At 28.7% G+C, this 72,089-nt stretch overlaps 3 protein-coding genes and 1 pseudogene across 6 annotated transcripts in view; 1 reads left to right on the forward strand and 3 right to left on the reverse strand.

Moving 5' to 3' along the window:
- The window catches only part of LOC113557293, an 11,466-nt gene extending 6,299 nt beyond the window's left edge, over nt 1–5,167 (forward strand). Inside the window, exons 2-4 of the mRNA XM_026962740.1 lie at nt 300–476; nt 1,765–1,879; nt 4,517–5,167. Of these exons, the coding sequence (XP_026818541.1) occupies nt 300–476; nt 1,765–1,879; nt 4,517–4,670 (446 nt within the window). The 3' untranslated portion in view covers nt 4,671–5,167. The remainder of the gene's footprint in view (nt 1–299; nt 477–1,764; nt 1,880–4,516) is intronic.
- Nucleotides 5,168–14,669: 9,502 nt separating this feature from the next.
- LOC113557729 lies at nt 14,670–24,991 on the reverse strand. The gene is made up of 8 exons (XM_028188695.1): nt 24,076–24,991; nt 21,659–21,878; nt 21,361–21,580; nt 20,984–21,249; nt 17,088–17,950; nt 15,439–15,658; nt 15,141–15,360; nt 14,670–15,029 (listed from the first exon to the last, which is right to left on the reverse strand). Exons 1-8 carry the CDS (start codon nt 24,910–24,912, stop codon nt 14,753–14,755), a joined length of 3,123 nt encoding a protein of 1,040 aa, XP_028044496.1. The 5' UTR covers nt 24,913–24,991; the 3' UTR covers nt 14,670–14,752.
- Nucleotides 24,992–29,415: 4,424 nt separating this feature from the next.
- On the reverse strand, nt 29,416–32,564 carry LOC113556483 (annotated as a pseudogene).
- Nucleotides 32,565–37,587: 5,023 nt separating this feature from the next.
- LOC113557193 (UDP-glucuronosyltransferase 2C1-like) lies at nt 37,588–45,006 on the reverse strand. 4 transcript variants are annotated; one of them, XM_026962562.2, is made up of 6 exons: nt 44,623–45,006; nt 44,506–44,556; nt 39,816–40,709; nt 39,529–39,748; nt 39,228–39,447; nt 37,588–37,989 (listed from the first exon to the last, which is right to left on the reverse strand). In XM_026962562.2, the coding sequence occupies exons 3-6, from the start codon at nt 40,656–40,658 to the stop codon at nt 37,704–37,706; spliced, it is 1,569 nt and encodes a 522-aa protein (XP_026818363.1). In that variant the 5' UTR covers nt 40,659–40,709; nt 44,506–44,556; nt 44,623–45,006; the 3' UTR covers nt 37,588–37,703. The 4 variants fall into 4 exon arrangements, with proteins under 4 accessions (XP_026818363.1, XP_026818364.1, XP_026818365.1 ...); XM_026962563.2 differs by having other exon boundaries at nt 44,480–44,556; XM_026962564.2 differs by lacking the exons at nt 44,506–44,556; nt 44,623–45,006 and adding exons at nt 40,829–41,065; nt 43,939–44,024.
- Nucleotides 45,007–72,089: the final 27,083 nt, after the last annotated feature.

A 72,089-nucleotide genomic window follows, 5' to 3' on the forward strand; every position in this document is an offset into this window, starting at 1 on the left:
TTCTCTTTTACTCGGTAATAGACGTTGTTTGTGCGTCGTTATTAATCGACAAAAGTCACGGTTGTGTAAGCACTACGTTACACGTATAATAATTCATAAGCAAAATCTGCTGTATCTCATAACGTCGTCGTTGTATCTTTTTCAAATACCTACCAATAGCGAACGACGAGACAACACGATGACACACACGCGTATCATATACGGGCGCAGCAACCATAACCGAAATTCTATTCTTGTCATTATTATTATTATTATTATTATTATTATGTATAATTGGCACGCGATTCTATCGTTTTCAGACGCCGGTATCGATTGTTTCAAGTGCGTTTCACTGGAATGGCAGAACCGTGCGTGCGACGATCCGTTCCACAACAATTTCAGCTCGGGGCTTTTAGAGTCACCGTGCATGGGTGGGCGGAAAGGCCGCAACGGTTTGTTTCCGGCTACCGCGTGCATCAAGCTCACCGGTTACTACAGTGAGTATTTTATACGCACACGGCATAGCGACACACCTGCCCGTACGCTCTATTTTTTCGTCCGCATAGTGTCGAGATAAGATATGGTATTGCGTGTATATTTATTATTTATGTACAGCTATGCACAATCGTATCTCTTCTCAAAAACAAAAATCACAAAATCGTGTTTCAACGTTTTGTCGTACGACAATACGCATACATTAAGATGATAAAGTTATTATGTAAGGAAATTACTCATCAAGGGTAGTTTTATCTTGCGATATCTATCACGTGGAGCTGACAGGGAGTTGTCTGATTTCGTGTAGTTTCGTCTGCCTTAATGTTCAGATATATACGAGTCGAACATTGACAGATGATCTCGACCGAGCGACTTTCATCTCTCGTTTTCACCGATTTCCGCGATTACTCGATGGCCTGCGCATGTTCTGACCATGTTGTAGCTGATACTGATACACTTTTGAGACCTAAATTTATTTTAAGTGCTAACGATGTTTATAAATTATGAAACATAGTATTTAGTATTTACGATGGTATTTTTTTTTTTTTTTCAGAAGGGGATACGTTCACATATACATTATATAATTATTTATTTACTACGGTTTTTAACTCGCCATTTTTGAGCTACGTATATACTATTTCGATAGTTCTAAACGGGCCGACTATAGAATATAAGAGCGTCATAAATTATTGTACTATGTTTTTCTTGTATTTTACAATTTTTCTGTATTTGCTAATTTCTAGAGAGATATATTTTTATTCGTAATACTGTTATATTATAATTTAATTTATCTAATGAAAGATGCTTCGATTCAAGACCACCATATTTATATTATTGGTGTTTCTATATTTTAAAAAATATTTGAACACAAAACGATCACATTAGGATTTGTGACAGTCTGGCATTTAAAAGAAATTGTGTTTGAGTTAAATTAACTCACTAACTATTTTGATGTCTTTTTCTAATCGTTTTCTACCGCAATTTTCACTCACGTCTTTTCATTCAATTAAACTTTGCATCGGTCTTCCTCGAAATCGTATATAGTCGAATCGCGATAACTCGAACCTAAATAACACAAAAAAACTTGACAATTATTCGAATTTTTTTTTATTTCTTGAGAAATATAAATTCAAGTTAAATATCACGAATAATACATATCTCGAAGCGAATTTTTATCTCCATTCAATTTCGAGTTATCGTGGCTCGACTATATTTTGAATTTTAATGGTGTTCTTGTTCTAGATATTTGCTATATTAAAGTAAAATTGTTATGTATACTTTTTTTTTTAGAAAGTACCGGACAGCACGTTACGGTTAGAGGATGTGCATTGGACAGCGGAACCTTGACCACCGACACAGAAATTATTCGGATGTCACATTGCGGAGGATTCTATTTCGATGACAAGTAAGGTTATCTAATACACAGGGCGATATAAAAATGAATAATTAATTAACCTTATCAAATTCTGATTAAAAAAAAAATGAGGTTGATTAAGTTAGGCGAATCGCCTTATAAATACAATATACCAATATAATATAGATGACTACACAAACCGATTTATATAAGAACCCTAAATTGAAATATTGTGCAGGCGTTGCTTGTTCTTTTCAAATTTGAGTAAAATATGTTTAAAATGTATTATAACGTGCATTATACATTTATTTGGCAATAACTATAAAATATATAACAAAATAATTTTACTAAAGAAATATAAAATTAAATCAACCTGATAGACATCGAAAATTAAATTTATTTTAAAATGGTTTTTTTTATGGTCTTAACAGAATAAATAAGGCAAGAAAATGTTATTCATCGATTAAAATTATAGTTATTATAACAAAATAATACATAAAGTCAAAAATATGAATAATTATTTGAAATTGTTTTCATATTTTTTTTTCTAATAATAATTAGATACAACCAATTTACACAGAGTTAATTTATGTAAATATTTATAAAAGTTTGATAACTAACTTTAATTAAATATTCAATCATTCGTCATGATTATGTTTATTCGGCATATTCCTTTCCAACTGATTTTGTATCTTCTTTACATCGTTCAAATTTATAAAATTATTTATATTTCATTTTTCATTTTCCTGCAGTCCCACTCTGGCCAAATGAAGACATAAGTTTTCAATCGATTTTCCTCCACTCTCAAGCCAGTGCTATTTAATACATTTTTTTTTCTTACACGGAGTGCGCATTTTCCCCGGTTTATTATACTTATTTTTTCTTTTGTGCGTCACCAGCCATCGTGATATTCGTTAGACGATTCGATTTCCTGCTTTCTTACAATATAGGTAGTCGAATTCGTTTGCTCGCTTTATAGTACCATAGGCGGTGTTTTGTTGTCGCATATTATATTATCGTATTGCGATCAAAGACGAAACATTTTTTTTCGCGACAGCCGTATTGTACGGTAATATTTTTGTATTTCGTTCACATTTTGATGTTATTGTTATTTGTTACGTCACCCGCAAATCAAAATTTGTTGTACTATATTATGACGACGTCAAATCAGTCTATCAGTAATCGGATGTCGGCTGTAGATATGATATAAATAAAAATAAAAACTCGCACCTATTGTTTTGCTTAAAATTAATAAACTCAAAGAATATCTTTTTGCATATAATTTCAAATAAAATGACGAAGAGATGTGAGATTAGATATATATGTGTATATTTGATTTTTTTTACACCTTTCGGACTACTTCGTGAATCTCCGTTTTTTACCTCTGTTCTTGGTAGTAGACTATAATAATATAATAAGTTATTCCACCTGCGTATACGTTTTTAACAGTCTGGATTAATTAGGATTAACCTGAAAATACGCACATTTTCATTTTACACAATACATTTCACATAAAAACAACGAATTCGTGTAATCGACAGGGTTCAATAAAGTGTACCACGGATATCCATTGTTCGTATGAATAGACCAAGGAATATAATAAAATATTTTATAACTAATCAATCAATGTGATTAGTATGGATAATATATACCATATAATCTGGATGTCCAGTCGTTTTAATAAAAATATCATATTGAAACTCACTATGGATGATTGCTGAGCGTTTCGAAACGTTCTGCGAGTAATATATATTTACTGTAGTACTCAAGTTAGCAATATTAATCGTCCACAGATCGCAAATTCATGTGTACCTATTATAATAATATTGTTCAGCGACTTTCTATGTATTTAATATGTTAAGTAGATATATACTACATTGTATATTTGTATATTAACCACGTTGGCTGATTTAATTGCTAAGTACTGAGTAGAAACTAGTTGAAAATTTAAGTTAATTTCAAATTTTTGCATTTAACCTGTATTTTACCTGTTACTTAATTTCATCGATATAAGTTTTATAAATGAAAATTATTTAAATCAAATCCATGTTACGTTTATTAAATATAAATAATAACTATAGATATAATAAAATGATCATTGGTAATGTATTTTTATAGGATATTTTTGCCATTAGTAAGGGTCGCTCAATAAAAATAACTTACTACCATACGGGCATTTATTTTAAATTATCTATTAGCCATTTATTGAATCTATATATAAAAAAAAAATACTTTACCTCAGTTGGTACATTTTATTGATTTCTATACAACTATTAACTTAACTGAGTAAAAAAAAAGTTAACAATTCACTTAACATTATTTCGATTTTTTTTTTTTTTATTAACTTAACTCGGTTAAAAAAAAACTTGCCAGCCCTTGAAATGATGGTCGAGCAAAATCACAGTGAGACGTGACACATCGGCTACCTTTTACAAAATCTTTTCACTGTAATAGGAGCGAACTCTAGAATAAGATACAGGCGGGACCGTCGGTATTTGCCAACAAAACGACTGTTAAATCCGCCATTGCTATGTTTACGGATTGCAATCGGTATATATACATATAGGTTTTAATTGTACAACAATCGATAGCCGTGTTTTATTATTCAATTTAATTGTATATATGTACTTAGGATTTTTAGCAAGCTCATAGAAATGTTATAATTTATGTACTTTTTTTTTTTTTTAGGTATGTCGACGGTTGTTTGCAGAGTTGCGACGACGCGGACGGTTGCAACCCGGCATCGCCAGCCAAGTCTCTGGACATGACACTACTGATGATGTTGGTGGTGATGCCACTCGTCGCCCGTTTTATACCGCACGAATGGGCACCGGACGCGTGACGACTGCTCGTGCGCGAATTTAATACCACGTCCATAGGTGTATATTTTTTTGGAAAAAAAAATACTAGCTCGAGGTCATTCGGGCGCGTTTTCTAACGACGATGCCGTGAACAGACACGTGATGATCAATTATTAAACGGGGTGCCTTGTACATACGTATACGATGTAATAATATAACGTCACTGTGAACATCGAATTTTCACCCCACTCCTTCCCACTATCCAAACAACCCCGTACGATACAATATCCCGACATTATACTGCCTTCCTCCACTGACCAAAATACAAGTAAACGGTTGTCGAGTGTTTGTATTCAACTTGTAACGTGCTTTTCGCGTGAATTGTTAATTATTATTATTATCATTATTATTCATTAACTATTATTATAGATTATTAATATTATATTGTAACATTTTAAGTAACATTACATATCCCAGTTGAGCATATCTTACTGATGAAACTATTTCCATTTAAAAACACTTATTATTATGTAGATGATATTATATTACGATAAAAAAATCATATATATTATATTATACTATTTTAAACTTTCTATAAAAATATATATGACATACATGTATATTATATATAGATGGTAAATTAAATGTTGGACTTATTAAAACATTTGAATGTATTGTTGTTTTGTAATTCGATATCACTTTTTGCCTTTTCCTCAATTTTCTAATAACAGCGTTTGTTTATTTTAATTTTGTTTTACTGGTAATAGGTATTACAGTACCAATAAAGAGTATAGATATTTTTAAATATTTTATACTAACTTCTACACAAAATGATCCTCTTAAAAGTAAACACTCATTTTATTGAAAAAGTATTAAACGTTTCTGGGAATACCTTTTTTTTTAAAAACATAATTTAAAGTCAATATAAAACAACATTTTTTTAAAATAAATTTCGAAGACAGTATGCGTATTTAATTTTACATTCATAAGCAGAATATATTTTTTTAGGAATTTCAGTATACAAAAATCGATTTTCTAACGAGTACCTACTTAGTCATAAGTTCTAATAACTAATGAACGGTATACATTTAATAATATACTATCCACTCATCCAACTTTTAAAATATTTATAACTTAATGGCTATATTCGTACTCGAAATTTAATATTTATACATTGATATTCTAAAATAACATTTTTTTTTTTTTAGAATATATAAAATATTGTTTTTTAATGATTTTAGATTATGTAATATATATATATATATTTAAAAACCGGCAATATTTTTTGAAATAACATCTGTGCGTAACGCCAAGTCACAAGTCACATATTTAACTATTTTTTTTTTCAGAAAATTAACTGCCAAACGAATAATGTTAACCACGAATCGAACGTATCCCACAAAGTTTATACCATAAATATTTATTGTAGTTTACGGTGAAACGACTGTGTGCATACCTCTCTCTCTCTTTCTCTCTCTCTCTCTCCGTGTAATATAATATATAATGTAGCTCGTTTCGTGTGTCGGCATTGCGTGCGTCGAAGACGAGGCGGAGCCGAATTTCTGAATGGATTTTTTTTCGACATTACGGCCAAAGGTAGAACACCTAGGGTTGAACAATTTAGGTCAAAACCATGTTTAAAGTTTTGATGGTGTATGTGAATAACAGTTTTATAAGCACCGAGTTTTGTAAAAAAAAAAAATTATATATAACATGTATAATTATTGATTGAAATTAATAATCATGAGAGGTTAAAACGCGTAACGCGTATACCATCAAAAAATAACTGCGTTTTATTTCCGTCATATTGATTTATTATTATTATTATTCATATTAATAAATTTTTAACGGACGTCAACGTCGTTTCATATACATTTTAATCATAGTTATTTACATCGTAATCATGGCCAATAGCATTGAATCTAAGAACAAAATACTATATTATGGCAAATAATAGGTACGTGGAGAGCCATTTAACATCTCACTACAAATGCAACAGGTAAGTTACGATATAACCATTTTTCTTATACATTATTACGTACGTTTAGCGTCGAAGTCACTGGTGTACAGTTTTTATTGTATATATAATATAATAAACGCACATATATAATATAATAAGGGAGGTCTATATTAAGAATAATAGCCGACTGCCAACATGAAAACGAAACGCCATTTCGGAAAACAATATTATACTTTTATAATAGTTATTTATCGACCATCGAAAATTGTTGTCATATTGGCCATAATTTTTGAAATATGTGCTCACGCAGTGATTCCGAGAACTAATACAGTTTCCGGATCATTATATACCTACCTACTGCTTTGTACGGAAAAATCAGAACACCGCACCGTGAGACACGCCAATTATTAATATGTTATAGGTGGACTCTGGGTAACTCGAACCTTAATGAATCGAAATTCTCGATAATAACTCAAATACAAAAATTCTCCTTCAAACGCCGTAATACACAATTACATGAATGGTTTTTGATGTATCGAAATTTTTAATAACTTGATTTTTTTTCCTCGAACTCAGAGTTACACAGGGTTGACTGTATAGAAATAATGTAATATTGATTTAAAATATTGTGATACGTACAAAAGTATCGTGTAAAAAGTGATTTGTTTTTTAATTAAACCGCCGTCAACAATAATAATAATATTCGTGATTCACGTTCGTTAGGTCGTTGGACGCTTTCAATGTAGGTGTCCGTTAATCTACCTACTGCTTTATTGTTTTTAATAACAATTATTTTATTCTTTATTTTGTTTCCAATTTATACAAATATTCAATTTGAAAATATCTGCAATCTAATACAGTTTAAATTCATGAATAGTAATTTATTTTAAAATGTTTATGTGTACCAATAGTTAATATAACATACCTAGTTTAAAGGTTGAAAACATAGAAACATTTTTAATTGTATGCAAATTGTAAAAACATATTACACAAAAAGTTGGTGACTAGTTGTGTACGTAAAAAAAAATATGGATTATTATAATTCTCTGTTGCAATGTGCATAACGAGGTATAGATACATATGCAAAACTCGAATAACTAAAATATTTTCAACAAATTATGCTAGTAAATAAACGTTAATTAAATTTTAGAACCTTAAAAATATTTAATTTTTAAGTAGATTTGTTAACCATATAGAAATTAAATAACGTCTTGAGGCATAATATTATTTAATATTATATTTAAGTACGAAAAATTCTTGATAAAAAATTCATAATCTAACTGAATATAACGTTGAAATTTAAACAATACTTGTATAGCACAATTTACACATAAAATTATTCTCGTTCAACTATGTATGTATAAAGATGATAATCTCGCATCTAAATTGAACTTTAAATAATTAAATTAATGGTTTTCAAACGATAGAGTTTATAAATTTTATGATTATCAAGTTTTAATTGTTAAAATAATCAATAACGTCCGTCTTATTAAATTATGAATGTCCGCAAATATTATATTATTGATAAATCGATTATGAATTAATTTTGTTATCGCTAAAACACTTGACAGTTTCACGTTCAATAGGATTATATTAATGAAGTGCATCATTAAAAATATTTCTTGACGCGTGTACACAACGGTTATTTCAGTGTTCAACAAATGGCAAGCGTTCAAAATAACTCAATCCATCATGGCGCGAAATAAATATAAATGAGAAAAGACTCCGGAGACAAGCTAAAAGGTGCGAACACCATACTTAGGCCAACGCGGTACAAACAACAGATTTTTTTTCGTTGCACGTATTTTTGTTCAATTTGTTATTTTCTCGATTTTATGAAAAAAAAAAAAATAATAATAATAATAAATAAAGTTTAGTCCGTTTTTAAACATACATTTCTTTTGCAATAGATTAAATATAATACACTGAACGACGAAACATATACTGTGTGGCCGTAGTTTTACTACTAATCGTGCCAGATTTATATTTCTATCGAGCGAACGAACAAACATAAAAAAAACAGCATTGATTATAAAATAATAGAAATCATATACACACACTCGCGGACGCGCGCGCGCGCGCGTGCTTACAGACAAAACTAACAAAACACAGAGGTCGATCGATGATTCCATACCGATGTAGCTGCGAAAATTTACTCCAATTATATTTTAACCCCCTTCCATACATGTTAAATTATTCCTAATGAATATTATTATTCACTCCGCATCAAAACTCCGTCACTATATATGATATATTTACTATATCTATATTCTATATACACGTCGAGAGAATAATACCATATTGAATTTTCACTTGAAATGTTATGCGATGAAATATTATGTATTCTCTAGGGAAATTTGAGCCTTGAAATTTTTTTTCGTGGTTGAAAGTTCATAAGAAATATTTTACGGTAAATAAAAATTCCCCAGTAAAAGGGCGGACGCAAAATAACTACGGAGACCACGTTTTAACGTGATTATTATAATATTATATTGGTGTGTAGGTCGCCGTTGTTATTACTCCGACGTCGTATCGTAAGACAATGGTAACTTCGTGGCAGTGTACACGATGTATATTGATTCCTCGGCCGAATACAATCAATCCGATTTCCGATCTATTGAGCCGCATTTGTGTAATTGCCCATAAAATCATTTACTTGACAAAAAATACATTGTTTTTATATAAATATATATAGGTAAGAGGTAACCAATATAAAATAGACCTTCGAGACTGCGGTCAGACGTCAAGTCTACAGCAAATTAAGTTTCTTTTTTTATATTAAAAGTCTGTGTTCTCAAATGTAGTCCGTTCAATCGAATAAACGAAATTGAAAAAATCCTTTTTGTGTTAAAATTGTTTTAGACTTTAAATCGTGATTAATACGTATTATTAAGACGGTCGCAGAAATAAATTCAACGAGTGCGATCGTTATTCAACAACGTTACATTATATTACTTTATCGACCAATCTAACGAAACATAACTTTTGATATATCATAAATTACACGTAATATCGTGATATCTACTATATACCGTACAAAATATGTGGCATGTCATAATGCTATAACGATACACATTATATATATATTACATAAAAAGCATCGCCAAACATAATTTTTGTTTTGTTTTTTTCATTGCATTAAAACTTTTTTTGTTTATTTTAAACTAATTATAGTTTATGATTTATTGATATAACAGTCGTTTTAGTGCTGTTATCGATTTTATTTTTAAAGCATAAATACGCCCGCGTTGTATAATTAAATTACGCGCACCTGCTAGTGGTCTAAGCGATCTACCCAGCTTTTCTTTTCATAATCTATAACTTATTTTTAGCGATCTACTACGGGCTCCAACAACCACGTGATTAGGTATAATTAGTAAACCATTTCGCTAATAGCTATGTGAGTACAAGTAGCAAAATAATTGTGGACCACTATACTCAGACCCTTAGTGATATTTGGATTTATCCATAAAAAAGCGTACATTTTATAGACCCATAAACTGGGGTCAAGGGACCATATATCCAGCACATTGGATGTATAAAGGGTATTACAAACCAAAAATGTAATATATATTATGTATATATATATATATGAATCAATACCACTTCCTATTTGATTGAAAAGCTGTTGCAAAATAATAATGGTGAAATCTATAAGCATTCATCAAATGATTCAATATTCAAAGATGTTCTGAATGACGTGAAAGCAACCTTTTGTGAGTAATTTATAAGTATTATTTTTAATGTAGGTTACAACATTTTATGACTTAAAAATATTTTTTAATGTAACAAGCTATTATTTTGATAAACTAATATTTAATAAGGATAATAACTCAACATCAATATGTATATAAATGTAAAAATGTACACCCTTTAAATTACATTTTTTACACAATGTAGCATGTACACAAGACTAATAACCTTAGATGTTGAAGCCTTTCTTTCTTTTCAATAAGAAAAAATAATAGGGACAATATAATTTAATACATTTTTTTTAATTATATGTATCTATGTATTTTTTCGTTAGGTTTTTTTTTTTTTTTAATTACAATTCTACAAATATTTGGGTATTTGATCTGATCGAGTATAGTCAAACACACAGAAAATGAAAACATTAATACCGTACAACGTTGTGAATGAATTAATCTCATGTGACATTATATGTATCATATATAATTAAATTAATTATTGTGTTTGACGATTATTATATCAATTAATAATTTATGTTATGTCATATATCACACGCTAACGAGCTTTTAAGTATATGTTGGTACAAACCTATACACACGACCTTAGATGTTTATTAGTCGCAATTCTATAATGATAATCATATATTATTCTACAAAGATATCATGATGGAATAATGCAATATTATTATGTAAATGTTATAATAATATGATAGTCAAATTTTACAAAGTCATATAATAATATTATTGTAATTACGTAGTACGCTATGAATAGCTCACGGCCGTCAACAGAGTTTCGTGTTATTTTACTTTTTTTATAATAAATACTATAGTATTTCAATGATTAGGTATTTCGGCCAAGAGAGAACACGAAAGAAACATAGCATGCGACCGAAAGTTACGAACGATCGGAGCTTAATGCCACATGCAATATGATAACAAAAACACCAATCAAATCAATTGATATAATATCTAACTATCACATTACATTTTTCTTACGACCGAGTGCATAAAATGGTTTATGTTTTCGATGTTTAGCGATGTCATATAAAATATATATAATACCTACACATACCACAATATACGCTGATCAGTTATAAATATGATTTGTGTAACTTTTCAAAAAGAATTATTACGATAAAAAATTTTAAAAAAAATACATGTAATAATACATGATAATAATTACACGTCAAATAAAACTAGAAAGTCATCTTGTTTGTGTATGCCATTGTATATACATTGTATTTTGGTATCTATCGACTAGACAATAATTTATAATGATAATATGTTGAATAAAATGTAAAATGCATCTATAATTTCTAATATTATATTGATACGTTACACATTATACATAGACAATTTAACACAGGCATTTGATCTTAGAGGTCAACTGTTGCGGTATGATATTTTATAATAACCTGTAAAAAATGTACAGTTAAGTGAATTAACCACAATAATATTGTATAAACTATACATAATAATTTTTATAGTTTATTAAATTAATTTAATCTATCTTATGCATGTGCAGTATACATATTATATATCTTACACAGGTATGACATTTGCAAACTTTTTCATCATGAATCGTTATCTAATTATCTTAATTATCTCTACTATCTCTATACTCGTATATTGTAGCGTTGTTCCGGTATAACGTACGTGCAGTACTTTATCGTATTATGCATTTTTTTTTTTTTTCAAATGAATATTTCAATGCATTCTAATAGATGGGTTACTTAAAACCACTAACTTTGATTCGTCGTAGGTAGTTACGTAGTTTGATACACGCAATACTATTCAGTTACCACCGCCTGTACATATTATATTAATCGAGCACTTTTTTTTCTTTTTTAAACAAATGGTATTGATAATTTTATAGATTTATTTACATTTGGGGCCCATTTTATTGGAAAATATTTGACATGTCCAATCCAACTCTTTCACAAAAAAGTCATGTGAATTTTCAAATTTTACTTCTTTCAAAGAAACTCATTTATTTTAAGTTAACATAGTATAATAATAGTATTATAGTTACATCTTCTAATATAATATTATTATAAAAACGACAAATTAAAAGTATTTTGAAAAATAAGCCCATACACATAGGTAGGTTATAGATATTAATCTACTATACAATGAATGCTGACTAAACTTAGGAAATGGGTAGTAACTCATTTTATAATAATTTAAGAAAAGAGATAAGTTATTGAAGCACCTCTAATTCACTTTATTTGTTGCATACATTTTGGCAAATTATGTGGGCAGATTTCATTGTCCATATGAGAAGAAAGACCTAACAAATTAAATATTTAAACATAATTTTATTTAGGCATAACATATTAGGATAGGTATGCTTTATTAAATTTATAAAATAAATTTAAAGTGTTTAAAAAACAAACAAATAATATTATAATAAATATAAATATTATGTGTTTACTATTTAGAATTAAAATACACGTTAAATTGACTTAAAAGCAATTAGCAAACACTTTATGTCTTTTTACTTAAAATATTTAAATACACTCAGTTCATATTGCTAGTTACATAATTTACACTCAACTTACATAATATGTGTATATTTACATTACTATACAGTAACCAGTGGCGTATTCACGAGGTGGGCGGATTCTTTTTTGGTTTTTTTTTGGCATAAAATTATATAAAAAATAATTAAAAATTGAAGTTGTTGGTTGCTGAGCTTTGTATCAAGAGTTTAGAATAGTATTCATTCGTAACCCCTTCCCCCATCTAGAGTAATTGTATAGGTACTTACTAAGTAAACATTGTGTAGAATTTTTAATCGCCGTAATAACTTTTTAAAAACGTATTTGAATTTAAATACCAGTCAGATGAAATGTTTTATGGCTATTATAAACAGTAAGTCATTATTAAAAACTAACAAATGCAATATAAAATGTACTTAATAACTCAAACTGACATGAAGTCTGAACTTAGCTATTAAATAATATAAATTTTATCGTTTCCGCCATATCACCGTTGTAACCGGAGAGCGTTTATTCTGTAAATTGAAATTTATTGACAGAACATACCTATTCACTAACCCGCAAGCATCGCCCCCAGGACGATTAACGAATACAGCAATATTATACCATCAATGAGAATGAAATAACCATAAACGTAGACATTGAAAAATGTTTTGTAGTTTTTTTCAATAAGATCATTTGTGTCCACGAATTTAAATTGTAACCTTGAGTAAAAAGATTTGGCTTACCTGTAGAGCTATCGTCTAGTTCCGGAGACTGTTTCGATGACAGCGGCGGTAGTTTGATACATAGCGATTTCGATGATATACATTGCGTATTATTATTATGGCATACTTACGCATTATTAAATCCGCTGACAAGTCAGAAAAGCCGTGTCATGACTGTACAATATTTTATAAGTGCCTACCTACATGTATCTATTGTGTATACGGATGCAGCACAAAGAATTCCTAATCGAGTTCCGCTGATGTCGACAAACGCCTTTAATATATTATTTTATACATTATGCAAGTATAAACAGAATGTATTATTTACAATTTACAACCTATAACTATAATATGAATTGGTAAACACGACATACGACACGCTATGAATAATTATTGAACGTCGCGGTATGGTTCGAAGATTAGAAATATCGTTACTATATACAGCCGCGTACACATAATATATTAACGCAGTACCATTATTTCACATTATATACATATACATAAATTATCAACTCGGAAGTAATTTGTTGAGATTGTTATGGTTGATGGGCATTAAGAAGTCACGTACTCAATTTAATAAAAAAAAATGTTTAGAAGATTTTTGGTCCATTTTAGGTTATACTATTAAAGTTAAAACCTTTTATAATGACACGGGTTGTAATGATGTACCGGATTTAATGATCTAAAATTTAAGGTCTTACCCCAAGGACCTGTATTTTATAATATTATAATCTTTATTTCTATGTTTAACAATATAATATACCATGTACACAATAATTAAAGTTATTTTATGACTTAAATATAATATGTATAAACATATAAATAATAATCTAAAAAAATGTTCCAATAAAACCAAATTTATTTACAAAGTTGGATGATATAATGAAATAAATACCGTTTTTTAAAAATTTGATACTTAAATTTGCGTTGCTAAATAACTTGGTTATAACAGTCTATTTGTTGTGGTCCATCAAACATCATTATGAACGAATTCTACTGTACCATTTTAATGATAAAAAAATATTTTATATTCAAATGCACAATTATTCATTTTAGAGATAACTCTGTTATCGAATACACAAAAACCATAACTCTTACATAAAAATAGTAATTATAGTAATAACAATTTCTATAATATTAATGGTAAAAATAGTAATAGTGATAATAATTATAAAACGTTTACATCACTGTGTAGTTCTTATAAGCACAACGATTTTTATTAGAGTACGCACAGAGTTCAGCTATTATAAAATACGTTGAGTGTTATCAATTAGTTTTGACTTTGTCGTTTTTAAAAGTGTAATAACGAATACATTTTAAAACCTTACAGACTAAATATATGACTAGGAAAACAAAAGTGAACACTACACCAATCACGTCCAACAGTAGGTATTGATACCACGTCAAGTTCAAGGCGTGAGATTTCAAGTGCGGTGCACCTTTGTGACGGATCACATACTCCGTCCAATATACGACCGACTGTTGAGGCGTCATCGGTCGGTCTTTGAATCGGATGGAAGCAATTTTAGCATTTTTTGCGTATCTGTAAACAATGTACACATTTATTATAAATATATAACAAAAACTACTGAAAACTTATGTTGGAAATCATATTATGTATTATTCGTAATAAATAATATCATCTAAGACTAACACTTCGTCGTTGATGAGTTTCGAAATGGTATTAGACAATTTTTCTTTTGATATCGACAACAGGTCCATAGATATCGCCATTCCAGCGAGGACCAAATGTTCAATATTTCTAGGTTGATCATAAAACAATGGAAATCCTAGTACAGGAACACCGCCGTCAACTGCTTCGTACACTCCGGACATACCTCCATGACTAATAAACAATTTTACTTTGGGATGCACTGTAAAAAATATAATTGTTTCTATTTTGTACTTCTACTTGAACAAACATTAGCTTATCTATCATAAATCGTGCTTACACAGTATTTCCCTTTGAGGAAACCATTTTTTTGTCATCACGTTTTTTGGTTTGTCCTTCATTTCGCCTTCGTATTTCCACAATACTCTCTGAGGAACGTCGGCCAACGCATCTTTAAATGCCTTTTCAATATGTTCCGGTAACGATGAGACTTTAATCGTGGAACCGAATGTGAAGAAAATCACTCCGTGAGGTGAGTTTTCGATGAAATCTAATATGTCCTTGAACAAAAATATTAATGATTTTTTAAAAATTAACATATTGTATATAGCTAACATCATAATTTCAGATTCTAAACGGAGCAATAAATGTATTGATTCTGTGATGAAATGTGTTTTATTTTGTGTGTGTAGACATACAAGTACTCAAATAAATGATTGTATACTCAACTTTGAGGGTGGTTTTGGATATTAAATTTTGGATCTAGTTTACACTTTATACATAAAATCAAAACTTTCCAGAGTTTTTCAGAACAATGGTGGAAAAATTATATCTAAAAAGTATTTGAGATTATAAAATTAAAAAATTGTTTATAATATTTACAATTCATCATTAGAATTTAACAATAAATCGGATTGACATGACTGTGTCGAAACTCCTAAATTTAATTTCACGCACAATTTAAAATCATAAAATCGTCAATAGTAACCGACTGCTAATTTAAATACTACATAATGTTTTATAAATATTCTTACTTTCTGATTCTTTCTGATTGAGTAAAAATTATTTTTACTATTCCTCAATACATAAATTTAATCAATCACTATTTAGGTTAGTTATTTTTAATCAAACCATCATGGAATTGACATTTTAAATTTCTACAAATAATTATTAAAAATTTTAAATGTTGACGCCATGATTGTTTGATTAAAATAACTAACCTAAATAGTGATTGATTAAATTTATATAATGAGGAATAATAAAAATAATTTTTACTAATCAGATAGAATAAAAAATAGATAAGTGGTATAATCTATGGTATTTAACTAATAACTTTAACAACTAATAAGTGATAGTAAATGTTTATTATGAATTATGGTATTATAATGTATAATTTGTTTTTTGATTGTGTACAAATAATACAGATCCAAAAATATTATATAAATATTATCAGGGCAATTAGATTCTAATTCTAAATATTATTGTGAATTAATGTCGTATTTTTAATTCGAAATTGTACAACATAACTCATTCACACCATTATTAACGTGGTTAATATTTTGACCTAAACACGATCATCGACAGTAAGATGATGTATACTTATCGCACAAAATTCTTTAAAATTTTATCACAAGAATAACCGGTATATAATAGTAATATAAGTAGTATTAAGCTATTTCTGATTTTTTGAAAAAACCAATCAAAAATTATTATAAACTAATCAAATTAAGTTAATAGAAAACAATACAGTGAAGTATGCTTTTGTAATAGTTAACATAAATTTGTACAAGTTCTATTTTTAAAATATATTCAATCGATTGATTGAATAGATTTTTTTTAAACAATTGTGGTTCCTGAAATCATTGATAATAATTTCACCATGGAAATATTTCAAGAATTTAATTTCCAAATCTAACATACTTAAACACGATCATGTGATAAGTATATCAGGTAAATCAGATATAATACGATGATTTAATAATCGCTTACTTCCGGTATTGTTTTGGCGGGTTTCAGGTGTATACCACCTACGTAGACGACGTTTGGTGCGATCGGTCTCGGGGACTCGGTGACATAATGACTGTTTTGGAAGATGATGGACGGATTGATGGTCGGAGCCAGATCATATGACCTCCTATCCGTAATCAGAGTAACTAACTCATCGTACCTGGTCCTGACCATGCTGTACGTCAGCAAGGCCGTGTTGGTGAACCTCTGGGCAAATGTTCCGGGCACAGCGTGGTTGGCAAACAAGTTGGACACGTAAGAAGGGTTGGACAAATGACCTGTGAACATCCGTTCGGTGATAGTAATCATCGGTGACGGAATCAAGTAAATCACGGGCAAACCAAGCGTGTCGGCTATATATGAAATGCAATCGAAGGTTAAGGGTTCGACTAAGAGCAAATCGTAGCGGTCACGTGTTCCGGAAGTTAACAAGTCGACTAGTTTCCGGTTTCCGTGTATCACGTCACAGTAGAATCGGGAAAGGCCAGATAAAGTCTTAACCAACGCAAACGGCTCGCCAAAGTCCCGAATTGTCTGCATCGCGTCCAGGTCGAGCTTCATCGGAAAGTCGTCGGATGTATCCACCTCTGTGTAGTTTGTCCGGTCGCCGTCCAGAAAAGGCGTAAAAACGGTCACGGTGTGTCCGGCTTCCACTAGTGATCTAAGCACCGAGCTCATGAAGTTCCAATGGCTCTTTCCCGCTACCATTTCGATTGCCAGTATTCGAGAAGCCTCCGTGACTGGAATCGTTTGCAGGTTAACCGATAACCAAAACAGCAATGTTAGGGAGATCGTGTTGGAGATTTGCTTCGCCGCCATCAGAAGTTTTATTTGTTTGTGCGGTTATTACCGAAAGCGTGTTTGATGTTTCTTTGTAAGGATAAGCTACAATATTCAATGTATCGGCACTATAGGTTACTACCGCGTGTATATTATACAAGTGTGTACGCTTTGGAACAGCTACGTACACGAGTTACGGCTGTGCGTGGCCGAATTTCGTCAGTCATTATACATTTGACGGAAATCGGTACACAATATAAAGTAATTACCTATATATTTTTAACCTTAATTATCCTTCATAATGACCACGTTATTATAATATTACGGAAAAATTTCACATTATTACATTGTACATCATAATATTATAGATACGATTCGTTTTCCTATATTTTTTAAAACTTAATTACTATATTATATGCACGTATACGTTTTTAAATCAAATTACATAGTATATGCCTGTTATTTAGTTCCTCTTGCTTGTTTGTTTGTTTACCTATAACTGGTTTTCAATGCCGTATCGAATTATTGAGTTCTTTTGAGCGATTACATTAGAATACTGCCGATCAACCCGTGGGCGTAATACGGTCGAGCGACGGGAATAAATCTCCCACGAGTCTTATTTTTCTAAAATTTTTAAATATTTACAATTTAATTGTACTCCAATTATAACATTATAAATAATTGCGCTTTTAATAAAGTTTAGGAATTTATTTATTTATTTATTTTTTTGAATGTGATATCAAGTTTTTTAGTTTTCTTCTAATACAAATTTAATCCTCCCTCCCCAAGGCAAATTTCTATGAAGGATATACTAGGTCAACCGTTTATGCAGTTTTTATATTAAAATAATATGTTTTAATAATATACGAATTTACAACCTACGAGTAGGAAGTTTATGGTTATGTATGTTACTTTAAAGATAGAAAAAGTTTGTTGAATAATTTTACAAACGATGAGACATTATTAATATTTATGTAGCATAGAGAGGGACATGATATTATTTATAAATATACACTATACACAAATATATATTTATGTATATATATAATGCACATTCTAGTTTATAATTTAATAACATAAGTAAGACCCGAAAAGCGAAATTATAGGTAAGTGACATAATGTTTTGTTACTTAAAGCCACTACAGTAGGAAAAGAGTCCCGCCGCTTTCGTAAATTCATCAGGTGTGTGCGTGTGTCTGTGACTGTTGAACGCGGAGAGACGAATGACTATTATACTGACCTCAGTGGAATAATTTAATATTATGTTTGTTTAAATGTAATAAAAATGTTTTGGATCATAAAAAATGTGTTATACTTTTTTTGCAATAGTTTAACGATCGACCTTTAAAGACTGAACTGTGCTAAGGTATAAAACGAACATAAATACTATACGATGAAGTCTTAAAAGGAATTGGTGTAAAACGATAGACGTATGTTATCGTACGTCAGGTTAATTTATTTATTTCAACAAAATTAAATTATTTATAGTTATTAACTTAGAGTATACGATGACAAGGAGTTTTAGGTTTTGCGTGTTTCAATTAATACGAGTGGTAAACAACGATATTTACGGAATAGGGAAATTTTATTACGTGTGCTTTGACATTTTTTTTTATTTTTTATTTTTTTTTTTTTGAGGATAGTATGAACATAACTATGATGTATATCGGGTAAAGAAGTGAGGTACCAGAAGCACTTTACTTTTGTCATTCGTTTTAGTTGGTTTGTCATTGAATACATTATTTTTGTGCTTAGGCTTGTACTATACACTATACTAAACATATTATCCTAGTTCAAAGTTTTGATAAACAACTTACACTTGTACTTTTATTTCTGTCTTACGGCAAAGACATTTGGATGTATGTAGGTTAACGGCAACCTGGACCGGGAGCCTAATTGTAAAATTCCCATCGGGTCGCTTTCTATGATGATACCATTGGACGGTGATGATACGAAATGAATTATGTAAACAAAATATAATTTAATTATCATAATAATATTGTAATTTCTATTCAATATTTTTCTTAATTATTATTTTGATGCAATAAAATCAAATGTATGCCTAATGTTTACATATTATCGCAATTCGGATATGAAATAATTAATATTACTGTATTAATAGTATAAAATATGTAAGCCACAGAGTAGTTTTTAATTTTTTTTTACGAGTGCAACATTTTTAATTCATTACATGGTAAATTGGTAAACAATGTAATATGCAACTTATTAAGAAACACACCATTTGAAACAAAAAGAGATAAATATGATTATGATACTAACAGAAATGATAATAGTGATACAGACTTTGAAGAATGTAATTACAATCACACAAAAACAAGAACAATAAATACAAAATATAAGGGAACTAAGGAATATATGTATCGCTTAATACGTTCATATAAAATCTTGTATAGGAACAATAAACATTCTATTGTATACAAAAATATATTTTTGGTATTATGGAATATGAATATGGCAAATGGTACTTGAACTATCTTTCACGCAAATATACTGTGAAAGGTCATTTAGTAAGTTGAAGTTAATAAAAACAATATTGAAAACTACATTGGGTCAAGATAAATATAAAGCTTTTATGATAATGAGTGTAGAAAAATGTCTTTTAAAAGATGTAAAATTCAAAGAAGTAATTGAGTGCATTAAGAACAGTTCATTATTGATAAAAATAAAATACTAACGTAAGTATAATATACAAACACGTAACTGATTAATTTATAAAATAATTAATAAATACTTAAGCTTAATTAAATTACAATAGAACAATATTTTTTTTTGTCACTATTATAAAAACTCCAAACGATAAAAGTACTAGTTTATTATTTTTTGAAAACACATTAAATCACGTATAAAAGCGAGACGAATTGCAGGAAGAACGTAAATATACAAGTATAATATATAATTAGGCTTTTTTTCTTTGTTTTGGTAAACGAAGTGCTATCGAATAGATAACAATGTCAACAAATAAAAGACTTACATTCAATTAATAATAATAATAATAACAACAATAGTAAAAGTAACTGTGAAAATAAGTATAAAATTTTTGTTTGATAAGGTAGTACCTGTGTATTATCAATGAGTTTTGACTTTGTCGTTTTTAAAAGTGTAATAACGAATACATTTTGAAACCTTACAGACTAAATATGTGACTAGGAAAACAAAAGTAAACACTACACCAATCACGTCCAACAGTAGGTATTGATACCACGTCAAGTTCAAGGCGTGAGATTTCAAGTGCGGTGCACCTTTGTGACGGATCACATACTCCGTCCAATATACGACCGACTGTTGAGGCGTCATCGGTCGGTCTTTGAATCGGATGGAAGCAATTTTAGCATTTTTTGCGTATCTGTAAACAATGTACACATTTATTATAGATATATAACAAAAACTACTGAAAACTTGTGTTGGAAATCATATTATGTATTATTCGTAATAAATAATATCATCTAAGACTAACACTTCGTCGTTGATGAGTTTCGAAATGGTATTAGACAATTTTTCTTTTGATATCGACAACAGGTCTACGGATATCGCCATTCCAGCGAGGACCAAATGTTCAATATTTCTAGGTTGATCATAAAACAATGGAAATCCTAGTACGGGAACACCGCCGTCAACTGCTTCGTACACTCCGGACATACCTCCATGACTAATAAACAATTTTACTTTGGGATGCACTGTAAAAAATATAATTGTTTCTATTTTTTACTTCTACTTGAACAAACATTAGCTTATCTATCATAAATCGTGCTTACACAGTATTTCCCTTTGAGGAAACCATTTTTTTGTCATCACGTTTTTTGGTTTGTCCTTCATTTCGCCTTCGTATTTCCACAATACTCTCTGAGGAACGTCGGCCAACGCATCTTTAAATGCCTTTTCAATATGTTCCGGTAACGATGAGACTTTAATCGTGGAACCGAATGTGAAGAAAATCACTCCGTGAGGAGAGTCTTCGATGAAATCTAATATGTCCTTGAACAAAAATATTAATCTAACTTAATTAAAACTTATTTATACATTATTTTTTATCCCAGTAAATCCACATATTTTCAAATAACAAATAAAAGAATAGCAAAATTACGTTTAAAATCGTTTTTATTCTTTCAAATACTCATAAATTTGAAAATTAATACATTTTCCTTTTTTCTGTCTGTTTTTAAATTACGTATAAATGAAATGTTTCTTATAACTTAGGTAAACACGATTGTCAATTAAGTGAAAGATATAACAAAAATAGTAGTTTGCTTTTTACATACAGGTACATGTATGTAATTTAATATTAAATTTAATATTATGTATACTTTAATAGCATAATAAGTCAGAGAAGCTAATAATTGAATATTTCAAAAATATAAATAAATAGGATATGGATTTTCTAAACACAATCCTTTGACGATTCAACTATTCGACAATCATAACTCATAAAGTCAATTAACACTTAATCTATTATTATAGTTTTAAAATGTTTATAAGTTAGTTTTATAATAAAATTATAATTTAATAAATAATAATAGTAGGTAAGTAAAAATAGTAAATATTTAATAATTTAATAATATTAAGCTATTTTTATATAAGTTTTTGGCATATTATCGTTTGCTTTTTTATGTTTATTTTTATGCGTGTTTTGCCAATTTAACATACCTACTTTATAATTGTCATTCTTATTTACAAAATATAGTTGTATATTTTATCATTTAGTCGGGTCATTGCAGACCAAATAATAAATATGTTTAATTTAATTTTGATTTTTATATTTTAGTATAATTTGAAACTTTTAGGAAGTTTTTGCTAAAACCTATTTTTTTTTTGTTTATTTTATATTAATGGGCGTCTTTTGTAAATATTATATATAGGTTTATTGTACATAATTATTTTTTTATAGATACTAGATTTCAAAGAAGATTTTTAAAAACCCTTTGAATACCTAGCATAGCTATGTAAATTTATAAGTTATAACTTAAAACTTATATCTAACCATCATGTTTAAACTATAATTTTTTACAATATCCATAGATGGATATAGATAAGCCTATGGCAAGGAATAAATATTATCTTATTTTTGTTCAATAAAAAGAACCACATGTAGATATTAAAAATGAATACTTGAATATAAATCTAACCTAATTTAAGTAGCTAAGATTTTTAAAAAATAAAAATATTTAAACTTTAGGATAAGATTAATTGTTTTTAATTGTTTAAATTTAACAAGGATAAACATTTTATCGTATCCTATAATTATGTTAAATTTAATATTTCATTGTTCTAAGGACTAAGAAGTTCATATTTTTTTATCAAATTCGCACATTGGTATTTTTTTAGATTTTTGAAATGTTAAACAAACTAACTAATATCATAATTTCAAATTCTATGCAGAGCAATAAGTTTATTAATTTTATTTTGTGAATATGTATACAAGATACAAGTCCTCAAAAAATTGCTTCGATACGCAAATTTAAGGGTAGTTTTGGATATTAAATTAGATTTAGTTTACACATTTGAGAAAAAATTTAAATTTCCTAAAAATGTAAAACAATTTAGAAAAAATTTGTACTTGCATAGAACTTTTAATTATAAAATTAACAACATTTTTATAATATTTATAATTCATAATAATTTTAAATAATATAATCGTGTAAAATTGACCAAATTTAATTTCTCGCACAATAACTTCTTACAATTTAAATTTAAACGGTCAACATCTTGTTTTAATAATTAAACAATTACTACCCAATGTTTTATAAATATTCCTACATTTTTACTATTCTTGATTCAGTTATTATTATTATTTTTATTTTACGAACTAATTGTAACTAATCATAACTTAATCAAATTAAGTTAACTATTTTTTAACCATGTCATGACTTTTGACGTCGACAATTCAGATTTTCAATATATATTTTTTTTTTCATTAATATCATGCTGTCTATAATGAGTAATGACTCATTTGTATAATAGGAAAATTTGAATAAGTTCTATTTTGAAAATATAAACAATCGATTCATTGAATAGATTTTTTTTAAACAATTTTGGTTCCTAAAATCATTGATAATAATTTCACCATGGATATATTTCAAGAATTTAATTTCCAAATCTAACATACTTAAACACGATCATGTGATAAGTATACAACGTAAATCAGATATAATACGATAATTTAATAATCGCTTACTTCCGGTATAGTTTTGGCGGGTTTCAGGTGTATACCACCTACGTAGACGACGTTTGGTGTGATCGGTCTCGGGGACTCGGTGACATAATGACTGTTTTGGAAGATGATGGACGGATTGACGGTCGGAGCCAGATCATATGATCTCGTATCCGTAATCAAAGTGACTAGCTTATCGTACCTGGTCCTGAGCATGCTGTACGTCAGCAAGGCCGTGTTGGTGAACCTCTGGGCAAATGTTACGGGCACAGCGTGGCTGGCCAACAGGTTGGACACGTAAGAGGGGTTGGACAAATGACCTGTGAATATCCGTTCGGTGAAAGTGATCATCGGTGACGGGATCGAGTAGATTACGGGCAGACCAAGCGTGTCGGCTATGTACGAAACGCAATCGAAGGTTAACGGTTCGACTAAGAGCAAATCATAGTGGTCACGAGTTTCGGAAGCTAACAAGTCGACCAACTTCTGGCTACCGTGTAACATGTCACAATAGTACCGGGGCATGCTGGATATAGCCTTAACGATTGTGAAAGGTTCACTAAAATCCCGAATCATCTGTATCGCGTCTAAGTCGAGCTTCATCGGAAAGTCGTTGGACGTATCCACCTCTGTGTAGTTTGTCCGGTCGCCGTCCGGAAAAGGCGTGAAAACGGTCACGTTGTGTCCGACTTCCACTAGAGAATTGAGCATCGAGCTCATGAAATTCCAATGGCTCTTTGCCGCTACCGTTTCGATTGCCAGTATTCGGGAAGCCTCCGAGAATGGAATCGTCTGAAAGTCAACGGACAACCAAGACAGCAACGTCAATGAGACCGCAGTGGAAATTTTCATCGCCGCCATCGAAATTTTTATTTTTAGTTATTACCGAAAGCAGTACACGATCCGTTTTAGTTACAGACGTGATTATATTATTTTTTTTAAGGTTAAGCTACAAATTGTACGTATCACCAATATATAGATTATTACCGCGTGTATATTATACAAGTGTGCGTGTGTCTGAACAGCTCTGGACGCAAATTTCGACTGTCTGTGGTCAAATTTCGTCGGTCATTACTCATTAAACATTTAACGGGAACCGGTACACAATATTACTTATCTATTTTTTCTTAATTATCGCCCATAATGACCACGTTATTATAAAAATGCGGAAGTTTCACACCATAATATTGTACATCATAATAGTATAGATACGATTCGTTTTCCTATTATTTTAAATTGTAATTATATTATACATGCGTATGAGTTTTTAAATCAAATTACATGTATATTTTTGTTGCTTGGTGCCCCTGTTCATTTTATGTTTAGCTAAAACTAGTTTTCAATGCCATTCGGTTCCTTTGTGCGATATTATACTGAAATACTACTAGTCAACTATTTGTGCAGTTTCTATTCTAAAATAATATGTTATAATACGACTATATTAGTTTACTATTTACGACTGAGAAGTTATTCATTTTTACTTTAAAGATGCAAAAAGTAAGGCGAATACAGACAACGAGATATTATCAGCGTATATTACGCTCACTTGTGTTGAATAATTACAAAATAAAAACATTTGTGCTATATTTATTTTAATAAGAATCAACAACTATGGGTACCAAATTCAATGTCAAAACCAGAACTATATTTGTTCGCGATAGTGACACTATTATTATATACAAGAACACTCCTGTAAGTCTAATATTTACTCACATATATAATGGTTTATATCTGTTTTTAAGATTGCAGGTATCTATTCTCGAATCCCCGAATTTATCTCCTTTTTTAACACACAATTTGTTATAATATTACAAGTATATTGTATAATATAACATTGTATTTATTAAATTACTATAGAAACAGCGTTTTAGTGTCTTAAAATTATATTATTGAATAAAATGAAAAATAATTATTAATAACTATGTAATCAACAGCATTCATTGTTAGTACTCAGTAAACATATTCAAAAGTAATAGCATTGTATTTTGATAACTCTTTTTTTTAAGACTAAAACATAGTAAAAAAGATTAGCAAATAGCAATTTATTATAGGTATCTGTCTAGTTATGGTAACACATATTACCTATAAGGACAAATACATTAAAACGTTTAAAATAAAAAGGGAAAGTAGGTGACCGCTATTCAGTACAGTATGTTTAGATTGTACCTTGTCATTGAGGAATAATTCGCTATATTTGTATGAAAATTGAATTGAATAATAAAATGCAGTCAATAGTAATATATTAATAGTCAATACTGTAAATATATAAATATTTTTATATATTACGATAATATTATTATAACTAACTTGAATGTCAGGAAATTTCTTACTGTGTTTTATTTTTTTTTTTTATTTGACCTACTGTCATAATTCTTAATTTAATATTTTATTATCATCCTTCCTTTTGTTTAACTTTAATCATTAATGTATGTTTACTCGATCAAGTAATAATGGTAATAGTAACTGCAGTGATACTAATGATAATAATCAAATTAGTTGAAAGTACATCTATAAGTAGGTGAAAATTGTAAAATTTCTGTATAAAATAATTTTCACAATTAGGTAATTAAAAGATTTTGTTCCTAATACAAGGTCATAATGAACACACGAAAAAAAAATATCATAAGAAATTTATAAGTTAAAATTCGTTATCTTCTAATATAGAGAAATACAGGTATAACAATTTGAGTAACTTTGGGTCATGAAGCTGAAAGTAGGTTTCGTGTACCAAAAATAAAATAAAAACTTCTCATTATAAACAGTCATTATTAATTGGTTCCTTTATTTCAAGGTCAAAATTAATTTGATATCTGTGGTCCTTAACTTAGTGCGTGTGATTTTATAATGTCTAACTAATGTTTATACAATGTTAACTTTATTACAAATTAATTGTACAAACTACAAGACTAAGTATAAAAGCGTTTACGATAACTCAACATTGCGAAATAAATAATAATATATTGGGTAAGATTTAAGCTTTTACTCGAATATGAACTTTGCGTTAAACGTATATCGGAGAATCTACAGCTCGAACTTACATCAACCACACATTCTCTAGAAGAATCATTTCATGACTATTAACTTTGCAAGAGTTAAGAAACTACTTCATGAACTATGTAATATGAGTACCGACAAATACATTAGATGGTCATTGACATTAGAATATAATATTTATGCAGCATAGAGACACAATATTATTATAATATATGTATAATACACATTTTAGCATATAATTCACTTACATAAGTACATGGGTGGATAGGGCAGTTTTATATTACTGGGAATTGAATTCAAGGGCCCAAAACTAAAGAGCGCAAACAGTTTATGATCGTTTCGCTCGCAATACATAATACATTTACAAAACAAGTCTGTATAATTCTTACTCTAATATTATTTTAATTTAATATAAAACTATTCAATCATAATTATTAATACATTAATTTATTTTCAATACATCACTTTATGCAGCCACCTTATCAATAATATCAATAGGGTTAATTTTAGTTAACATTTCTTTTTTAATACTCATTAACATTAAACTTTCTAAATGCTCTTGTGACATTGAATGTCTTAAATATTTGTTTACATACTTGAGCGAAAAATAATCCCGTTATTTTATTGCACATATAAGCGCTTGTCATTAAAAAATCATTCTTGTTATTTTTCTTTTCTGAGCACCACTCATACATACGATACATTATAATTAATGGATAATAGTAATATAGGTATTCATTATCCATAATATACATAGAAAACGGGCAAATTGCGACTAAACAAAATTTTCGTTTAGGGTCAGTATACCAATTGCACTTGTATAATATATACTAAAATGCTTGCAAATTAAAACTTATTTATTGATCGATTGATTACTGATTTAAGTGACTGGGTATTTTATAACAATATGGGAAATTTTATGAAACGAATTCTAATGTAATATAACTGGTATTTAATTTTAATAATTAACGATCAAAAAAAACTTGTATAATGCGAAAAATAATTATTTATTTTACTTATTATTATATAAAGGGCACAAGGCCCAAGGTGCAATTATGTATTAATACTCTTAAAAAAATCGGTTAGTGTTTTCATTTATTGTATGATAATTTTAATTTATAATTTATAATTACCGAATACGTTTTCCTTAGGTATAGTAAAATATTTTGAGCGCAATTAGTAAACTGCCTAGACAACGTACTATAATATATCTATAAACAATGTCATGTATTATATTAACGTAATCGCAAAAGTATTTATTTCATTTTTAATTATAAACCAAATGGCAAATACCTACCAATAAAATAAACTTAATAAACTGTTTCCAAATTGTATATAGTTCGATAGTTTGATATATTATTATAATATTATTAATAAAATTTAAAACATAAAATACCGTGTTGAGACAAGGGGCCCAAAATTTGGTACGGACAGGGGCCCACCCGGAAAATCTCGATTTTTCGATAGGCTTATCCACTCCTGCATAAGTAGAACCCGAGAAGCAACATAATGTTTTGTTATTAAATGCCACTACCATGAGAGAGGAGAGTCCTATAGCTGTTGTGGAGTTCAGCAGGTATGTGCGTGTGTCTGTAACTACTGAACGCGGAGAGGCAAATGGCAATTATACTGATCTCAGTAGAATAATATATTATATTTGTTTAGATTTAATATAAACATTTTGGGTCATAAAAATTGTGTTACGCTTTTCTTGCAATAATTTAACGTTTGACCTATAAAAATTAAACTGTGCAAGGTATAAAATGTAATTATATAAATAAATACCATATGATTCGATGAGGTCTTAAAAGGAATTGATGTAAAACGATAGACGTGTGGTATCGTACATCAGCTTACTTTATTTATATTGATCAGATTAAATTTTTTATAAAGTCATTAACTTGAGTGTACTATGACAAGGAGTTGTAGGTTTTAGCGAGTGTCAATTAATACAAGTAGTAGTAAAGTATAAACAAATGTATAGGTACTAGGTGAGGTCGTGAATATTTTTGTGAGTATGTGTGTGTATTGTAAATAATAAGTCAAAATTGTTGATAAACAACTTACATTTGTACCTTTATTTCTGACTTACGGCCAAAAAGCAGTTTTCTTATGTATGAATGTATGTATATGTGACGTATGTATATGTTTGCGTACGTAAGATTTAACATATTGTGATTTAAAAGTAAAATAAATAAAGTTTGAATAAACTATTTTGTGTGATAATTATTAAATTTCAGTTGGTTAAAATTATCGGTAATTATGATCTATTTTCTGTTCAATATTTTTCATAAATAGTTTCTTTATATACATAAAATAAATAATAAAAACTTATTTTATTTCGATTACTTTTTTATTATTTCAGTGACCTGCAATAACCATTGATTAAAAACAATATCAATAAATATAACTCTTACATCAAATGAATAATAATAGTAATAGGAATAACAATAATAAAAGTAATTGTGATGGTAATAAATATCAAATGTTTGTATGATAAGGTAGTACCTGTGTATTATCAATGAGTTTTGACTTTGTCGTTTTTAAAAGTGTAATAACGAATACATTTTGAAACCTTACAGACTAAATATATGACTAGGAAAACAAAAGTAAACACTACACCAATCACATCCAACAGTAGGTATTGATACCACGTCAAGTTCAAGGCGTGAGATTTCAAGTGCGGTGCACCTTTGTGACGGATCACATACTCCGTCCAATATACGACCGACTGTTGAGGCGTCATCGGTCGGTCTTTGAATCGGATGGAAGCAATTTTAGCATTTTTTGCGTATCTGTAAACAATGTACACATTTATTATAGATATATAACAAAAACTACTGAAAACTTGTGTTGGAAATCATATTATGTGTTATTCGTAATAAATAATATCATCTAAGACTAACACTTCGTCGTTGATGAGTTTCGAAATGGTATTAGACAATTTTTCTTTTGATATCGACAACAGGTCTACGGATATCGCCATTCCAGCGAGGACCAAATGTTCAATATTTCTAGGTTGATCGTAAAACAATGGAATACCAAGTACGGGAACACCGCCGTCCACTGCTTCGTACACTCCGGACATACCTCCATGACTAATAAACAATTTTACTTTGGGATGCACTGTAAAAAATATAATTGTTTCTATTTTGTACTTCTACTTGAACAAACATTAGCTTATCTATCATAAATCGTGCTTACACAGTATTTCCCTTTGAGGAAACCATTTTTTTGTCATCACGTTTTTTGGTTTGTCCTTCATTTCGCCTTCGTATTTCCACAATACTCTCTGAGGAACGTCGGCCAACGCATCTTTAAATGCCTTTTCAATATGTTCCGGTAACGATGAGACTTTAATCGTGGAACCGAATGTGAAGAAAATCACTCCGTGAGGAGAGTCTTCGATGAAATCTAATATGTCCTTGAACAAAAATATTAATCTAACTTAATTAAAACTTATTTATACATTATTTTTTATCCCAGTAAATCCACATACTTTCAAATAACAAATAAAAGAATAGCAAAATTACGTTAATTAATTGTATGCTTAATATGCACCATTATATTTCTATAATTTCTGATTAAGTAATTATTTCTCGCTTTATTAAGTAATATAAGTAATATTTATTTATCTAAAAATTATATTATCTTAATTTTAATCATGTTTTCAATCCTTGACATTTTAACCTGTTAATATTACGACTGTCGGTGCCATGTCTTTTATCATTTAATAATTAATTGTTCGACAGCAACTTATTGTATTAAAGATAATATATTGAAGGAGTATTATATTTATAATCAGAATCAATTTTTGAGTCAACGAGGTTATAATCTAAATCTTAATTGTAAACATTTAAAGTGTTTTGTGTACTTATAACATACTTCAACAATATTTTAATATTTTATTATCATAATTACATGTACCTTAAAAGACAATATATGGTTTTTCGAAATATAAATCAAAAATTGTTCTAAAATATTGTAATAAATGTTAATTTACCTTAGTAAACTAGTTATGTGTCCATTTTATTTCTTTCTAATAAAAAACGTTCTGGAAATTGTTTTAAGTTTTATCTTGAAAATATTATATATAATATTATATGTTAATTGAATAAATATATTTTTTTTTAATATTAGGTTTTGGTCATTTCTTGAAATAATTGCATCATTGAAGTTTCTCATGAATTAAATTCCCGAAATTTAAAATTACTTTATACACACACACACACACACACACATATTATAATAATATTTTAATTATGTAAAAATGTTTTAATAATCGCTTACTTTCGGTATGGTTTTGGCGGGTTTCAGATGTATGCCGCCTACGTAAACAACGTTGGGCGTGAGCGGTCTCGGAGACTCAGTGACGTAATGACTATTCTGGAAGATGATGGACGGGTTGACAGTCGGAGCCAAATCATACGGCCTCGTGTCGGTTGACCTAGTGACTAGCTGGTCGTACTTGGTTCTGACCAAACTGTATGTAAGCAAGGCTGTGTTAGTAAACCTTTGGACAAATGTGCTGGGCACGGCGTGGCTGCCCAACATGTTGGACACGCAAGACGGGTTTGACAAATGACCCGTGAACAGCCGTTCGGTGAATGTGATCATCGGTGACGGGATCGAGTAAATCACGGGCAGACCAAGCGCGTCGGTTATGTACGAAATCGTACCGGTCGCGCGCCCCGGAAGCTAAGATTTCGGTCAGCTTCTGGTTACCGTGAATCACGTCGCAATAGTATTTGGCAATACTGTATATGGTCTTAATCAACGCGAGCGGCTCTCCAAAGTCTTTAATCGTCTGCAATACATCTAATTCGAGCTTCAACGGAAAGTCGTGGGACGTATCCACCTCCGTGTAATTTTCCCGGTCGCCGTCCGGAAATGGCGTAAAAACGGTTACCGAGTGTCCGGCGTCCACCAGAGACCCGAGCACCGAGCGCATGAAGTACCAGTGGCTCTTACCAGCTATCGTTTCGATGGCCAATATCCGGGCAGCCTCCGAGACCGGTATCGTCCGCAAGTCAAACGACAACCACAACAACAACGACACAGAGACCGTGGTCGACATTTTTATCGCTGCCATCGGATTTTTTCTCATATATATATATACACACAGGTAATACAGTGAGCTATGTGCTGTCCGGTTTGGTCACTCGTGGTTATGATTTGAGTGTAAAGAGATACCTATGTGATAATACGGACATGTATCTGCGGCTATATCACTGCGCGTACATCATAGCAGCCTGTGCGCGTACGAAGAGCTCCGGACGCGAACTGCGGCTATTGGCGCACGAGGTTTTTGCTATTACCCAGTTATTACGCTTTAGACGGAAACCGGTTATTGATATTAAGAGTATATTTGTAGACATATACATATATAAACATTTATCTTTTTTGTTATCGCATATCAATGCGTTTAAATGCACGTTCCGATATTATATGCCATATTACATTTCCATACCATTTTAACATATTATTATAATCCGTATTATATTATGCGTGTACTATGGTTTTACAATTAATATACATACAATTTCTACCGATCGCTTGTATACTTAATATTATAAAATAGGTTTTCATTGACATTTCGATTTTTTTCAATTCTTCGCCGTTTGTATTCTATTCTAAAATAATTTTTATGTTTACTTTTTTGACTTTATTACGACTTGGAAACTCTTTGCAATATGTTTTTACTTAGAAAGACGTGAAAAGTTCAGTGAATGATTGTCAAGACATCAATTACGTGCTCAGTGCTCACACGTTCCGATGGCATGCGTTTTGAATAACGTATTTATACTACGTTTATTTTTATAACACTGATTACACGTACCGAGTGCATTGTCAAGACGGAACAGTTTTTTTTTCGCGCGCTGGGACTCCGTTATGATGTGCGCACTACTTTAGTGCCTATTTAAGTACTCATGGTGCACATCTATAATTTGAATGGCGGAAGTTCATACAAGATACACAAGTCCTTGAATTTATCTTCTTCTTCAATTTTTTAATTGTTACTAAATGTCGTACAGTATATTGTAATATACACTTATTTTATTATTATTATAATATAGTAAGATAAGAATATTAGATTTTAGTATCATAATAAAAACTTTTTAAAAAAGAAAATCTATAGATAAAAATGTATTATTTCTAATAAATCGCTTTAGTAATGACTCGTTCATTCTTTTTTCTGTTCATAATAATTTAATGAAATTTATTACAAAGTATTGGACACGTGTTCTCTACTTGATAATGGTTAATTGATTTATTATATCGATTTTATTACACAATAATATGCTCTATAAATTTCATTATTATATTATTGTACATATTCAAGATTAATAACATTATTATTATTTACTTTTCTTTTTAATACTAAAACATAGTAAACTAGCTTTGCAATGAACAGCGATTTATTATCGGTACCTCTATTTATTATAATACATATATACGGATAATTGCATTTGATAAAAACATCAATAATTTAGCTGAAAATACTTTGTTAATGTATTATTTATTTCACATAGCATTTCTTATTTACGTTTTGATGGTACAACTTGATTGATAAAAACCAAAATAGAAAATATATAATTAATTTTTCACTAACACTAAGTTAGGTATCTGATTTAATAATATTTGCAATAGGAAATTTAAATAATACATCTAAATACGTCTAACACATGCTATAATTTTCCGAAATATAAATAATAACCAATTTCCAATTTGCATTGTGTTATTATGAATCGCGGACGAAAAGTCCGTTTTAAAAAATTTGGACAAAAAGTCCGGATTCAGTTTTTATAGTCGGACAACAGGTCCGAGCACATTTTTGGGGTCGGACAAAAAGTCCAAAAATTAATATTTATTTTAAATATTTAAAAATTTAAAAATGTTTGTACACATATTATATCGCACTACTGCAAGAATAGTGACACAACTCAAAAAACACAACTGTTGGTAATCAGCTATTTAAGGTTTATAACAGATACAACAATTCAAATTTGTATTAGATTGTTATTCTGTTTTGATAGAAATATGTTGAATAACATTGTTGCTATTAATACTAATTGTAAATGATAATTTAAATTTATTATTATTGATGTTATTAACAAATGTTTGAAAACATTTTGACTTGTGTCACTTTTCGTGACTGAAATAATCATTTTTTTTCTATATGTGTCTTTCTTTCAAGTAGCAAATAAACATGTAAATTAAAATTGTAAACTATATTAATTACAATAAGGCCATTTTTAATACTAAACCATGCATTTATGTTAGGTAGTTCTTAAAAAATAAACTAACAACAACACAATTAACATAATATTATTTTATTTTAGCAGTATCATTAAATAAAATAAAAATTAATAACCTCATAATTAAATTAGATAAAAATAATAACATACATTTATAAGATGGCAACTTGCAATAAAAAAATTTAATTTTCTGGTTAAAAAATGATTATTATGAATTAATATGGTTAAAAGTTAAGATTGTAAACTTTTATAAAAATCATGGTATATGTTTGGTATGTAGTTATCTTCACACAGTGACATCAGGTCCCGTTTCTTATTAACTGAAATTTTGTTTTTTTGTGTATAAGCTTGTTTTAATGTATAATTAGCAAGTGATTAATTTCTACCACGACCTTTATCATGGTATAAATTAATTTTTTTGAATTCTGTATCTGAAAAAATGGTTTTGTATAAAATTGTATTTGGTTGTGATTTTTTCACTCTCAACACTTTGATATTCCAAGTAACTTTTTCCTCATTATAATTTATAGAAAAATTTTTCTTATTACATTCTGTAATATTTTTTATATCATAAAAATCAGAATACCCTAATTCTTTAACCTTAAATGGGTGTCCTGTTTTTTTTTTTTTTTTTGGCAGTTTGAATTAATGATACATATTGTGTTAGCAAGTAAATAGGGCCAGATTTTAAGGATTTTTTAATTTGTTTCTCTATGACAGAATGCGTTATGTATCTTTCTTTTTGAATATGTCCAACTACTCAAAATTTGTGAGTTAACAAATCAATATCCATATTTGTAGTGGCATACAAGTATAATGATGTTATAAATTTATTTTTGTTTTGCCCAGCATAGTTATCTGAGTAAAAAATTACTTCAGTTTTTCCAATGTTACATTCAGATTGTAAAAATTTTATTATAGATGTTCCAATTTCAGTAACTCCTTTTTTTGCTTCACCTTCATTCCAAACATAACAAAATGATTCTTTTCTCACAATATCAGATATAGTAAAATTGTAAGTGGATAATTTAGATTTATAATAAAATACAGATACTTCACCCCTAGGGGTTGGAAGTACAGCCTGAAGGTCATAGCATGCTAACAATAGTATGATAGTATGTTACTTCTATTTATATCATTTGAAACTAACTGTTTATCATTTTCTTTTTCTATTCTACTTAGATTGTTTTCAACAATGTATGATACAATAGTATCATACAATAATATTCGTCATGCATATGTGATGTGTAAGTGTTGTAACCGTCATATTTTGATATTAGTTCCTATAACCTACCTATAAGGCTATAATTAATAATAAATAAAACAGTACAAGTATATTGGCATTTTAAATTGTAATTGACTGTATTTAGTGCAATACTGTATGGATAATATTGTTTTTCTTGTTTACTTATAAATAATATATAATATATATTGTACATGTTACAATATAGTCCATAGGTACTTCTTGTATACAAACAAATATAAATTTCCTATAAATTAAACTATGTGTATTAGTAGAGAGTTAAAACCGTAATTAATAGGTACTTACACAATAAGATATCTATAAAATTAATATTTCATAATATATAGACCTGTTAGTTAAGTACAGACAACATAAAAAAAATAGTAAACTTTAATTGTTATCTGATTAATTCTATGAATAGACCTATTTTTTTCGAAACTCTATCGTTAATATTATTCTTTTACACAGTTGAACGTATTTTCGATTAATTTTAAACGAAATAATTTGAACGATTAATCACTTTTACACTTTTTAATTTCAACCGTTACCATATCATACCCAACAGTATATCGTTTTTAAAATTGTTTATAATTATTTATACCCCTAAAACCACAAAATTTTTTTAAAAAAATACCATCAAAATTTTATATTCAAATTACCAGTAACTATTGATTTTTTTCCTCATTCGAATATGGCGAAGTCCCTGTGACCTCATTAACCAATTTCTATATTGATTTGTGATTTAATGATAAATTTCGAAATTTATTTTCATAAAATAAAAATATTTTATTACACCTATTATATTATATTTTTTTATAGTAGGCTGCTAGCTAACGTTGCTTGGATATTTTTTGTATTTTGAAGATAAGAATTATTTGCGACGTGCTGAATATAAAAGCTTTTAGTTGTTTACTATATTAATCATAGAGTTTATTTTAAGTATATTTTTATTGATAAAAGTTCATCCATGATAATTTTAATAATATTTTGAAATAAAAGAAAAATATTCATTTACCGATTTAAATTTAGATACATTGGTTAGTTTTTCTTCACATTATGTAGATTTCATTTTATTATAATTTATAACATTAATTTAATTTTTGTAACTTAAAAATGTTCTATAAATAATATATATATATATATTACAATTGAGTATTGATCAATTTAATCTTTTAGCAAACATCTATATTTACTTCATTGAAAGAACATACATTTTTTTGTATATCTTTATATATAATATAAACATGTATGTTGTTGCCCTTTTACTACTCTAGTATAAATACATTACCTAATAAAAGATCAAAACCCGTTTTCCAATAAGAAGTCATTATATTATATTGAAAGTCAAATTATGTCTATATCCGTGTATCCAATTAAGATAATTAAAATGGAATTCACTCGTAAATTTAAACCATATAAATTTAAAACTAGCTTCGCCAGAAAATGTCTTAGTTTTTAACAACAAATGTGTTAAATTTCACATTGATTGCATTGTTTTACCGATTTTCTCAGATCATTTGCGCATTTAATTTTAGTTTTCTTCAGTAAACAATTATGAGACTTTTCTTACTTAGTCTAGCGTTTAATTTAGCAAAGATTTTCTTAGGTTTATTAACAATTTTTTAGTGTACATGAAACTCATTTATGTCTTTAGTCTCAACAATTTAGTCGCAATATTTTCTATTGTTATTATTTATTTCGCAGTCTAAATCCATAGTTCTCAACACACCAAAAATTTTAATACAATTTTCAAAAGCTTTTTATTCCAGAATATTAACGTGATTTTTCAAAGACTGATTTTCACTTTTTGTTTTAATATTTTGCTCTTTCGAAACTCGATTATCTTCTCCCATTTCATTAATTAATTAATAATAATATTTTGTATTTTCTTCCTAGAATTGTTGAGTTAATCACACAAGTTTATCGAATAATTTAGATTTTTAAAGCTGTCATAAGAGAAAGAAAGTTTACAGATCAAGGGTTTTTATTTGATTTGTTTCTTAATTTAAAAAATTACAAATCAATATATAAAAAAAATACAAATTTTGTGGTAATAAATTAATTTAGCTATTTAATTTTTTTCAATAATATGATAGTCTAAAAAAATTGGCTATGCTATTTCAAAATTTTACAGTTAAACACTAATATTTCATAAGTTATTGAGACTTAACTTTATGGCTGTGTTTATATTTCAATACGTACTTGCAAATAAGTTTTAATACTTGATAAGTAATAAACAAGACCAGAGAAGTAAAAATTAATATTACAGAAATCACGTCCAATAGAAAATATTGATACCACGTCAAGTTCAAGGCGTGAGATTTCAAATGTGGTGCACCTTTATGACGAATGACATACTCAGTCCAAAATACCACCGATTTTTGTGGTGTTATCGGTCGATCTTTGAATCGTTCGGAAGTTATTTTTGCATTTATGGTGTACCTAAAAAATACAAATATAATTTATTGGATAATTATCATTATTTTTGGAACTTCAGACGGGTGTTCAGATGGAAAATTTCTTCACAAGAAAAATTTTTACATATCGTAAGTAATAATAGATAATTATTTATATTTTGAATGGAATAATGAATGTATTGATTAAACTACTGCATTTTTTTTTTGCATTTACTTTTTAAGTAAAGAAAAACCTATTGAATTTTGAACTCTAATATCTTATCTAGTAGAAATGTAAATCTAGTAAGTACTACTTGGGAGGACTAAAAGTTAAATATCCTCCGTACATTTTTCATAGTTAGGATAATAATGAAATTACCTATAGAAAAACAAAATTGTTTAAGCAAAACCAGCTTAACAAAATCGATTTTCTATTTTGTTGTAATTCAAACTATTTAGTTACTGTAGACATTTAAAAAATATTAAATATACATAGACTGTATGAATTTATTTTATAAACGCTTCAAGTTCAAATTTTCACAAACTTCGTAAACACGCTATTTTTTACAGACATATTAAGTTAAAACTTGAACGAAGTAAAACCATATTTAAACGAAAAAAGACGATTGTATTAATTTTGTTAAAATTTAAAAAAGTTATTCCTGGGTACACGGTCTTGAAAGTCTTTACGTATATTATTTTACTTTTAACATACATTGATATTTTAAATGCAATTTTTTTGGAAAAATTTAATTCAATCTATAGTGTATTTCTAATAGTAAAATAAATTACTTTAATAGTAATATAAAAATATCATAAAATATACATTTAATAAGATAGTCTGACAGACGTCTTCACACAGAATCATTTTTCATATGCCATGATTTATCATTACATACTTTAATGTCATTGCTATAATGCTATACCTACTGTACACTTAAGTGATGATTACCTACTTTCGTTTTTTTTTTTTTTTTGAAAGATGAAGACTATGCAGGTGGGATTGGTCTCCGATTATAAAAACTTTATTTTAAAAAACTGTAATAAACATATATAATCTAATATTATATATCTAATACATATTTCGAAATATTTTTTCTGTCGTTTTTAAATTAATTCAAGTTAGGATTAAATTTAACCTATAAATTCTATTCCACGAAGCGTGATCGTTTTTTCTACAACGTCATTTTTTTTTTTTTTTTTGAAAGATTTCATTTTATTTTCCATACCACCTAACTATAACTGGAAGCTTTAATATTATATATGGGTTTATTTGAAACTCACTTATCATTATTGATGATTTCCGATATTGCATTTAATAACGCTCCTTCGGTCACAGCCATCAGGTCCAAGGCAATTGCCATTCGGGCGTTAACTAAATTGTCTATGTTTCTCGTCTGGTCATAGAACAAAGGAAATCCGAGTACAGGGACACCACTATCTACTGCTTCATACAATCCGGATATACCACCGTGGCTAATAAACAACTTGACTTTCGGGTGCACTGCAATATATTTTAACAACATCATTATAATATTTATCTTTTAGAAACTAATGGCTTTATATTATATACACTATAGCGTACATAGTATATCTCGTTGAGGAAACCATTTTTTTATCATCACGTTGTCCGGTTTGTCCTTCATTTCGCTTTCGTATTTCCACAAAACTCTCTGGGAAACATTAGTAAATACTTGTTTAAATATTTTTTCGATATGTTCTGGTAACGTCGTTAGCTTAACAGTCGAACCAAATGTGAAATAAATTACACCGTTTGGTGATTCGTCGATGAAATCTAATATGTCCTATAGAACGGGAAAACAGGAATAATGTATAATCGAATTAATTTCGTTAAATGTATCGCTTACTTACTTTTGGTATTTTACTTTTAGGTTTCAAGTGTATTCCGCCTATCTCGATGAGATTAGGTGGTACGGGCCTCGAAGCTTCGGTTATATAATGGCTGTTCAGAAAGATAACTGCCGGGTTTATTTTTAGTGACAATTTTTGGTACCGCTTAGGATAAGTCATTTTCATAATCCAGCCATCATACTTCGTCCTAAGCGTACTGTACACCAACAAGGCCACATTGACGAACCTCTGGACGAATGTTTTGGGCACAGCATGTAATGCCATAATATGCGAGACGCTAGCGGGGTTCGATACGTGTCCGGTAAAAGAACGTTCGGCGACAGTCATCATGGGTGTCGGTATCGTATATATAATTGGCAAGTTTAACGCATTTGCCAAGTACGACGTACAGTCTAAGGACCGAGGTTCCATGATAATCAAGTCGAACTTCCAGTCCGAGTCATTACCACCGCCATGTACGAGCTTGTCGAACTTTCGGTTTCTGTAGACCGCATCGCAGTACATGCTGTCCAAGACTGTCAACATATAAAAGTAGGTGACCGGTCGGTTGTATATCTCCATTATCCGTTCCAGGTTCAGATCTGTTTTCACTGGGAATTCTTTCGACATGTCCACTTCCGTATAGTTTTCCCGATCACCGCCTGGAAACGGCGTGAACACGGTAACACTGTGACCGGCGTCCGTCAGCGATCGGAGCACTTCGCTCATAAAGTTCCAGTGACTTTTGGCACCGACTGTTTGTACGGCCAATATTCTGGCACCTTTCGCCAGCGACGCCCACTGACAGGCCGCAATCAACAGGACCAGCGTCAAGACCGCGGACGAGTACAAATCGTTTACCATCGTGGTCACTGTCGTGTTTGCGTCAAATAATTAAAAATGTTCAGCTGATAACTATAATACATACATATTAGGTAGTTATAATCGAATTAATTTTTAAAGTTTCACTTTATTCTTTTTTTGTTTTGAATTATGACACACACTCGAATATAGGCATAGTATAAGAAATTAACCTGTTATTTGTGAAAATATAAAATGGTATGAATATAAACTGCAAAATCGGGTTATTATTTCGATTATTCGACGTCCCCACAATCGAGTGTTCTTATAATCAATATTTTCCAATCATATTATCAATTTAAATAATCAATGAATATTGCTTTATTTGTCTCTAACATAGCCAAACATTGATAAAAAACTCGTGGTAATTTAAATAATGTGAAAATCGTAAATATTTTTATTGACCACATCTGCCAAAATAAATAGACATTAAACATTTTAAAAATATAAAAAATAATCAATTAATAAAAACAATATTTTAAATATGCATGCTTTAAATAGTCGACAATCCTAATGAATTTATCAACTAAGTTATACAAATGGACGGTTTTTATGAGAAGAAGCACAAGTCATTTTTTGACATTTTTTTTATACGTTAATTTTGTGTGAAATTTTATGCCCGATCGAATAGGCACGAGGATTTGTAGGCACAGTATTTTAAAATGCGATATGGCACAAGTCAAAATTAACTATTTTTTTTTTTTATATTCAAAAGGGCACAAGTCATGTATTAAGTTTTAAATTTATGTAATATAGGAGTAGCTGTCCTCGTGCACTTCGTCGTCGGTACAAAATGCACCCATGTTAAGTTTGGTTGCCTATAATGCTAACAATGCTAACATTTAGCGTAAGGATAAAAGCTATTTTTGGTTTTCTAATTTGTTATATACGAGTAGATGATATCTCTGACATATCAATTTTCCATAACTGTCCTGCCTAGAGTTACATTTTTTCAATCGATTAACCGATTATGTATCATTTGTTAAAAATAAATAATAGGTTATAATAATAATAGTTGACTACCTTATTGCTATTAATATTTTATAATATTGACACATTAAAAAAAATAAAATATTAATAATTATTTTTAAATGTATGAAAAAGGACACAAGTTAAAATCTTTTTTTTATTAAATGTGCAATAGGGCACAAGTCAGTATATGAGAAAGGTCACAAGTCACAGTATTGTAATATGTGCAATTGGTCACAAGTCATTAATAACTGAATAATAATGTAATTTCTTTAATAAAAGTAGGTTGAAAAAACATGGAAAATTATGAATAAAACATAAACAAAAAAACAATTTAGATTAAGTAGAGAATAAAAATTTTGCAATGTTTATGCCTCTCCTGAAAACCAACGAAAAATGACTTGTGCCCCTTCTCATAAAAACCGTCCAAATATAATAGTTTTTATAATACTTTAAAGTTAATAGGTGTTTCTATTCACATTATTTTTATGATACATAGCTTAAAAATTAAAATATTGACACAAAACCTTCTGAAAGAATACACATAAGGTTTTACTTTGTAATTAAATAATATATCAATTCACCTCAGTATAAAAAGTAACGGAATTTAACGTGAACCGCTAAACACGACTGTGTCCGGTATTTAAAACTAACACTACAATTGATATCGTGTGGCGACCTCGTAAAATATCATCCAATAAGACAATAAACTATAAACGTGTTTGATTAAAATAATAGTAATAAAATTTGTGTTTACTCAAATCAAATGACTTGCTCGTTTATTCCGCACTACAACTTTTATAGACATTTTATTACCAAATAAATACCCATAAAAATGTTGGAATACACTACAAGCCTTATGTGAATTTCAGATTTACCAAGGTAGGCTCCACCGTTTAATCATGTAATATGTGTTTTTTGAGAGATTATCAACAGATTACTGTAGGAGGTAAATCGTACGGTCTCGGGACGGAAGTTGTCAACCCTAATCGTCGAAAGTATTTGGTTTTCAACAGTTGGGTTTCGGTGAACGTCGACGGCCGTTGCACACCATAGGTAATTATGTTTAAAACGCACGCTGGATCCGATAAGTGTCCGGTAAAAGTGCACTCAACGAATTTAATCATGATGGATGGGATAATAACGTACTACATTATCGGGCAAGACCGTAGCCAGAATTTTTTTATTTTGTGGGAGAATTTAGTTTTTATATCAAAACATATTATTTTACATTATTATTAATTTATTACTTACTAACTTGTGAAACAATACCGACATAGGTACCGTAGAACAGTGTAAATAAATTATTAGTATAAATTAGCGATAGTATAATATCAATCTTAATTTTTAACAAAGTATAACAATGTACGTATACGTTTCAAATCTTCTCGAAAAATGTTTTTGAATTACAACGAATTAAAATTATTAATCTAATTTCATCCAAATATTAACTTAAAATTTCTATAAAAAAAAAATGTGTATAGGTATATTATATTTTTAGGTTTTTTGGTATCATTGAGAAACACAGATGAGAAACCTTTTATTACATTTTTGAATATTGGCTATAAAAATTGAATATTGTATAAATTTTTAATAACAAAATAATTTGCACATTTTCATAATTTTTACGGACTTTGTCGATTTTTTAGTGTAGTAAATGGATATTAAAAAAAATCTTGCTCATATACCTTTAATATTTTTAAACATTTATAAAACAACTTATTATAGGTGGGACATATCCTAACCTATTGTATAAGCTATTATTTATAAATAAATATATTTTGTCAATAACCCGTGTAATTTATACATTATCTACGATTAAAAAGGTAAAGTACATACTTTAATTATTAATGATAATTTAAAAATTAAATGCACAACAAAATAGATATTTTAGAAATTTTAACTACAAAAAAGTCTTCGATTGAAATAGTACTATCTTTTTCTGCAATAAATGATTTAAAAACCTATGTAAAATTAAATACATATTTATCAAATAAATATAAATGCAAAGCCGGAGGAATGTTTTGAAATTTGAATTAAATATTAAAATTGTTCAAACATATAATTAATAATTTACCTATATAATTTAGTAAATAATTTTTAATTTGGATTAGTAAAATGATTTGATTATTAGAACTAAAAATTATTATATTTTGTAATCTTTATAATTGAACCGTTTGAAATGTTATAGGTGCGCTAGTAATATTTTATCGATATTATCAGTTCACGATTATATATAACACAATAATTAATATTTTATTCACAAAACACTAGTTATTATTTTATGTATAAACAAATTGGATAATGTACCTACTCATTTATTATACGCTGTTTATATAGATAAGCGAGGCTGGGCATAAACGAGTTAATAAGTTAAAAGTTAAGTTATTTTTAACTTGTTAACTTAACTAGTTACATTTGGATTTTCATTAACTTAACTATTAACTTACTAAATTTATTTTTTAATTTACATGAAATTAACGAATTTATTTTTCATTTTAAGAAATAAATTAAGTTAATTAATTTTTTTTTACATTCACTATTCAGTCGTTTTCATGTCAAAAAATATTTTATTGTGAATTTATTTAGAAAACGAAACGAAAAAATTAAATAAAACACATACTATATAGAAATACTGTATGTTGTATGAAGTATAAGCATTATAGTCTATAATTTAGTTGTGTGTTGATAAGAAATAAAGTACGTTAACGAATAAAAAAAATAACTTTTTTTAACATCATAAAAAGTTTTAAAAAAAATGTGTATTAACTTTTAACTTAACTGAGTTAACCAAAAATGTTATTAACTTTTAACTTTTAACTTTTTCTTATTGATGTATATTAACTTAACTTAACTGAGTTAAAAAAAATCATTAACTTGCCCAGCCTTGTAGATAAGGTTTCGTGGATTTTTAATGAATAGTAGTGCACATCTAAAAAAAATATATCCAATATTATATTATGTATTAAATAATTATTTACAAAATTTAGTTATTTACCTTTTATTTTACAAAAATTATCACTTGTTAATCAGAAAATAATAAACGATGAGTGAGAGTAAAACTAAATTATAACACCAACGCGCGACGGCGATGTCGCAAATAATTTGTTGAAAACAATTTAATTGGTTATATCACAAACTAAGATAATATTATGGACTGGAAACGAAAGTCTAAACAGCGGCCCAATTTTATTACAGACTTTTTTTTGGTGAGGGAAATTAACAGATTGTGCCTATAGCGGCGATTATCATATGCTAATCATGTGTAATGTTTTTGTATGGTGTACCACCAGGGTGCAGTGCAGTCGGTTAATTTCCCTCACCATGAAATGTCCGTAACAAAAACTGACCACACTCCTGTCGACCGATTACCATGTCGGGAATGTCGTTTCCAGTCCATAGTATCTCTTAGTTCGTGGTTATCTGCAAAGGAATTAATAAGCACATCGATTCCATTATAACGCGAGTTACGTGTTTTGAGTCAACTTTTGACTTGTTTTAACTTTTACACTGCACAAATGTGCACTACTGGACTACTATGCGCACCGATACCGTTCCGGCGGCCCGACGTGGACAACCGCCCGGTCGTCTGGCCTTCTTCGAAATAAATATATTATTTTCATATTCTGAATATCAATGTTTATATTTTTATAATTTTGAAACATAATCTTAATCACACTACAGGTACTTAGTTGCATTATTATGATTTTTGTTTTCACTCGTGTACATAATATATACATGCCGCCACTGCATTACTCTGGTAATATGTCAAAACCCGTCATTGTAAAATCAATACATTAATAACTCTGCTCAGAAGTCAGAATCTAAAATATACTTTCTATGATAAGTTTTCGGGACGTCGAACACGTCGGTCACCAAGTCCAGTAATGGGTTCGAGTACAATCACGTCCAATCGATCGTTTCTTCCGTGGTTTTCGATTATTTTGTACATCATTTACATCAAGAAATCATCAGGCCTGGTTACTTCCGTATTGTTTTCGTGGTCACCTTCCGAAAACAGTGCGATCAGCTCACATCCTGTCGGATGCTTGGACAACGTACGTGAGCGTCAACAATCAATTTTAGGTTTATTAGTTTACTACTCTATCCGTTATAGAACACGCAGGTTTATCAGCAGTTTATATAATATACATTCAATTTGCATAAGTTGAGACGGTTGAGTACTTAATTAAAAAAACGCAATTAAAGACACTCATCAATACAAACATAATAAAATATAAAATGCAAGGTGTATAAGTAAACAATTAAACTAAATAACTTGAGTGTTTATAAGACAATACAAAAAGTATTTTTGTTTGATATTGAACAGTCAATTTGTCACGGCCCAAATTATAATAACATAAAAATTATTTTATATGCGCCTCAAAAATAGAAGTACCTACGCTAAACCACGAGCGATCTATTGATTTGGTCTCTGAACTAAAATGTATTTAATATATTTATTATATTCCAATGGTAGTCAATTTCGGGGTCGGAGTTATAAAAAAAATGACGATTCCACCGGTACATTTTCTGACATGCAAAAATAAATGTGAACTCCATTAATACTAAAGTAATATAAATTCCTGTATGTAAAAAAAAAATTATATTTATTTTATTTGCTCCGATTGAACACAGTATACCTTTTTCACGGCCTTATTGAGCGCAGCTACAATCAAGCAATATGAATTTAAAAAATATTAAAATACAATGCAATTGAATAACAGAAATACGTACACCGTTGTCGTTTTTGTCTGAAAATTATATACAATTGTTTTTAAATGGCATACACATACATAATGATTAATAAATCACACATTTTAAAGTGGCATCCTAAATAGGTATTTCCTACTTTTAATAAATATCTAAATAAATCATTAAAATGTTTGTTTCTTAAATATTTTACATAACCCATTATGGTTACTTTATTTTTTTACTATTCAATACAACTCATATTTTTATGATAGTTAGTTTTAATTTACCGAATTTTTATCGTTGTTTCAAACACAGTAAAACAGAAATATCGGCATTCTAAATCAGTGGTGGAGCACCTTACCTAGCCCTAGGAATTTACGAATTTTGAAAATCCCGTTTTGATGGACGTCACGTCCCCGCCTTTCATTTATACTGATTTCTTCTACGATTTGCGAGTTTTATCTTATTATAGTCCCCAAGTAACCGACAGATGATCGTTTTTCACTCGAAATACCACTAAAGGAGATTTCGAGGAAAATGTCCAATCTTCTACGCCGCCAACTTAGGCGTACTGGTCTACGGTTTTGCGGTCATGCCGAATAGTGATAAATTGAACCGCCAGACTTGAAACAATTCGGATTTAGGAGTGGTTAAGTTTCATTGATTTAGGGAGAGATAATTTATTAGAAATTTTGTTGATGGATTTCGATAAATAATTTTGAGTTCTCAGAAATAAAACTATAAGTTAATCAGTTACCCACATATCGTATGAAATAGACGTATACCACTGTATATTATTATTTTTTTTTAAATTTGGTTAACAATTGTAATTTTATATTTAGCAATGCAATATTGAAAACTAAATTAACACGTTGACTACGTACTGACATTAATTTATTTATACTCTCTATAACGTCATGTTTCAATGTAATAAAAAAAAAAAATAGACAATTTATTTTATTATCTAAATAAAAAAATATTATTTTAAACACAACCATTTACAATTATGTGTTTAAATGCAATGTTTTCGTAAACAGTGTAAATATTGATTTAATACTTCTGAGTGGAGCAATAAACTTTTTGATTTTAATATGTGTGTGTATGTGTGTATGTGCGTGTGAGTTTTATTTTTATTGTGTACGTGTACACTATCATATGTTGGTAAAATGCTTTGATTTAAAACTTTTAGAGTGATTTTTGATAAAAACTTGTAACTTGTTCGTCCTCTAGATAATACACAATCATATTTTGATCTAGTCATCTTTATTTGTTAAACCAGCCGTATTTTAAGTAACGTAATGTTTTCCATTAATTCATTAAAATACTAAATACTTAGGCATACTTTATAACCATCTACGGCGGTTTCGCGACCATGTCTAACGACTGTATAGTGAACCATATATGTCTGGATAGTCGATTCACTTTAGATCTATAAGTGTTTAAGTTTTGTAAGTGTAAGAGTAGGTTATTAGAAATTTCGTTGACGGAAATCCAATGTATAATTTTGAGCTCTAAACGCGAAGACCCGTAAGGCGATCGGTCAGCCACATATCGTACGTAATTTATATCTCTGTTTTTAACACGTGTTCAAACAATAGTATGGTTAATGGTTATATTAAGCAAAGCAAAGTGTAGACTAGGATAACAAGTTTACTGCGTACTGACGCCAATTTGTATACTATCAATAACGTCATGTTTTAATGTTCCAAAAAAAGATATGCATATTTATTAATTCCTAAATAAAAAATTATTATTTTAAACTCAACACTGTACACTGTACAATTATATTATGTTTCAATACAAGTTTTCGTCAAAAATATATCCAACCTACTGCATATATTAATAATTTAAATGAATGAACTTTACCTAATTGCAATATAAAAAACATAATATTAAATATTATACATATTGATTTAAGTTGATAACACTATTAGACAAACATTCTTCTGTCAGAATTGTGTATCACAGTCAATTAAATATAATTGAATGACAATGTATAACACCCCTAATGATCAAGTGGACAACTATTTGACCACATAGTGATATCTATTTTCTCTTTTTGTAGATTTGGAGTGAAGCAATGATGTATGTGTGTGTATTTTTATAGTCTATGACTAGACACATTTATCAATAAAATGCATAGATTTTAAACGTCGAGAGCAGTAGTTGATAACATATTGTATCTAGTTCGTACTTAGGAATATTCACAATTAAAAAACTCCCGATGTCTTATAATATACAATGATTGCTTTATTTATTTGGGCTGTCTTATACGTAGATATTGACAACTAAACATATTTAAGATTTTCGAATTACGTTAAATGAGGCTTACACATTTTGAGTATTGCTTCCATATTTTGTACATGCCGAAATACATACATATACATGTATGTATCTACACGATTCTGCATAATCTTAAATGCAACGTTGCCATTCCAAAAAATATTGTGAATTTTAATTTTTTTCAATTTAAAAATTCTTAAACATGATTTTATTGCAGCTTATTTTTATCTTGTCATTGGTCAGAGCGTCGATAATAATTGTGCAATGATTTGAATAGGAAATAGATTAATCATTTTTTTTTTCATAAATATCCATCATATTAAATACTATATTATAAAAGATAAGTCGTCTATAAATACTATAACTTAATAAAATCATAATGTTTTTTTTTTGTATAAGTCTAACTAATTAAGATGAGTGAGAGCACTATTTATAGTAATATTTTAAAATAACTCGTTTTTTCGTATGACATCAACATTATTAAATATCATTTGTCAGATGTCTATCAATTCAATTTTGCAGATAAAGTATTAAATAAATGGCAATTTTTCAAAAATTTAAATTCAATTTTACAATTATATTTACTTTTCGAAATGGCAACGTTGCATTTAAAATTATGTGGAATCATTTATAAATATGAAATCTCAAATATCAATGGTTAATAAAATTAACACAATTCCGCAAATTTGCCCCATCTAGTGTCACTTACCGCATAAAACACCTATCCTGGAAAATCTTAATACATTATCAAATAGCTCCGTATTAAAAAATAGCCTAATAAGTAATGTCATTGCAAGAAACCTACCCAACAAAATCATTATATTTTTATCACACATATTCAATGCCATTTTCAGGCTATCATACTTTCCTAGCAATTGGAAATACTCGGTCGTTATTTTAATCTCTAAACCCAACAAACCGCCTCAAGATTCTGCCTCATATACAGACCCATAAGTCTTCTCCTAACCTTTTCTAAAATATTTGAGAAAATCCTTTTAAAAAGACTCCTTCCTCTCGTTTCCTTGAAAAACAAAATACCACACAAACACACACACATAAAATATGACCTTGTCATATTTTTGACGAAAAAAATGATGGTGAAATCAGAATTTGAGGCACCAACTTACTTTCAAAGTTATGACTAATTGAAATTTTCTATTTATACTATAATCCTTAAATACCCATTTTGCTTAAAAAAAATTTATATTGAACTGCTGCGCAGTAGTAACATTCCGGTAACTTTAACCAAACATCCACTGTTCTAACCTCGGATAGATCACTTATTTTTTTCTTATTTTACGAAACATAATTAAACAGAATAACTTTTTAATAAGGCAATTTACAATCTTTTGAATTGTTTAGTATTAAATATTACGTGTAGTTGCTCCTTACGCCTAACGGCTCCGGTCGCCGAACTCGAGGTCCTACGGACCTGTCGGTTGGGGGCTCAGCCCCCAAACCCCCTGGGGGATGAAAATAGTCCATCTAGGGGGGAAAGTTGGGTAAATATAGACCTAAGCTAGCATAATGGGTAACCTAACGGATGACCTATCCAATTGTTTGACATATATAGTAGTGCAACTTTGAAGTGTCGTAACTTCTTAACTATGTCCGAGCGCCAAATTCTGACTTCACCATCGTTTTCAGCGTACTTAACTACAAATATTTCAATTACAAAAATTGCAAAAAAAAAAAGGTGTCCCGTAAATTAGAAATATACCGAATTTAACACTGTGATTTAGAACCAAATGCTTCTATTTAGATCACAATTAAATAATAGCTAAATTAAATATCAATTAAAAAAATATTATAATTACATACTTATTCCAACTAATAAAAAAGTCATTATAATTGTTAGTGATGAAGCAATAAAAGAAAAAAACAATAACTTAAGATGAACATAATAGATAATATTATAAGATTTACCATAAATTTATTTATCATGTATCATAAATTATCTACCTAATCTTAATTGTGCATATCGTTATCATTGAAGTAATTATGTAAACTCCTAAATATTGAAAATTATCGACATGTTTAAGGTGTACGGTCGGAGTGAAAAATTGTAATTATAAGTCCTATATTCCTTCTGGATGGATTACAGTTCCATAAACCAATCTATTATAGAAATTCCTAAGAATCTCAGATTTTAAACTGCCTTTGCCAGGCTACTGTAGCTTTCGTCGGAGTTACCCAATTGCGGTCCGAATTCAAGTAGTCGTCCCAAATATAGCGATAAATCACGATTGAACATAAAACGATTGAGCATATACTTTTTTAGGAACACGATTGAGCATAGAATATTTTATGCGATGTTGCCACATTCGCGTTTCCAACATTTTTTAATTTATTATTATTATTTAATATTTAAGCTTTCAACCAATATTTAAATCGTAAGAATACGAAATCTTTATAAATATATTTAATCCGGGTCTGATATGATTGCCCGTCACTTCAATTGCCCGACAATACTTTTACCCGACATTACATTGACCGGACACTACATTTTTCCGACAATATATTTTACATATTTTTATTGTATGTAATACTAATATACAATCTTTTATTATTATTATTTATTAATAATATAGAATAATTCAAAAAACCAAAATTAGACGAATATTTTATCATGGATAATATCGGAGGATGGCACAAATTTGTGAAACCGTTTCATCAAATAGAGGTGGTATATAACCTGTTATCGATGGTTATATTATCAAAACACAAAAATAGAGATAATTTGTATTATTGGTGCTGCAAAAAGAGAAAAACTCTCAATTGTGGTGGTTATGCTTGTACTATTCTAATTAGTAGACAGCTTAACTTACGAAATAAAAAAGAGCATGACCATACTACTAGAAAAGATATAATCACGGCTGTTCATAATGTTCATAATTTGAAATGAAAGGCTCGTGAACTTGATATTGTCAAATATTATTGTGTTATAGTAAGTTGTATAATTTTGAATGTAAGATTAATTTGTAAAATAACATAATATAATATAAAATTTTGAATAATTTTTGACACAAATGTATTCATAATTTAATTTGATATTGTCGAGCAAGTGTTGTGTATACACGATATAACCGATGTCATTATAAACGGTTTCTACTGTACTTAGTGAATTTAATTTTGAATGGAAACTTTCCCACGCATCGTTGTCAAATACATATACTGGAACTAAAAGTAACACATATTTCAGGAGTAAAATCAGAATCATCATCAATATAAGTGTCTACTAAATAATCACAAAATGTTTGTATTTTAGCCGTTGAAGGTTGTATAGAAGTTAAATCTATTGCAGTGGCAGTATCGAATTACTACGCCAGTGTATTGGTGATCGTGTGAATCGTGTATAATCGATACTTATATTTATGTCAAAATACATATAGGACGCAATCAGGATGTTTATTTAGTTTTGGTAACCACTTAAAAAGTATTTCCTACCTATTATGTACAGCCCACAATCGGGTGACGCCTGTTTTCGTAATGCTACAACAGGTAGTTTGTACTTTTGTATTTAGTCTATATCCGTTTTCATAATATTCGGCCTAAATAGATTTCTTGTGCTCCGTATACGTCTTAATAAATTAATAATATTGCACCAGATAAGTTTGTATTATATTATTTACTCAATAAACATAAGATATTAGATACTATCTAGTGTACTCTAATTCATTTTAACACATAGATGGAACTTAATAGAATTAACATTGTAGTTTAGAACCAAACTGTTTTATTTAGATCAGATGATTCATTGTTTGCTTACATCAATAACCATTTTAGTCGAAAACCAGCCGTTATGTAAACATCCCCATTTATACACCGTTGTAACGTTAATTTTCAGCCAAATTATGCTAGCTAACTTCAATGAACTGAACTTCAGCAATTTTATATAAAGAAAAAAACCGACAATGTTGCAGTTAGAAGCATTTTTCTGTTTCAAAAAACAAAATATAAAACACGCACATTCTTCAAAATCATCCACTTAGAATCTAAAATTATAGGCCATATTTCACGCAAAATACCTTTATTATTTACAAAATAAATAAGTAATACGTACAGTCTATATCTGCAGACAATAATTGTTTAGTTAATTTTTAATATGTACAAATTATGTGCAATATACGTTTTAAAAGTTATGTGGCCACATGTCTTTTGTTACTTTTACATAAAATAACCCTGCGGGGGCTGAATTCTGTTGAGTCATTAATTACTACTTTTGTTGTCACGATGGACAGAATAGTCTATCGTCTCTAGAATATAGAGACATCTTTTCAAATTCTCATTTATTTTTCATAAAATCTATCAAATCATTTTTAGCTATAATACCTATAATTCATTAATTTATTATTTTGTGCATTATATTGTAAGTCAACATCTCTTATTGTATTCCAATTTAAAAGCTTTTCTATGTTATACTTTTTATAAATATATCTTCATTGTAAAAATTACGCAACGATATATATCAGGAGAAAAAAAAATATAAGAACAATAAATAAATATTTACCTATTCGTTCTACAAAAATAATGTATAAAATATCGTGGTATTAATTAAATTATAATATTATACAAAATTAAATTTACAATAGTGTTCAATGTTAAGACCTATATTATGTACGGTAAGACAAAAAAAATATACATACCAAAAACTTCTAAAAAAAAATGTTAATGTATATAAAAAATGATTTAAGCAATTCGAAATTGTAAAATTAATATTGCCTAAAAAATATAATTTAAAAAAATAATAATGACACAAGAGCAGCATATTTGATTTTTTTCATTTATGTAGTTTCCTGTTTTTGTAACATGATGAAAATTTATAAAAATATATTACAAGAAACGTATCACATAAAAATATAAAATAAAACTGTATAATACACAATTAAATTAAAAACAAACAAATTACGTACCCTTTATTGAACCTACATAAAATAAAAAACATAATTTAGGTATGAGTAATTCATTTTTATGGTCAATATATTTAATTTAAATAAACCTTCTAGAACAATATTATTGAACTTTAACCTACATACCTAATATATCTATCAAAAAAAAGTTAAAATATTATATATTATTAATTACATAATAAAAATATATTTTATCATTATATTACATAAACTAATTATAATATACAATATTGAATAGAAACAGATACAAATAGAATACATATCTAGCAGGGAGGATATTAAAAATAAATTATTTTATCAATGACATCACTGACGTATCCAGGATTTATTTTACGAGAGTGTTTTAAAGTTTAAAAGAGTTTGGTAAGAGAGGGCAAGTTCATCAATAACCTCTGCACTAGATCAAAGCTCGCGCTAAAGAAATATTAGAGCTGCACACTCTGTTTGCTTTTCAGAAGTGAAAAAATTTGATGATCACTTCGCTCGCGTATAATACATAACACATACTATATATCATAAATTCATAAATATTAAATATTGTCAGTTTAAAGTTTAAATAACAAAATTCCTTCAATTATATTTTGATTAACAACAATTAATATTAATCTAATTTTTAAATGTTTTTTTTCTTTTTTATGACAACCTATTCATCGATAACAATATTTTCTAATTGGAAATGGTTATTAATTTGAGCACAATCTCAATATTTGGTGGCATAACGCAATGGTCATGACCACGGTTTATCTTAAAGACCGTAGTAGATTTAATCTCTTGATATAATGATATTCATAGATAAATTATCAATATTTCAATCGTAATTTCTAATTAATTTGGAAAACAAAATAATGTCAAATGATATCTATGTTATAAGCTCATAGACATATAGAATTAATTATTAAAAATTCAAAACATATTATTTTTTATGAACTGCACAACATTTAAATAAGAACTGCACATATTATGCACAACTGCACATTAGCGCAAGCTCTGCATTAGATATATTTCTATGGGTATACATTAATGCTAAGTCATTCAGCCCGTTTTCTCCAACGGTATTCCTTAAATACCTTTTAAGTCTACGGAGTGTTAAAAAGGAGTGTACACTCTCAGATGTAGTGACAAGGATCGTTACCGGTATAACCAACAGCCTGCGAATCGCAGAAAAAATAATAGAACTACAATTTATTATGAATGATTATTTCTTGCACTCGTGTAGAGAAAATTACACTAGTGAGTAAGTTTGGAGTTTGGTCAAATATATCAAAATATGACTAATGGGGGGAGGAGTGGTGTTCAAACACAATCAAAGATATAAAGATAGGCGAGAAATGATGAATATACTAAACAATAATACAATATCTAAATTTGAGACGGAATATAAAATTATTCTATTGCTACGCTACTCTAGGTCCTTAAGTTCTGAATTACTCTACGACATATTCTCAAGATGTTTAAATGTCGTCGCTTAACGATATCAAATGACAATAACTTTATTCAAAATGTCTATTTTAATTTTTTTTACTGAGTGCAAGAGTGACATCACAACATCAACACTTAAAACCCTCAATTTATAGTTAACTTCAATAAATCATAGTAAAAAACTCTTTAATATTTACGAGCTGTAGTGTTAATACCTATAAAAACAAGTATATAATTTATTATTAATATAACAATTCTAATACACCAGTAATTTTTTAAGATTGATTTTATCTTGTTTTTAAAACTAACTATCTATCTCTATCTCCTTTGGCTTTACACTTTTTATACTTACTCAAAAGTATAAATCATAATTTGTGTATACATGCAAAATTTCAATTTTCATTGAAGATCTATATTACATGATCACTTAAGTCATAAACCATGACTTACAAACATTGTAAGTCTATAAAACTCTACTAAACAATATGAAATTCAATAAATTTAAACCAATTAGACAGGTCGATATAAAATATATCTGAAAAACAAATACTTACTCCGTATAGCTTCTACAAAATAAAGAGCCATGTATTATTATACGGTTAAAAGTTATTAATAATAGTGAATATAAATTAACGTTATACCGTTATAAAAATACACAGTTATAAAATGTGGATCGAAATCATATAGTCTCGAACCGAACTCTAACGGAACTATTTGATCATATGTTGGAAGATTTCACGAACCAAGTACCTATTTTTATTAATTTTGAATTTCAAAAGTTCATAAGTATAGTTTTGACTGTCCGATAGATTTTTTGTTTTATATTTCTTGTAAAACTTGTATAAACAGAATTTTTCGTGCAATTCGAATTACACAATTTTAATTTGTATTATCCCAAAATTTACAATTGCTTTTTAAAGATCTAATTTTAAATTTTTATAAAACAAACTATTGTGACTATAATTGACTTAATTAAACACTTAATAGGAATTCTGTATTCAATTTTCAAGCATTTACAAAACTAAATCCAATCTACTATCCAAAACCTACCAAATTTTTGATAATTGAAACATTTTATCTACTTCATTATTTTTTGTAATCAAACAAAAAACTCACATCAATGTAAAATAACAATTATGCAAATAAACTAGCATAAAATAACATTGTATTGTGTTGTATATGCATGCCTGTGTGTATGTATATATGTATGTATGTATGTATGTATATATGTATGTATGTATGTATGTACTGCGTATATATTTATGTATGTGTGTATGTATGTATGTGCCGATGGAGCTTGCATATATATAACGCTCAAATGCGTTGACTCAGGATAAAATACCTGTGTGACCGATTCGGTTCTCACGATGGTCTACGTGACCAAAAAGGCTGGGTCAGCACATACTGAAGACCTCGGACGGACCGTTGCAACGCGCCCCGTCTGTTGGTAATTAGTCGAGTCTGGTCTAAAGAGGGAGTGACACCTGCGTTACTCAGCAGAGCATCTTATAATTTTTATAGCAGAACCTCGTATAGTTTTAATCAGATCCTCTCGTAATATTAGTATTTAATATTCATTTCTTTAGTGTGTAATTCATTTAAATATTCATTTCTTTAGTGTTTAATTCATATCAATATTGATGTATTCAGTGTTAAGTTCATAAATCAGTAATTATAATATAATATATATACCTATAACCAACACCTGTGTTACTTCATTTGACACTAACAACCAAGATAAACCTCACACGACGGTACTCCACACTTCAATTGATTAAAAATGAAAAGTCAATAGAAAAAACGGCAGGAAAATTTTCTTATATTTTTATTATTTTTCATGTTAGAAATTTTTATGGAATATTAACTTTTCTGGAATGAATTAATTATAAAGTTTCACATTATTCGATTTCAATTCAGTTCTTTTTATTTATAACCAGATTCGACTGTTAAACTTGAACTAAATGACCTAATTTCAGACTTTTTTTTTGTCCCTCAAAGAGTTCGACTCACTTCTAATGATTATCGAGTATATATGTTCATAACCAATATTAAAATAATAAGGTTGTAGTAAACATCAACAATGTTAATTTGTTTAAATAATGTAGGTTATGTGATTTTATATTAATTAAAAATCGAAAATATGTTTATGGTTAAAAATTGTCTCTTTACTAATCATAAAATATAAACATGTTATATTAATATTTATTTTAAAAATGTAGTGAAATCTGAAACGATTTATAGATAATTGGTTCGTTATTTGTCACAGTTGATGAATTTAATATTTAATAGTCTAGATATTAAAGTTAAGATTAAAAGCAGTAAACTCTAAATTTATAAAATTTTATTCGTTTTTATCATTTTTGTCGATTTACATTTCCTAAAGCTCAGTAATCTACTTCATTGATAAATTCTTATATTTACAATCTGTAAACCGTTACAGAATTACAAAAACCTTATTAAACTTGTTTAATAAATAAAACTTAATTTAAAAAAAAAATCACAGACAATACATACTCAATCTATTAGCAATATCTATAGATAAATAATAATTATTTACATTAATAAAAATAGAAACATTCGTTTTTATATTTATGGAAATATAAACATAATTTATTTAAATTATAAATATAATTCAGAAATTAATTTTGGCGGTTACTGTAATTTCACGATCCAAAACTGGCAATATTTGTCCCGTGTTCTCCTTCAACACTGTTTGCTTGCCCAGTTATATATGAAAATATTTAGTAGTTATATCAGACATTTCAAAATAATCACTTTAATGTCGTGTACCTACTACCTATGCGTCGAACGTGAGCGTCATCAAAAATACAGTCGTAGGTCGATCTCTGAAACGCATGCTCGTTGTGTTGTCGTCGATTTACGTTACGCAAACTTGATGTTGTCGGAGCGCATAATAAACGCGATTTTATTTACACGCGGAGAGAGACGAGTATTACGGTAATAGTAAAAACGAATACAATATAAAATAATATGGACTAATATGATAAAAAAAAAATATATATTATTTGCTTTGGTTTTTGCCAGTATGACAGTTATTACACGTAAAACGCTTTTTGGTGTTGTTTGACATTTTTTTGAAAGTTGTTTCGGAAATTCCATTGCAATAATAGTAGGTTTTGATGTTACATAAACATGTATTATAGTACGTCTTCAAGCGAGTAAGCTGTTTATTACACTTTTCACATTTAGGGGGCATAATAAAGGTAGGTAGAACAATATTAAATGATATATACGAGTTATTTGTGAAACATAGAAGTAAGTAATGAAATAATAAGTACAGATAACAGAGCGATGTTAGTGTATCGACGACCGCACGGTACGGGAGACTGATTGTGACTGAACATTTAAGAATTTTTTGAAATGTATAGAATATAGTTGCCATGTTTTTTAAAGAAGTTTACAGCGAATAAAACATGAGAACTATTTTTATAATGCGTTCTACATTAATTAAATAAATGTATAAATCCACCATAGGTGGTACTAAAAATTGCATTTAGTTATTTTCAAATCATTACCAAGATGAGTTAGGCGTGAATCTTCTACCGCATTATCTGTAAATGTATTATATTAATGTAATAAAAAGCATAAGTCAATTTAAATTGCATACTTTAACTGTTCCCTAATATAATTTTACTATTTTAGACCAGCAACCTATACATTTAGTATATTTTGATATGCACCATTGAGCGTTGACAGAAGTACCGTCATTGATAGCCCGGAGAGTATACACACCGGTGCACATCCACGAGCTAGTCAGTCCACTTCAAATCTTCCACCTGTTAACAACAACTGCAAAACCAAGACTAATTCCAGGCAGCAGAAGACTCCGGACCACTCGACGACCTTGCCGCTCCACGGCGATCAAGACGTCGTATCGACCACCGCTCTACGGGGATCAAGCACCGTCTCGTACGACGACTACTCTACGGGGCTGCCGCCCCACGGTAGTCCAGCTTGTATCGACTAAAGGCAGCCCGACTACGACACAGCCGTTCCACGGCGTATCGGATTGGCGTCGACCGACGAATTATACACGAGGTCGCCGTTATACTGTATAACTAGACCCATATCGACCGGCAACTGACGTTCGACTTCGCCGACGACCACACGGACCCGTTGATCCGCGGCAACACCGAAATCACCAGCACTCGAAGACCAACGCAGTTGCCGATTCCGAGACAACTATATAGGAACGAACTATATCGACCGGCCAAGGAACCGTCAATCCACGGACCAGGAGCAGACTCACGGCCGAGGACTGAACAGACACCTATCAGACGGAACCTTAATGACGCAACTAAAATCGTCCTTATTAGGGCGACCTCGCCTGACACGACTCTCCAGCGCGCCTGCCTATGCCACATTTTTCCAGTCGAGTCCCACGATCGAACGCCACTTGCTTAAGCGGGCCCGACGTGATAGGACTCAATCCCACCCATACAATATTATATAGGCAATATATATATAAATACATATTCCTACTGTTGTATTGGGTCCGTAGGTGATAATCGATCACTTAGCCCTACTCTTTACGTAAATGTATATATGTATATAAAGAAATAAACAAGAAATAAACAGTGATTATCTTCATCATGAACAACCGGAGTTAAAACGTCATTCAGGTCGGCACACGTATTCCGTATGCCGCTACGGTTAGTTACTGCTGTATCATTATATGTGTTAAACCGTGTTGTAGGTAATTGATGCTCACTAGACATCCAAACGATAAGCTCATCATCAAATTAACAATCGTTGGTTCGGTAAGCAGCGTCGCACAATTTGGCAACGTTATACTAATTTCGTCGGAATTGTGTCATTTTTTGGGTAAGAAATAATATATAAACATATATATTATTTTTCTATAAAATAGTTTTAAATATGTTTTATATCCTAAGAAAAAGGATGTAAATACAATAAAATAACTATCCCATCTTTTATAACTACTTACTCGTAAATCCAGCCATATCTATTAGTATATCTGTTAAATTTTTAAATAATTTTAATTTAATAATTATATAAAACTATGCTTCAGTAGGTAGCATGAAGAATTGATTAATTTACCGCTTCAAAAATATTATATGCTAATAATTAATAATATTTTAACGATAATTACAAAGTACCGAGCTTACTTTTAAATCGTAAGTAAACTGATCCACTAGATTCAATTTGCAATCAGAAATTATCCTTAAAGTTGAAGATCCAATCACATTTTCCATTATTTATTGTAAAAAGAATCACATCACGTACGCAAAAAAAAAAAATGCATACATCATTGTAAAATTGACACATTCATCTCTCTGCTGAAAATTTAATATAGCCTACATTGTTGTATATTTTATAAATTTAACTAATAAAAACATAGTTTAAATTATTTTATAAAAAATATTTTATTTTTTCGGTTCAAACATTTAATGTGATATAAAGTAATTAGGACAGTGATAAATAAATTACACGTACACATTTCATCATATTTTTCTTATAATTATATAAATTTATGAATGGGATAAGTCAACTTCAAAATAGAAAATAATGTAAATAACAACAAGATTAATCCGAGAACTATGATTTTGTTAACCTTTTATTTAAGATATCGATCAAAAGTCTTGACCATCGTTTACGATTACGCAATATTATACATGAACATTTTAATACTTAAAATTAAGACTATTTTGAGTTTACTAATAATAAATTAAAATAAATTACATGCACAATCGGCTGAAAAATAAATTAATATAATATTAGTAGTATTAATAATTATGATATACATTTTTCCACATAAGACTAAAAATAATTCAACTATCTCTCCGATATTTTTGAATACACTTTTCATATTTTAAACGATTATATTGATTTTATTCTAAACTGATGTAGAAAAAATAATACTAAAGTAATAGTTTATAGGTATCATTAAGTGTATACTGTATATTGCTTGACTAAAGCCAAGTAAAATTTCAAATGTGTAAATGTTTTATGTTATACAATTTGAAATAACTTAATTATTATAAACAACAGCTATACTAACTGAGAATTAAATTGTATGAAGAAGCAATTGAATATTACTTCTAAAATTATAAACAATAAAATTTCCTATTTCTTAATATTGTGTACAAATTTAAAGTAATAATTGCAAGATATTTTTGTATCTTATCAATAATATAACTTCAATAATAATTGGTCTCAGTTTGTGAATAATTTATAAACGATCCTACACACCATTAATAATACAACATTTGAATATCAATAAAATAAAAATTTAAAAAAAATACTTATTATACATAAATAAATTTGACCATACTAGCATATTACACTTCAACATCTGGATTATCGAAAGCTGCAGGAAATTGTTTAAGTTAAGTACAAATATTAATGTAATAATAATCATTAGTATAAAACTAAATTATTATATATATAAATTAATAAATATGAACATACTTTCAAATAAATTCAAATACTTGGTAAAAGTTGCAGTGGTCAGAGTAACAAAATTTACAAGAGCCGCAAAAGTAATAGTTATAAAAAAAAGATAAGAAAAATTCATTTTAGTTATTTGATACGCACTAAGAATATAAATTATGTGAAAACCTTAAAAAATGAATTTATAATAAAAATAATTCTCAAGCTCTTTTATAACCGATTTAAAATTATTTATATAGTTATTTTTACATTTTATTTATATTAGACGAAACAACATTGATTATTACTCTGTTGCATTGATATTTTTAGCATAACAATTTGATCATTTTCTATACGAACTTCTCATTTTTTGTGTATAATATATGATTGTTATATACATATATATTACACTTTTAATATTTTAATAGACGAATTTCTCAATGTGAATTTATAAAATTGTTTTATTTACATTTTTTCTCTGAATGTAATATTAAATTATTTGTGTATTTAATTATAATTTCAATTTATATCAGTTAGACCATACTTGTGTGTAACCCGAAAAAAACCTAAGGGACACAATTCGTTAACTCGGAAATAAACAGATGGATACAATTCAGTATTTGTGACACAGCTCTTTTACAGCCATTTAAAGCTTAATACAACACACTCATCTCTACTTATAGAATTGTACCGTGCAAAGATTTTTACACCAGAAGTTAAAAACCTTTCGTTAAAAACCTAACCACTACGACCATTGAATAATATCTCCTTAGTTATTATGGTCCCCACGTCTTATGCTGTAGGTAATACATAATAATAGTTAATGAAAAATATAACGAACTTATTGGTCACGATATCCCAAAAAGTTTAATTTCTTTTAACACTAGTTTAAACAATAGAATATTTATCTAAAAAAAAAAATTAATTAATTTTTCTAAATCTTTAGGTTTGTCTAAATGATGTACTAAGAAACTTGAATAGTTTATATTATGGTGTTCTTCTAGGTACAGTCATAAGACTTTTATTGTTTATTGTATACATAAATGACCTTCTTGATTTTGACCTTGAATGCTCTAATTTCTGTTTCGCCGGTGACACTAAGATCCTTATTCATGGTTTAAATGAATTGTATTTACCTAATGCTTAAAGCAACAAAAAAATGTGTAATTTATTAAAGATTGGGTTATTTTAACTCTCTGAAAATAAATTTTAATAATACATTTTATATCCCTTCCTCCATATCAAAAGTTAAAAGTCATGATATTAATGAACCCATTAAAAAAAACGATGACACATGTCAAGAGATATACATCTGATCTGATGTGCACAAGTAATTGTAATTATATAAGTATTATGAAAGGTACTGAATCAATTAAATATCTAGGTATGACAATTGATAAGTTTTTTAAATTAAATATTCATAGTGACTCGGTGGCTACAAAATTAAGCAGTATATTTAATAACTTTAGAACATTAAATATAATATTCTATCACCTAACAATGGTTTTTGTTGCACAGGCACTATACGGAATGTGTGTATGTGTAAGGTACCCACCTTCGATAAATACTCGTATAAAGATTTGCTCAGAACTACTAATTAATGTTTAAATCAATTACACGTTTACACACGTGCAGTAAAAAAATATAGATTAAGTAGCTAACCGATTAACTTACGAGTTTCACGATGATTGCTCAAAAATCAAAATTACACAATAGAAATTCGTCAACTAAATTTCCAATAATTACCTCCCCCTAAACCAACGAAACTAAACCACTCGTTGATCCGAAGTAATTCAAGACAGACGGTCCATAATCCATACTCCATACACCACCATTAAGCATGGCCACGAAACCATACAAGGATACGCCTAATTCAGCTGACACTCAATTTTATAAAAAATACAGATTCTTTAGTGCTTCTTTTGCATGAGATTTCTCTATCAAGTCATGAGACTGTCTAATTGTCTTACAATCTTCAAATAATATGTATAATATTTAATGCCACGTTTTTAGGACATTGCTATTAATTAAATAATTTAATTTACAATTATTAATACGCATCAAGTTGAATAGGTAAACTTTTACCAAAAACATTTCATTTGAACATATTATTGTTCGCTGTTGGATTTATAAAAATAATATTCTATGTGGATAAAAATAAGATATACGTATATACATTTTTATTGTATTAAAACATGACATTTTTGAGAGTATAAGAAATTGGCGTTCTATTAAATCTATGCTTTTTATTGATAAATGTGTCTAGTCATAGACTATAAAAATACACACACATACATCATTGCTTCACTCCAAATCTACAAAAAGAGAAAATAGATATCACTATGTGGTCAAATAGTTGTCCACTTGATCATTAGGGGTGTTATACATTGTCATTCAATTATATTTAATTGACTGTGATACACAATTCTGACAGAAGAATGTTTGTCTAATAGTGTTATCAACTTAAATCAATATGTATAATATTTAATATTATGTTTTTTATATTGCAATTAGGTAAAGTTCATTCATTTAAATTATTAATAAATGCAGTAGGTTGGATATATTTTTGACGAAAACTTGTATTGAAACATAATATAATTGTACAGTGTACAGTGTTGAGTTTAAAATAATAATTTTTTATTTAGGAATTAAAAAATACGTTTATCTATTTTTGTAACATTAAAACATGACGTTATTGATAGTATACAAATCGGCGTCAGTACGCAGTAAACTTGTTATCCTAGTCTACACTTTGCTTTGCTTAATATAACCATTAACCATACTATTGTTTGAACACGTGTTAAAACAGAGATATAAATTACGTACGATATGTGGCTGACCGATCACCTTACGGGTCTTCGCGTTTAGAGCTCAAAATTAAACACTGGATTTCCGTCAACGAAATTTCCAATAACCTACTCCTACACTTACAAGACTTAAACACTTATAGGTCTAAAGTGAATCGACTATCCAGACATATATGGTTCACTATACAGTCGTTAGACATGGTCGCGAAACCGCCGTAGATGGTTATAAAGTATGCCTAAGTATTTAGTATTTTAGTGAATTAATGGAAAACATTACGTTACTTAAAATACGGCTGGTTTAACAAATAAAGATGACTAGATCAAAATATGATTGTGTATTATCTAGAGGACGAACAAGTTACAAGTTTTTATCAAAAATCACTCTAAAAGTTTTAAATCAAAGCATTTTACCAACATATGATAGTGTACACGTACACAATAAAAATAAAACTCACACGCACATACACATACATCATATTAGAATCAAAAAATTTATTACTCCACTCAGAACCTAAAAATAGGGAAAATAAGTATTAAACTGTGATAATATAATAGTTGTCCAGTTAATCATTAGAGGTATTGATATTAATTCAATTATACTATTAACTGGATTGTCTAATGGTCTTATCAACTGTTATTTAAGTATTAAATCAATATTATTAATTATTATATTATAATTTTGTATGCGTATTTTTTTTAAGTGTATTTTGGAGTACTTGATTTAAATCCTGGAATTAAAAAAAAAAAAATTATAAGTAGGATTGGGAAAAATTGATGTTATAAAATTTTATCACCTAACAATATGAAAATAGTTTTCTGTACTATTTCACACTCACTCTACGGATTTTGTGTTTGAGGTGGTACCTTCTCACTTCTCAGTGAGAAACTCGTAAGTCAAGCGGTTAGCTACATCCTGTACCTATATATCCTTGTATAATATTATGTTTTTAACACATATGTAATCAATGATATGGTTATATTTAGCAAATAAATATAGCAAACTTGTTTGACACGTTGACTGCGTACTGATGCCAATTTATTTATAATTTCAACAACGTCATATTTTTAAATAACCAGTGCTGCAACTACTGAATGTGTAAGGTACGCAATACACACGATTCTCCTGCTCTAAGGGCCCTCTATAACCAAAATGTTATATAACCTAACACAGATATTGTGATTGATAACAAAAAAGGTAGTCTAGTGATTATCACTCTGAAGTACATTAGGTAACAAAACGGTTACAAAATGTTGTAAAAATGTCGAATCAATAAAATCATTTTGAAGGATACCGGTGTGCTGGGGTGACATCACGCCAGCACCCGAAATTAAAGTTTGAAGATCTTAACTTCCTTGTAAGTTACAAAAACAATTTTTGTGGTTAAATTTCGTTACATAATGATTACATAATCTTGTGCAATTTTAATGTAAAAAATCTCAACTAGGGGGGTGTTGGAGTGACGGACCTGGAAGAATAATATTATAGTTAAAGATGATATTTTCAAATTTATAAAAATAAAGATTTATTAATATTTCTTTTGCATAAGATTTCTCCCCAAGTTCAATAAATCATAAGTAATATATACTATAGTACATCAGTATTTAAATGAAAAGTTTTCGAGTTTATTGTAGTTCTGAGCAAACCTATATATTTTTAGAAGATACCACCCCAAACACAAATTCCGTATAGTAACTGTAAAATAGTACAGAAAACTATTTTTATATTGTTAGGTGATAACATTTTATTACAAGTTTTAAATTTACCAAATACACTTTAATTTTTTAATCGCCGAGTCAATATGAAAATCTATTTAAAAACTTATTGATCGTGATATCCAGATACTTCACTGATTCTGTACCTTTTATACTTATATACATAATTAAGATTTCAAGTACCCATCACATGTATACCTCTAGAGTCTAAACATGTGTCATTGTGTATTTCAATGTGTTCACATATACAAGACTTTAAACTTTTAATATGGAAAAAGAGATAAAGCATTCTTTATTAAAATTTATTTCCAGAGAGTTCACATTAACCAATCTTGAATATATAACATAGTTTTTATTACTTTACTCATTAAATTAAATTAATTTAAATAATGAATTAGGATCTTAGTGTCATCGGTTAAAAATTAAATCAAGAATGTAATTTGTGTATACAATAAACAACAAAAGTACTAAGACTGGACCTAGAACAAATTTTAATGAAAAAATCACAACTTAGGGTGCTAGAATGACGAACCTCATTTACTGTGAATATTATTTTTTATAACTTTCTTAATTTAAAAAGAAATGTGTGTTTCTTTTCTTAATGATATATTTTATTTTTAGAATAAAAGTACCTACCACCAATTATATTTTGTTTTAATTGTGAGTTATTTCACTATATTTTAATAAGAACAATAAATTACTGGACTTCTTATTTCTTTTGTCTTAAAATAAACTTAAAAAAAATGAAAAAGTCTATACAAGTAAGTAGTTTTTTTAATAATTATTTTATAAGTTTGTTTGATGTATATAATTCATAAAAAACAGTTAATAATTAAATAAATATGAATACAAGTGGAAGTATAATTTTATTCAATTCCAGGCGTGAGCCCGTAAAAGCTTAAAATATTTGAATAATAAATAAGATTAATGCAATGCATTCTCTAAAATATGTATCATGCGATAATAATGGAATTTAATTATAAACATCAACAAACAACGGTGGCTAATTCAAACACGTTTATTATTTAGGATAACACTTAGTATTTTCACTTTGAATATTAAAAGAGTCGAATTTGTTTTCTGTTTGTTATTAGTTATAACTATAGAAATAACAACAGCTATAACAAATAATAACTATTATTTTAATAATATACTTAAGTCCTGCGAATTTTCAATTTAAGAAATATAAATATTATTTCGATATACATTCATATATCTATATTCTATAAGCGACCCTCCCTCCCATATACTTTATGACTTAAATCATTTCGTGCAAACTAACGAAAACACGTTACCGTAACGAACGTAAGTTGTTAACAGTTAATTTCCTCGAGACTCGAGAGGTTTTTTTAGTTTCTTTTCAACCAATTTAAGCTCACGAAATTCGATAATATATAAATGATAATCATTGGTTATAGATTACACTATTATTATAGTTATTAGAAATATGGTATATTTTTCATTTTTTCTTTTTATTTATTATACTTACCTTTGTGGCTATGTATAACCAGTTTTATTGAAAAAGCGTTTAGGTGCTTACACATAAATAAAAATAATAACCTAAATTACTCATTAGCTTATCTTAATTTTTTTTAATCATTAATTTTTGCTTTCAAGCAATGTACCATTTAAATTATTATTATTTATATATATTATATAAAATTGTTATAATATATTTACTACACTTTTTATGAGAAACATCATAATTATATCAGCAACCATGCTCGTCACAAAATCGATAACTCTGTCATGCACTCACGCCACTCTAATTACAATTTCATGGTAGTCTTAAAAAATAAGTATCAATAGTATGCCTAGTGCCTACCTATCCAGTGACGTAACCAAGAGGAATCAGATAATACAGTTGCAACCAACGGTTAAACACTAAAGGGAGATGGGCCTATCGAAAATTTTGCTCCCGGCACAAATTTTGTAGTTAAGATACTATACTGCCTATTTTATATATTTAAATAAAATATGTATATCGTATATCACAAAAATGTAGCAGTATAACACTGTAAGCACTAACAAATTACAATAAAACATAATATTTTTCACGCGTTTTTAGGACTATAATAAATATTACCATAAAATATATAATAGAATAAATTATTTTTTCGCAATCAATCATTGTACATATACTCGTCAACCACATTGATACAACAATACAGCTATTGTACAAATCTACGTCTTGTTCAGATATTTACAATACGCGTGGTTATTTATTACGTTTGTTTCATCGTGTTACGTACGTCGAAAAGTGGAACGCGCAAACTGAGAAAACCATCAGGAGACAGTGTGTGTGTGTGTGTGTGTGTGTGTGCGCGCGCGCTCCTTCCGCGTCAACCATCTGCCACAAGTACAGACTCGTAGGTTGTGGGCGAACGTTAAACGTCGTCTTTGCCATTGAGAAGATTTTGTAGATTTAACAAGCGGTCGGAGAACACTACTCCGACTAGGATTAGCGTAAAACGTATATACGATACACGAGTGATCATAATATGGCAAACAGAATATAATTTAATTTATATAATATACAAACTTAATAACCATAAAATAATATTTAACGTTAACTCGATTTTACATAATATCAATATTATTATTCCCTTATGGCTAATAATTATTAGAAGATAATTAAATTACGATAACTATTATACGCGATTCGTCGGTCCTGATTAGTATCCGATTTTTTTTTTTTTTTTAAAGGTTGGGTAACCTAACCGTATAAATTAAAACTAATTGAAAAAATAAATATACGTATTATCCTTAGAAAATAAATATAAACCAACCAATGTTGCTCGACCATCTTTGCTTAGAATCGTATTTAGTATAATACAATTTATCCTTTAATTAAAATTTGGACACACACTACAGTGAACTATAACTAATGAAGAGGAACACTAAAAACTTACTGTGCAGCAGAGTTACTTTTAGTCTATTTTATAAAAAAAAGTATATTTTAAAAACATAATTTAACAAAAGATAAAAAGATGAATAATTTTAAGCTATTTTTTTCTAATTCTTTAGAAAAATAGAAAAAATCAAAAAATATATAAATTCACATTTATAAAAAATTAAAATTTGATACCATCTCCAAAGTTAAACATAAGAGATAATATTTTATCAAAAATAACTTTATGCGTATTATTTCCAAAAACAATATTATTACAAAAAAAAAAATTCAGACATTTGATTAGTAGCTTAGAAAAATAAGATGATTCATATTTAATATACAACAGCTTGTATCATATTAAAAATAAAATATAATTTTTACTAAAATTAGTAACTATAAAAAACATTTGTATTTAACGTGTGTACAACGGGGTAATTAATTTTGTTTAATCACTGTTTTTTTTTATTATTAAATATAGTAGTAAAAATAAAATAAAATATTTACTATACTTGAGAAATTAATATTTTGTGTTACATTTAAATTGTTATTTATAAAATACACAATCCTTTTATTGAAACACCGCGCATAGGTATAACAAAAAAATATAAACACGAAATAATTCCGAAAAAAAAGAAACTACTTGCTGATAAAATAATGAACAGTTGAGACTATGGTATAATATTTATTTTATTTATATTTTCGTACTACAATAATTATTATTGTAAACGTCTTCGTAGAATATATAACTATACTTTTTATATTATGAGTAATATAGTAATATTACATTTAAATACAATTTGAAATTTATTACTACATGACTATAGTTTATAGCTTAATATTACTATATAGTCATTTTTATCGCTATACTTAAAATAATATACGTAGTTATATAATATACAAGTACGGCGAGTGAAGAATGCTTATATATTATATAGGTAAGATACGCATCGAGTTTTCATGGAATATTTAAATGTTTACCGCTTCAACGAAGAAATTTTTACAGTTAATTTACTTTCCATTTAACATTATTAATAACAGAAGTATTTAAAATGCACACGCGGATGTTGTGAAAATGGATTACGACTCACGAGTTAATAAAACTTTACTCGAAGGCAGGATCGGTTTTTCCTGAAATTAAAACAATAATAATATTAATAGTAATATTATATATATATATATATATCATTGTGATCTACGAAAGTTGTTCACGGTTAAGATGATGAAAATGCATGAAATACATTCCTTGTCACATTGTCATTACATTATAAAATGCATTGTCTTGCCGATAGCGTTTCGGCCGTGTCCGTTTTTATCGGTTACCCTTCCCCCCCTCCGCCAAACAAATATATTCAAGATCCACGCCTGGAATAAGATCGGTACAACTAGATGGGTAAATTGAGTCCCAAATGACCTTATCACGGTAAATTGGGTCCCGGAGGAAAAAAGGTAGTAGATAATAAGTTAAGTACTAGAAAAAAAAAGTAGTAGTAAATTGAGTCCCAGAAAATAATGTTAGTAGGTACGTTAAATTTTATAATTTATTATGGTATGAATATTGTATAAATTAAGATATTTGCGGGTTTTATAATATCATGTTCTCGGTAAAAACTTAAATGATAAAGATTTAACAAATTCAAATTCAACATGATATGATTCACAATCACAACTATTTGCTATACACACGGCTGCAAATTCAGACCAAATATTAGGGAGAATCGTAATATCAGGTGAGATATAAGTGTCTAGTATATAAACACAAAATATCTGTTTATGCTTGTCATTTGGTTGTATGGTTATTAAATCTTCTACAAAACATTCGCCAAACTACTTCAGGTCTTATAAATGGCAAACTAAAAAAAAATATTTAAAAAAATTGCTTTTTTTTCTCCGTTTAAACTGTTGTAAAAATATAAAATTTTTAAGTTTTTAATATTTTAGACCTAGTTGTGCCAATAGTTTATAGCCGGAGCCCAACTTACCTTCTACCTTTTTATACCCGGGATTCAACTTACCGCTTTCAAAATGTACACAAATTATCGCGGACCCAATTCACCTAGCCACCGGTGACCGGTACAATAGGTTATACTTAGCAGAATTATTTTAGACACGTTTGTAATCCATTTCATTACGCAGCGTGTATTCCGCTTGTGTCTGGATAATGGGAACATATTTTTTTTTAATTTTACCGTACACCGTGTTTCTTACTATTAGTATTACTAGTATTTATAAATTATAATCAATGGTAATACCCAATATATAATTGTTTTTTCAATACAATAACAATAATACACTAATGTCTTGGATAATGGAAGATACGAAAACCAAACTTGTAAGGTATTCTAGGTATTATTCACTAAATTAAAACACAAACAAAAAAACCCATACTAAATATTGAATTATTTGGAATAATACGAGGTTTATTTTAAAAAATTCTAACTTTTAATAAAAAAATGTTTACTTTTTCAAACTTAATAATAATAATTTGCATAGTTCTGGCTTAATTGCGTATGTTGGTCGATAGAATAATTAAATAGCTTTAAAATAAAAAAGAATTGTGTTAAAATGTTGAAAAGTTTTGGAGAAACATAAAAAAATATGTGGTAGGTTTGGTTTTATTTTAAAAAATTTGATTAGCCCATTACTTAAAAAATAAAAATGTTAGACCCCCTCTTTAAAGGGCATTTCTTCATCATTTTAAGTATATTTTCATATGACGTCGGCCGGTCACTTCCCCCCAGAACACATTGTGTAGAACGGTAAATGATAATCCAAAAATTACGATACAGCCACACATAACGCCATAACATTAATTATTAATTAATTCTTATCAAAATAATTACTATTCTGAAATAAATGGAGTTTTTGATGATTTCGTTTAACTTTTAGTCATTTATTTTAATTATATAAAAACAATGTAAAGTTTATAAGGTCAATTTTTTTCTATAAATAGTTAAAAAAGATGATGTATTCAAATTGAACAATAATGTGTATTTTTAAGTTATTTAACTTAGTAAACTAAGCAAAATACATGATAATAGTTTTGGAAAATATGGAGGCTTCAATGATTTAAAAATTATATTACTTAACTAATATTTAAAAATTACCTACGTATAATAATATAAATACAAGATAAAATATTACGATTTTATAGTTTTGTAAAACCATTTTTTAAGCCAGCCATTTAAGAATTACTAATTATATAATCCTTAGTATACACATTTTACAAACTCAGAAGAAACTATTCCTTTCATATTTTTATTTCGTAACATCGACGATTTCAAAAAGATATTTAAGTATTTTTTATATGATAACATGATAAATGTTTATAAAT

Source organism: Rhopalosiphum maidis, chromosome 1, assembly GCF_003676215.2.
Source record: "Rhopalosiphum maidis isolate BTI-1 chromosome 1, ASM367621v3, whole genome shotgun sequence".
NCBI classification, from domain to species: Eukaryota; Metazoa; Arthropoda; class Insecta; order Hemiptera; family Aphididae; genus Rhopalosiphum; species Rhopalosiphum maidis.

Excerpts from the sequence above, each read along its gene's own strand:
- LOC113557193 (XM_026962562.2), bottom strand. The coding sequence starts at position 40,658 with ATGGTAAACGATTTGTACTCGTCCGCGGTCTTGACGCTGGTCCTGTTG. Across the intron at positions 39,448-39,528 it reads TCCTCAACGAGATATACTAT|TGCACCCGAAAGTCAAGTTG; the intron begins GTACGCTATAGT and ends AATATATTGCAG. Across the intron at positions 37,990-39,227 it reads GAAATCATCAATAATGATAA|GTACACCATAAATGCAAAAA; the intron begins GTGAGTTTCAAA and ends TGTATTTTTTAG.
- LOC113557729 (XM_028188695.1), bottom strand. The coding sequence starts at position 24,912 with ATGGCGGCGATGAAAATTTCCACTGCGGTCTCATTGACGTTGCTGTCT. Across the intron at positions 21,250-21,360 it reads AAACTCATCAACGACGAAGT|ATACGCAAAAAATGCTAAAA; the intron begins GTTAGTCTTAGA and ends CATTGTTTACAG. Across the intron at positions 15,361-15,438 it reads TCCTCAAAGGGAAATACTGT|TGCATCCCAAAGTAAAATTG; the intron begins GTAAGCACGATT and ends TATTTTTTACAG.